This window comes from Myodes glareolus, chromosome 7 (assembly GCF_982192425.1).
Source record: "Myodes glareolus chromosome 7, mMyoGla1.1, whole genome shotgun sequence".
NCBI classification, from domain to species: domain Eukaryota; kingdom Metazoa; phylum Chordata; class Mammalia; order Rodentia; family Cricetidae; genus Myodes; species Myodes glareolus.
The window spans coordinates 39,965,279-40,037,367 of NC_142032.1; the positions used below are offsets into that span (position 1 = coordinate 39,965,279).

Genomic DNA, 72,089 nt, shown 5'->3' on the forward strand with positions numbered 1-72,089 from the left:
TGGCTAGGATGGCACATGGTATAATAGGTATATATATAATTTTATTTTATTTATCTATTATGTATACAACATTCTGCTTCCATGTACGAATGCATGCCAGAAGAGGGCACCAGATCTCATTACAGATAGTTGTGAGCCACCATGTGGTTGCTGGGAATTGAACTCAAAACCTCTGGAAGAGCAGCCAGTCAGTGCTCATAACCACTGAGCCATCTCTCCAGCCCCCTAATAGGCATATTTTTTATCAGAATAAACAATTCGTTTTTTATGAGAAGAAGCAGTACTCTTCTCATTAAAAGGACATGACCATAGATAAATGATCATTGACTAATAACCACTGCAGTACAGATGAACGATAATTCATTGCACAGATGAGATAGGCCTAAGGGAAGGGTGAGTACAGAAACCCTGTGTCACACTGATGAATGAAAAGGAACCCTATCTAGCCAAGCCATGCTTGAGCAAAGCAAGCAGAAAAGATGAAACTATCAAAGCTGCCAAAAGGTTCTTGCACTTATCTGTGATTTTTACCTAGACATTGGGGCCTTTGGTTCAGCTTGTAAGAAACAAAGAAATCAGTGACAGACTGAACACGCAGTTTGATGTCCCAGCTACACGCTTTTAAAATTAAATACAAACCAAATGCAAAGTCACGATATCAGAGAGATTCGAAAATACTGAAGCTATATGATTAAATAGACTCCCAGGTATGTACCTCAGAGAAACTTAGTCAAATCTATCAGGAAATATGGGTTAGAAGCCTCCCTTACAATGATACTTGAAATGGGAAAATATCAAGACCAAGTCGAAATGTCCTTTGGCAAGAGAATGGTTCAATGGTGCAATGGTTTTTTTTTTTTCTGATGATACCAATACAATATGTGATATCATATTCATATGATACTGTGCAGTGGTAAAACTAATTAAACATTAATACAGACAGATCTTCAAGAACAATGTTAAATAAGATAAATTATAATTCATACACGTTGAAAAATTGATTTTGAAAACACCAATAAGCATATCTCTATAGAAATGCGAGGGATAACAACAATCGCAGGGTAATTACCCCTGAGCAGCCAGAGAGGAGAATATTAAAAGCAGGTCAATAGCTGAGGTTAGAAAATATTGAAAGCCTTTTGCTTCTTAATCTGGTTGCAAAACGTGGAAGTACGCAATTCATTTTACATCTAAACTGGACACAAATGTTCTAGGACACAGTTGACAGGAAAACATGTGTTTAGGAAGATAAACAAAGAGAAATGCTTTCCATATGCCCTATGGTATTGATGCCAGATTTCTATGTAAATTATTACATAAAAGATCTGGACACAGCCGCGTAGTGCTGTGCTGAAGTCGGCCACCAAGATTGAAATGTGCAGAGCACGAGACTAAATTTCATTTTGTCTCCATCGCTTGAACGCGCTTCTTTTTTATTGTTATTATCTCCTGACACTTGGAAAGCAGAAGAGAGCGTAATGGAAAGATGAACCGAGAATGCAGCTGACATTTGGACGCTCTGCTCAACAGGCAGGGAGCGGGAGGCGTTTGTGGCTTGTGATTAAGTTTTACATAGCAGCTAGCAGGGAAAAGGTGAATCTGGAGCCCCGACTGCGTGTGTTCTCGTCGCAATGCTCCGTTGCTTACAATGGGTGGTTCAAAATCACAGCTCCCAGCGCGTTATGTAAAGCCTTACCCCATGAGTGAAAATATTTCTGATTAGTACACTCCCCAGGTAACCCACTGTGCTCTGTTTACTCAGCTTCTTTCAAACATTGGCAGGGGAGGGGGCCCAAATTGTACACAGAGAGAAACGGGTGGAAGCTGCCATGTGGCTTTCTGCTTTGGCTTGGCAAAGTGCAGTGTATGCTTGAAATGCTACACAGATACTGAGGTTCGCGGGTACTGAAATCACTCTGTCTTTCTATCGGAGAGCGTTCTGAGTCTCTGCTGTAATCTCAACATACGGTCCTGGGCTACATGACTTCTGCTGGGACTTAATGTATGTTTGAAAGACGCCCACATTCCAGGGATTTAAAAGTGAGTCATAGCACTGACATGTGTGTCTAGAACGATGTCTATCAATGGAAAATGTCTCTTAACTCGTCCAACCAGCTGAAGCAGTCCCTAGTCATTTTGTTCTAAAAGGAGAATTCTCCCATGATAGAAGTGGAATAGATTTAACAAACAGTTTCTAAAAACTTAGAAAAGTCCTGCATTCGGAATTTTATCCTTTTTCCCCCTTTCCAAAGTAAGAGGGGGCATTCAGAGAACAGATTTCCTAATGACTGTTTCACCAGTATCTTTCTGAGGCCTCAGAACATTGTCCAAAGAATATTAGATTCTGAAAGGAAGCAGAATCAGTGACCTCACAACAACCAAGATTGTGAACAGAACACATGTGAGGGAGGGAGGATGCATAGGGAAAATGAAATTACAGCCTAAATTCTTTGCGGCAGAGCTACACACATGGACAGTCGCTCAGGAAGGGTTACTCGGAATGGCACACGTGAAATAAATGCTCAGAGCTGGAGAAATCTTCCAATAGTTACAAAACAGAAGAGGTAAGCCAAAATTGAAGCAAAGTCTCCACTCATAAAAACCAGTCCAAAGAGACAGAGCCAGTTGTAAATATTGCAGGGCTGGATTCCAGGGCCTTCTTATTGCCAGTGTTCTCAAGATTTATTTGACATTTAGTAACACATATTAATTTCTCTAAATACACCCTCCAAAATTAAGTTTCTGAACCATCTAAAAATATATCAGTATGCCAATGACAGGTACCTTGCTTAAACTAAAGAAGAACCATGTGGATAAATGTGTGTCACTTCTTACCTAAGGAAAGAAACTGAAAACAAATTCGACTTCACAGAGCCTGAAACGAGGCATGGTAGCACAGGCCTGCAATCCTGCCACCTAGGGAAGGAGAAGCAGAAGGATCAGGAGTTCAAGGCCAATCTCAGCTACATAATTTGAGTCCACCTGAGATACATGAGACCTCAGCTAAGAAACTAAACAAAGAACAAAACCTTGCTTTGGGAACTTTGAATTCACTCAGTAGGAAACTTGCCAAGAGCACAGACAGCTGGGGCTAAGTTCAATGGGAGAGCCCTTGTCTAGAACGTGCAGGGCCCTGGGTTCCACCCCTAGTTACACCAAAAAGCGGGGGGAAGGACTAAATAAAGGAAATTATATCCTTCAAGATATCCTAGGAATGATTACAAAGACTGGTACTCAAAGAAACTCAGAAAAAAAATGACATTTTTCCTTCCAATCCCCCAAGTCACTTCAAAAGTCATGATCCTTACAGTGTTCTAATGTGCCTTGCTTCATGCCCGCAGTCTACACAGAAGAGAAGTCCTCCACAGGCTAATTGTGTGGTGGGGGGATAGAGGCAGTGAGTCCTTTGTGTCACTGTCAGCCCCTCCTTCCTATTGGAATCAGCAGAGGGAGAGATGAGGTAGAGAGTGCTGATCACCTTTATTGGCTGCTCAGTATGTGCTCTGAGAGCAAGCTGACGTCATCCCAAGTACCAACCAGACTGGTTAGAAATGCCTCTAGGCCTCTACTGGCCCAGTCTCTCAGGCCCTATGTAGTATTAAAATTTAGTGGCAGAGGGAGCCATGGGTGATTTGCATTGTCTACCCATCACAGGCATGGAAAACAAGTAGCATCCCTAACTTCTGACTGTCATCCTTACATATTACTCCTCCCAGCCCTGACTGCTATGTAGACTTTTTTTTAGCATAGATTCTTTCAGAACAGTTTTTTTATCCAAAAGCTCAATCCTTGAGAGTAGCACATTCAACCTTGTAGCCACTTGATGGAGGGGAACACATGGAGAGAAATTGGCTTTCCTGAGTTTGTCAGTTTCTCTCCGTGAGGAGGCAATTTCAGTGAGTTAATAGACCTGAGTACGGTAAACATGCTTCTCACAGGTATATTCACAAGGTAGTATAAATATCTCTCGTCCACTAAAGGTGTCCGCAGAGAGGACCAGCAGAGGCCCAGGCAGCAACACTGGAATGTGCCAGAGGAGACCCTGTGGAGCTCCCATGTGAATGGGGTTGCTGAGGACAGCAGGGTAGAATAAGGGCCAACCCATAAAGCACAATGCACGAAACTCTACCTCTCTTTAACAAAAAGGTATCCATAAATATTAGATCACTCTGTTTACTGCAAGGAGCCTCTTCAGTAAAGCAAAGATAAAGTCAAAGTCAGTTATTGCCATGAGTTTAGATACAAATGGGATCAGAATAGAAAAGGAGCCAGATTGCTACACCAGGCACTTTCAGAATGAAAGGTGCCAGCTATTCCCTCCAACGAACCCCAGGTACTTCTTTCAACACATAGAAGTTAAGAGGCAAAGGGAAAATGTATATTTACCTGTGCTGTAAATTTTAAATATTTGACCTTTGGTTTACTTATAGTACACTCTTAATATGTGCTAGTGCTTCCAGCCTGCAATGTTTAACGTTATCAACTTGCCAAAGCGTGGAAAGTCTCAGTGAGGGAGTATCTATATTGAACCTATGTGTAATGGATCATCTTATTTAAGTAGTTGATGTGAGACGTCCCAGACCACTGAAGGCAGCCTTATTCCCTAGGCACCGCATCCTGAACTGTAGAGGGGCAGAGAAATCAAGTTAAGCCCAAGTAAGGAAGTGAGCACATATACATTTGTTTCTCTCAAGTCTTTCCTGTGGATGGGATGTGACCATCTGCTTCAAGTTCCTGCTGCCGTGACTCCCTTGCTATAAGGAATGGCAACCTGGAATTGAGCTGAAATAATCCTTTCTCCCTTAAGTTCTATCTTGCCAGAGTATTTTATCACAGCAATATAATTAGAACTAGGAGGTAGTCCAGCCCTCTCAAGTAGCACGGAGATTTCCTCCTCTCCGAGGACACTTTCAACTCTGAATATCTGCACAATTCTGATGTCCCAAGGGGACACTTTTTTCTCCCAGCTGCCCCATAGCTACAACTCCTTTCCTTCTAAATTATGCTTTTGCTAGCGAAATTTGGGAATCGAGCTATAATCACCCTGCCCATCATATTCCTTACAAGCTAGAGGCCTCGCACTAGAGGTAGCGAGAAGAAAGGCCAGCAAGCATGAGAAATACTCTATGCTCTTTCCTGGTCTCTTTCTTTAAAACTTTATCAAAACGTGCTTGGAACCTCTAGGTAAAGACCTTCTAGCCTGTCCTCAAGCTGGGTTTTTGCCTCAGAAGTGTTGAGAGTGGTATGTATTGCTTTTTTAAATTCATACCCATCCTCATCTAAAAGATTCTCAAGAATCATGGTTTCATGCCGAAGGGTCCCCAGTGGATTCTGGCTATTGTGCTCTCTTCAAAATTTGATAACCCTAAGAGGTAGGTGTCTATTCCGTCAGCCCTAAGGTCAGCCCCTGCTCCATCTCTCAGGATTTAGCCCTCATTCACACTGAGGATTGGATGGAAAATCTATAGACACAGAGAAGAAAGAACATTCAGGAAAAACTAATTCAGGGGGAGAATTTCCTAAAAGTCACTCAAGAGGATATGTATGTCTCAGGATGTGACTCATTGTCCATGCGCGTTTGTGGGATTTGACTGGGGAGATGTTTTGCTTTGTCTTGAAACAGGATCTTACAGTGTATAACATGCTAATCTTAGGTTCTTCACCTTCCTGCCTCAGCCTCCCAGGTGCTAGGCTTACAAGCCTATTCCTCACAGTTGGTGCCAGGACATGAGTTTAAGGACAGCCAAGCAGAGCTGAAATTCCAGTGTTCTGGTGACTTCAACCCTATACACTGTCAAACAGAAGGGAAGCCAGAGAGAAATCAACACAGCTTACCAAAGTCCCTGAGTGGAAGAAACCGAAACAGTTGAAACTGAAAGTTGCCTGCTAATGGAAGGAAAGGCAGCAAAGACTCAACTAGTTTTAGGGCAAAGATCAGACCCCTTTATATATGGAGATCCCATGCCATTTTGCTTGGCTCTATCCATTTTTTCATTTTCTAATCAGTCATGCATATATATCACAAATGCTGCACCCAATTACCCTGGTTCCAATCTATTGGCGCTCTGATCCTCTGTGGTTTCTACTCCCCTCACCTGAACAGCTCCCATTTCTCTTGACAACTAAGCTCTATTCATTCAAACATCCATGAGAGTCCTCTCACGGAAACCTTCCTGGCCCTCGTTCCCTTTCAGGTCTGCCCTTGGCACTCTTGCCTGCTGATAATTTGGAGACTGACAGTTCCCCCTCCCCATTCAAACTCATAAATCACACCCTAAGACCCAGCTTATATAAAGAAAAAACTAATTTTATTTAATGAAGGGAAAAAAATATGAGTGGATAAATAAGCAGTTGACTCCAAAGAAGAAGACAGCAGGAGATACTCTGCAGCATGGTAGGGGGCTCTGCAGGGTACAAGCATGAGAGCACAGTACTGGGAGCCATTCTGCAGCATAGGGGCTTGCAGAAGGCAACCCTGTTTTGGCAGAGCTCAGACAGGAAACAGGAATGCTGTCTCACTCTGCTGTGGTGGCCTGCAGTGATTGTAGCAGAGAGGAGTAAGTGGCCATGTGTCACAAGTAGTCAGTCCACTTGGCTCCACACTGGAGAAGAGGGCAAGGTGTCTTCCTATGTGAGCCTAACAAGCAGTGGTCATGGCAAGAACCTAGCAAGTAGAAAAGCAGATTGCAGGTTGGAGGTTGCAGTCTGGGGATGACTGATGATGCTGAGCTGGTAAAATGCATGACCCTCACTTTTCTGAGACTCACTTTTCCACTCTGCCAAACCAGAAGTGGGACATTGCTTAGCAATGCCACCAAGGGTACCCTATCTCCTTGGGATCATGGACGTAAGGACATTAAAGTTTCACGTGGTTTATTTTAACAGAATTCTCCATCCCCTGGGTCTTAGCCCTGAATAAGATGAATGCTTTCACTTCAGTTCTTATAAGCATTCACCATCTTTTGTGCATTTTTGCAAGTGATTCTTCCTCTATGTCAGAGTCTGTGTGCTTAGAGGATAACAAGCATTTGAACCCAAACAGGCCAGAGAGAGCATCTTATTCCTAGCTCTATACAAACCAGGAGATCATAAATGGGAATGAATCCCTACTAAGGCTCAGTAGAGTTGCTCTCTGGCTAAAATTTCTATGAATATTTTACCAGACTAGCTGAGAAAGGCCAGGCTTCACTGGTACCAGCTGCATCCCTGAGTCTACAGGGCCTCTACCTTGGAATTTTTATGTGCATATTCATTTTTGCTTAAGTTAATGCATTTGGGTCTTATTATTCACTTCTAAAAATAAATTCTATTGACTAGTACGTACCCAAAAAATCATTAAAAATGTCAAATATTTAACATGCTTTCTAACTCTGCGTCAGTTTCTTCCAGCAGCCACACATTTTTGAAGACTACTAGTCTTCTCAACATAAGTGTGTCCTTTCTTTAACATTTCTTTCTATACCTGTGTTTAGAAGTCTCACGTACATAATGGGGGAAATATTAGAGGGGAGTCTGAGCTCTTTCTAATATTTTGTATTTTCTAAAATCCTAAAGATGACTATGGTCTTACTTATTCCAGGTACAAGGACTTTATTGGGATGACATGGGCTGATCATTCCTAAAGTCATCATTCCATCCCTCAAGAAAATGATACTTCCTAATTATGTCTAATGGCACACACCTTCCAAGGCTAAGGTAGGAAGATTAGAGAACCAAGGCCAGATGCATTTGCTCATAGTATACATAAAGAACTAAATTCTTCCAGTAATTATACGACTGAGGTAATATCAATAATCCTATTTTGTAGATAAAGAAACTAAAGTTTAGAGAAATTAGTAATATTCCCATGTTTACACAGCTTCAAATCAGAGAAGAAATCTCCATTGATTGGAGTGGTTTGGGGAGACACCACAGTTAGCAGGGTATGAGGCAATTCTCATGAAGTGAAGAATATAAAAAGAAGTCACTAAAAATATCACAGGGTGGAGGAGAGTAATGGGGTTTTTTCTAAGGGCCTGGATCAGAAAATCTCAGTGGCCTGGTAGGTACCTACAATCACTTACAAATCAATGTATCCAGGAATGCAGTATATGCTTTCTGAAGAGCTTAGAATTAATGATGCTCACACCTGTGAACAGGAATTGGCATTAAGGCCAAAAGGTAAATTGGAGTTACATTTTAGAATCTCTTTGTAGGAAACCTAGCCTAGAATTTCAACTAGAAGACTTTAACAGGCAGATCAGTTCCAAGCATTCATTCTAGCAGTAATGATCTGTGTTATTGTAAGTTATTACTCAAACTCCCTGAGATCCTCTTTCCTTATCTATAAAAGGGGGACAAGGATATATTTTTACCATAGGTTTAAGTATTACACTGGGTAATGTACTTATATCTCCCATATGTACAGAATAACTAGCTTTGATTGGCAAGCTAAGGAATTCATAAAACATTCACTGTGGAATGATCCATGACTCCATTGAGGAGAAGGTTAGGAAGGCATTCGCAGAAAGCTAATGCATGCAGGTGGAATGAAATGAAAGAGACACATGCAGACAGTTCAATGTACCACACTAATTATTTGATTATGAGATAAGTGTGTGAATCTAGCTAGTGACTCCAGAAACAAAATGGAAAGCCAGAGGAAGACTCAGAGATGAAGCAATCATCTACAATTTCCCTCTACACAGTACTCTGAACTAGGACTCCAATATACTAGAGACTTCTATAAGGAATGATGAAACCTCATCTTTACCATTAATACTAATTGACAAATTGCTCTCAAACAAAAGCAGATAAAAATTCACAAATAAGGAAGACAACATCCTGCCGAAATGTTAGCATGCAGTACACTGGGTCAGTGTTCCTGCCTGCAGGTATTCTACTTCAATAGAATCAGCATTTATACTAGTCACACCTTGACTGAAAACACAAGTGTGGTCATTTGTATCTTGTCAAATGAATTTGTGGTGCCTATTTCTGTCTAGTGAAATATTACACTAGAAGTTTAGAATTACCAGTTTGAATGCAAAAGACAGAAAATTCTTGCAGCCTGAAACAGTAGGTTACATCCATGTCTACAAAGTTAATAGACTGAAGTTTGGGACCACCTGCTGTTGGAGAAGGGAGCCACTTGGTTGACCCGGTTGCCCAGAACTAAAATAATTACACAGAAACCATATTATTTCAATCGCTGCCTGGTCCATTAGTTTTAGCTTCTTACTGGCTAAGTCTTACATATAAATTTAATCCATTTCTATTAATCTGTGTATTATCACGTGGCTGTGGCTTACTGGCTAAAGTTTAGGCATCTGTCTCTGGCAGGGCTACATGGCTTCTCTCTTGACTCCACCCTTATTTCTCCCAGCATTCAGTTTAGTTTTCCCCACATAGCTCTGTTTCCCTATAGCTCTGCTATAGGCCCAAAGCAGTTCCTTTATTTATCAGTGGTAATCATAACATACAGAGGAAAATCCCACATCACCTCCCCTTTTCTTTTTAAATAAAAAGGAAAGTTTTAACTTTAACATAATAAAATTACATAAAACAGTTATCAAAAAAGAATTACAGTTATATCTATTTTATCTTTTATCATAACTAAGGAAATAAATATTATTAGTATCTATTCTTCAACTCCATCAAAGACTCCAGAAGGATATAATATTACCTATTTAAACAGGAAGTGCATTGTAAGCAACTTCCAAAACTCTAGAATTTACAGAGATATCTCGCTGCCTGGACAGTCATCCAGAGTTCTTCTGTACCATTGGGGAATTCATCTTTAGCCTACAGGCCCATAGTATCCAGCAGGCTTTTCCATGAAACAGGAAATTTTAAAGACAGGTCAGCCTATACTGTCAGTTTATCAGTCACTTTCATCTATATCCTGCAGAATGTCTAGCAGACTCTTTCATGAAGCAAGAACCCTGAAGGATTGTATCAACTTTAGGCAAGTTCAGCAGTCATATATCTGTTTGTCCTGCATGTCCAGTTAAGCAGTCCAGGCAAGAGCAGTTTCTTGCCCAAATGGCTAGCAAACGCCATAAGATGCCTCTTCAATGACCATCTTCCTCTTGAAGTAACTGGTGCTGCCAGGAGGAGAAGTGTCTCTGTCATGAAAAGTCCTAAATTCTTAAACATTTTAAATGCCATATTTTGTAGTCTTTGAAAGGTTTGAGCAGAAATATACATATAACAAGATTGACCTTAAATTTATATCAACAAACCAAGATCCATACCAATGCAAATCTCTATAGCATATCCCCCTTTAAATGCAAAAGAGCATTTATAAATAATACTTGGGAATATGGGCATAGTTACTCTCTAAACTGCTTCCTGTTGTTTATTGGGTGAAGTAATTTTTTGAGGGGTGTTCAAGGCAACTTTTCAGGGGGTCTTGGTCCATTAAACAATATTAGTCTGGAAGTAACCCACAGGTTCTCATCCTCTGTATAAACAAAAGAACAACTTTTCCAAAATAATATATCCTTAGATTCAAAATTTGAATTTAAGATACCTTTGAAATATATTTGTTGGCTTATCTTAGCAGTCCCCAGAATCAAATGTCTCTCTGCAGTCAAAAAATTCAAAGATAACATAAGAACATACATAATCCAGACTCTCTGTGAAATTTCCACCTTTATGTGGCTTGTTTTTACTCTATTACTTTTTCTACAAGTTTAATGTTTATTTTATTATCTTTACTCCTTTAACATATGACTGTCTATACTTTGTCTCTTTAAAAACATTGTTTCATTTTTTAAAAAAACATTTAGTTCTTTTTATAACTCTATGTACTCTTTTTCTTCTCTCTCCCAAGCCTATGTACATTAATCCAACATTGTGATCCATTTAGAGGTCTTTTATGTCTGAATCTGTCCTATTGTGTATCTGTAATTCGTTACTATCCAGGAGCACTTCTTAAACTGCTAAGCTCTTCTTATGAACTTAAGTGGCTGCATTACTAGGGGAAATATGGCACTCCCTGCTCGCTCTGCCCAGTCCAGCATGGTAGAGCTGTTTGCTGTCTCTGAGAGCCATGTTCATAGTCCCATTTTTAGGCACACAGTCAGTCTATATCGCCATTAAGCAAGTTGTAGCAGTCTGCTCAGAGACCCCAATCAAATGCTCTATAGCTGGACCTCCAGAAAGAGTCAGAGTTCATGCTGGCATCATAGCCCAGAAAGCCAACATTTCAAAACCGCCTCCTTTTTTCTGCTTCTACTGAATCAGGAAACCCTCTCGTAAAGGAGCTGCAGCCTGCTACCAACAAAATGTTGGCTACCAAGAAGCCGCGTTTAACTCTGTTCTTTTGTGTCTACGATTCCTTTGAAAGCTTTTTCAGGTTTTACATGGATTTAGTCCACCACATTGGTACATCGGTTTGTTGGGAAAAGGTCATTTATTTACTTCCTGGCTTCCCAGAAACCAAAATAATCACACAGAAGCTGTATTAATTTAATAATGGATACAAGCTCTAGCTTCTTATTGGCTAACTCTTACATATTAATTTAACCCATTTCTATTAATTTATGTATCGCACATGGCTGTGGCTTACCAGCTAAAGTTCTGTCTGGCTCTGGCGGGCTATATGGCTTCCTTCTGACTCCACCCTTCTTTCTCCCAGCATTCAGTTTAGTTTTCCCTGCCTATCTCTATTCTTTTGCCCTATCTGGCCAAGCCAGTTTTCTTTATTAATTAATCAATCATATTCACAGCATACAAAGGGGAATCCCACATCAGCCTGCTGTATCAGTGTCACCATAATTACACTTGGAAAATGCTAACAATAATTTTTATAAGTGGTTCACTTGTCTTCCTCTTTGAGGTTCTTTAATCTCAGGCATGAGTTAATCATTGAATAGGCTAATTTGCTGACATGTGTAGTTACTACAAACAACACGGTGAAACCCTGATAGGAATCATCCATAGATTCTGAAGTCTTCCAAGAGTGCTCCAAGTGCATCCCTTTCAGCATGAACATCAGCTCCAAGCAAGAAGCTACAGATGTAGTGAACAATCTAGGCTGCCCTGTTCAGCCAAAACTCTAAACAAAAGTCATTTGCTGTGGGTCTTCCCTATAAAATACTGCTGAGCTGCTGTTCAGAGAGAACTGATCTTTCTCAGAACTGTCCATAGATGTAGACCAAGAATTATGCTAAGGGTAAGAAATCTTATCTTCCCATAGGGAAGTCTTCCTCAATATTTGTAAAAGTCATTGTCGTCAATTAGAGTCCTTGACAAAGGCAGGCAAATTCCCACAGAAAGTATCATCTCCATGCATTTGAATTAGAGAAACTCAACAGTGTCACTTCAGCCAACTTGAACTAAACCCCACAAACAGAGGTGAAGGGACTGCTCCTCTTCCCACTTTCTTTCCTATGGAAATATGAATATGATAAGTAAAATGACACCCAATATCTATAGGAACTTTTAAATTTACCTGTTAAAATATTCATCTTTAGCATTGCATTAAAATTTATTGGAGAACAAAATAAGGCAGAAGGGTGGTCGGCTAGGGAAAGGGGGTAAAGTGTCAGTCTAATAAAGGTTGACTTAGGCTGAAAACCATAACCAAGGCTGATGATCACAGTCTGTAAAAAGAAACTTACTTCATGTCATCCAACATTGCTCCTCCAAAAGTATGTACTGGTATGGAAAGTCCTTCTATATATGTGTTGATTTTATTGATTAATGAATAGAGAAGCTGCTTTCAACCAATGGCTTAACAGAATACAGCCAGGCTGGAAGAAATATATATAGAGAGAGTAGGCAGAGTCAAAAAGAAGCCATGTAGCCAACGCTGGGGACAGACACCTGTGCTGGAGCCACCATCTGAAACTTTGCCAGTAGGCTATGACCTCATGGTGATGCACAGATGAATAGAAATGGGTTAACCAAGAATATAAAGCTAGTTAGCACTAAGCTTAGGGGATTGGCCAAGCAGTGATTTAACTAATATAGTTTCTGTGTGATTATTTTGGGACTGAGCAGCCGGGAATGAACTAACAGCCTTCCTACTACAATCAATGTACATTTTACAATAAATTGCTTTCTAACAAGTTTTCCAGTAATCAATGGAATCACACCTTAACAGCTACAGTCTCTAATAAAGTGTCCAGGCCAGGACACTGAGCTACCTAAATGGACAGCATGGCAGGACTTCATTCAGATATTTTCTCTAGCATGGAATCTATCCATTTGAGATAGTATTGAATCCACAGTTGGTTCCATATGTGTCTGGAGTTATCATTGGAAATCTGTGGGATCTGTTGGGGCTTTCACAAAGAACTTGTGATTGGTGGCCAGGAGAGCACCATGACTGACCAGTTACAATGTTTCGCGTGCTCTTCAAAGATTTTGTCAAAAGAATTGTAAAAACAAAACCCCAAACCATACACTTCCAATATATAGTTAAGATCATATATGTAGTAGTTATTACAGGTGTCATTCAAATTTGTTGTGGCGTTAAATTTTTATTAACATTGGAGCTGAAGATTTCAAAACCGTAGCTTAGAAACGATATCTGTCATACAACCTGATCTGAAACAGTGGCCCTGGTCAAGCTCATAAAGCAAATCAGATCTATGTTCCAGTTCCAAAGTCTCATTTTATTTTTCACTCGAAGTGTGTTAATACAAATCCCTGTGATTACTCTCTTACTTCTCAATTTCAATTATAAGACAGAAAGGACAGAGCAGCCACAGGACATTACCATGGGTACAGACAGTAGACAGTGTTATGGTCACTTCATTATTTATTTGGGTTTGTAGGGATTTCTATTTTAATTTCTCTGACATCATCTTTACGTCTAAGCTTCTGTCTCAGGGAGTTTCCATGCTGCTGCCTTGGACAGGATGAGCTGTGGGCTGCTACTGTCATACAATCCCTGAAGGTCTTCAAGATTACAAAATTTCCATTCAAAAGGTCTGCACAATCTGGACCCAAGCAAGCCAGGCGATAGTTTAAAAAGAAAACCCGCAGCCAGTAGTTTAAAAGACAAAATTGTTCCACTCAATTAGGAATCCGTTATTTCAACTTCCAGTTTTCTACATTAGGACCTATGTGACTATGGTGGTTTGAAAGAAAGTGACCTTCATCAGAGTGGCACTGTTAGAGGTGTTGCTTTGTTGGAGTAGGTATGGTCTTGCTTGAAAAAGTGTGTCACTGTGGAGGCGGGCTTTGAGGTCTGACATGTGCTCAAACCATTCCAAGTGACGCAAATCACTTCTCTAGCTGTAGATCCAGATGTAGAATTCTCTAGCACCATGTCTGTGTGCATGCCGCCCTACTCCCAGGGGCCATGCTCCCTGCCCTGATGATAATGGACTAAACCTCTGAAACTGCTAGCCACCGCCTCAATTAAGCCTTTTCCTTTATGAGTTGCTGTGGTCATGGTGTCCCTTCACAGCAATAGAAAACTCAAGTAAGACAACGGCCATAGCTAAACTGATATGCTCTCTAGCACCAGTGAATGAGGAAACTTCTTTTAAGCTCATTTTCCATCTCAGTGTTCACTCTTACCAGCTCCTTGTGGCTGTGTCTTTTCAGTTGTCCCTCCATATAACATATCCAATTTGAGTTATTCACCAGGGTGAAATGGAAGCTGTGGGAAATGTTTGCCCTCCTTCTGTAAAATAGAAGTAGGACTCCATGGTGCAGTTTTGTCCAAAACAACCTTGGTTTACAATTGTTATCCTGGCATGAGTAACAATTATCTCACTCACTCGCAAAAGTGGTTCAATGTATAAAAAAGAATACAGAAACTCAAGAGAGGGAAAAGATGGAGTTGGAGGGGGAACAGTGTGCCTTGTGTATACCTGATTAGGGCAAGAACATATGAATGCTGAGAGTGGAGAGTTCTTTCTTGCATCTCCAGGTCTGAACAACCCCCAAAATGAGGACAGCAGCCTTGAAGCATTGTTCACCATGGACCAAACTTTTGCTCTGAAGTTTCCTTATTTGTGACCTAAACATAGAGATGTGATACAACGACTGCCTAATGAAATAGCACAGTCACCAGAAGTGACATTAATTTAGTTATTGCTTTCCTGAGATGAAATAGTACTCAGAGACGCTTGCTGGAACCCAAGGATCACAGGTTTTTCTCTAGGCCCTAATACTGTCTCATCAATGCTACATACAATGATGACACATGTCTTCCCGCATCAGCTAGGCAAAGCCCACCACCAGAACCCACTTAACCCACATCTCTTGAGTTCACAGAGTACCCAGCAGAGTTACAAGGCTTCAAGTGCAGAGAGAATGCTGATGTCACTGAGTGTCGATGCCTGAAGAGGCCAGTGGAGAAGTCCTGGGAGACCAAACCCACTTGGTATCTCTCAGCATGGAGTTGTTTTATATTATACGGCAGTGCAAAATGGCTACCATTTGAGGGGATGACAAGCAATGGCAATTTCAGGCCTGGAAGAGTTTTCCTTTACTCACAACCCATTGGAACTGTGCACACATTGCCACAGGCTTCATACATACCACAGAACATCTCTTCTGCTTGTGACTGAGCAGGTAGAAATGCATACACCTCTCTCTTCCCTCCTCATCAGCCACAAACATACTTCAGAGAAAGAAGTATCAGTGAAGACAGAATGGAGGGAGGGAGGAAAGAAGAGAAGGGAAGGGAGGAGAGAAAAGAAAGGAGAGGAATTAAGGGGAGGATCCCAAAAAGAGGGTACTCAGCTGTAATCACAAGAAACTGAAACTCCACTCTGGTCAAACTCCTGTTGTGTGACTTTCGGATGCTCAGTTGGTTCCACTGACTGTCAGGTTCCCTCATCAGTGACTGAACATAGTTAACCTGTGTGGCTTTCATGACACAGTGTGTTCAGGTAAGTACTCTGTATCTTCAGCAGGGAGGAGGAACCTCACAGGGCTTCCTTACCCCAGACATAACTGCCTCTGATTTCATTGAAAATGTTTCCTGTTCTTGAAGAGGGATGGACAGACCACTGTTAGCTAAAGTTCTTTTATGGATGGAATCTGGCCCTGTGTTTTAGAACACAATTCAAATAGGATGGCCTGAAGACCATGGTACAATGAAATTATGTGCAAAAATAAACATAAGGAACTCCCCTAAATGTGCAGGTCTGAGGACCCTGCAGTAAGCTACCTGATCAAGCACATTGACTTTAGTTACAGACATTGGTATAGCAGAAGTTGAGTGGAGTTGGTAAAGTTAATCTTACAAGAGGAAAGTAAGATATAAAATATACCACTGCAGCAGAAGGAAAGAGAACATGAGCAAAGAAGGCAAGGGCAGAGGAAACCTTCATCCGACGTTGGATGGCGATACAGATGGAGACCCATATTGGAATACCGAACTGAGCACTCCACGGTCCAAATGAGGAACAGAAAGATGAAGAAAATTAAAAAAGTAATCAGGACTGCGAGGGATGCGAGCACCCACTGATACAAGGGAACTGATATAATGAGAGTTCACCAAGGCCTGTTGGACTGGGACTGAACGAGGACGTGATCCAACCAGATTCTCTGAATGTGGCTGGCCCGGAGCCTTTTTGAAAAGCCATTGACAATGACACTGGGACTTGCTTCCTCTGCATATACTGGATTTTGGCGCTCCAGTCTGTTTGGACTCTCACCTTTCCTGGACCTGGAGGGAGGGGGGGAGGAACTTGAACTTCCCACAGGGCAGGAAACCCTGACTGCTCTAGGGGATGGAGAGGGAGGAGGAGAGGAAGTGGGGGGAGTGGGAGGGTGTTGGGAGGAGGGGCTGAAATGGAAACTTTTATAATTTAATAAAAAAAATCTCAAAAAAAAAAGATATACCACTGCAGGTCTTAACAGACCCCACGCCCCACCTTAGATTTTTGCTATTATTGTTGTTGTTAATGGAGATTATGAATCTGCATTATTTATAAACTCCCTGTCATTTTAAGGTAGGAAAATCAGTAGTAAAGGTCCTCTGAGTGATGACACCTTACAACAGATACCCTGGAATGTGCATCCCAGGGGAAAGATTGCATTACTCAGGTTTGTGAATAATATCTGATAAACAATGAAGGACCCATCTTACTGGATAGTTTCAGAGTTTCCCATGGACTCTTGTATCTACACACCTGGAAAGAACATCAGTGACAGGAACATGAGCAAAAGGTATTCTTCACGTCATGGGCAATCGGGAAGCAGATAGACAGGAAAAGAATCCCAGGATAAAATACCCCCAAGGACTTTCTCCCAGTTACCTATTTCCTCCCAGCTAAATTCCACCTCTTAAGGTTTCCAGAACTCTTGGAAATGGCCCTACTGGCTGGAGACCTACTATTAAAATATAGGGCATGCCCTAGTTATTTTTAATGGTCAACTTGCTTCAGCCTGGACCCACCTGTGAAGGGAGTCTCACCTGAGGGACAGCCCATATTATATTGGCTTATACACATCCTATGGAGGGTTGTCGTGATTCTTAATTATATAGGAGGGCTTAGAGCACTGTGGACAGCACTATTCCCTGGACAGGAGCCTGGGTAAGTGAACTATTATGCAATATTTCTCTATAGTTTCTGCTTTTCCTCTTTGTCTCTGTGAGTTCTCTCTTAGAGGTAATACAAGCAGTCCTATCTCTAAGTTCATGCCTTACTTCCTACCCTGACTTCCCCCAACAATGGATTCGGGCTAGAAGTATAAGATGAAAGAAACCTTTCGCTCTCATAAGTTGCCTTCTGTTAGGGTCTTTTCTCACAGCAACATAAAGGAACATAGAACAGGGACTTTTACATTCTAGCCAGAGTAGTGATTAAATCCATTAATGTAAGATGAGAGAGAAAGTCCAGCTGTACATTGGTTTCTCCTAAAATATCTAAGGTCATAAAACTTAGTCCAGCAAGGATGAAATGGTGTGGCTATTTAGCTACTCTTTCCATACAACAATTATTTATAGTCCTCTGATTTATAATTAAAAATGAAAACTCCATCATATATATGATTAGACTACCCCTCTCTTGTGAACCCCAAATGTTAAGTAGGAACAAAGGATCAGATATGCTGTATTAGCTGAAGCAGATGTCCAGGTTGTGTTCTGCATGATTCCGGGTGCTGTAACGGTGATTCTTGTAGCGGTGATCCCGTACACTACAAAGTCCGCACAAGTCTACACGTTGGTGAGGGCCATGAAACTGAAACCTTCCGAAAATCCAACAGGACCATGTCACACTCATTTCACACTAACTCTTAGGAACAGTGTTGAAGTTTTAGTTTGTAACTTTTCAGTAAACACATCATGCAAGAAACTGAAGAAATATCCATTAACTAACATATCCAGCTGTCTAGGACAGTCTAGCAGAGTTTTAGACATACGCATGTGAAGTTGTGTCTGCTCATACTGGAGTCCCCACTTATTCATGCAAATAATTTTCACCCCAATAAAGTTACTGCCAGATGTGTGGTTTGTACTTCTGCCTTTCCTCCTGGTGCATGTTACCTTCTGGCCTTTAGTCTAAAGGCCTCCAAGAACACCTGCATCCCTGACTCAAACTTTAACCCCACCCCACCCCACACCTAGCTTTATGAGCCGTTTTTCTGTCTGTCTCAGCCACAAATGCAGGACCCAGTGAATGCATGAAAAAAGATCTGAAGCCCGAGAAAAATAAAGATAGCTTCCAAAGAAAAAAATTATTAAGTTACAGCAACCACACAGGTGCAGTTGTGAAGTTTTAGGAGGGTGATTCTTCACACCTATTTGCAAGACTATATTATAACTGTAATATAATAGCACCTTCTCCCATCTGCTCTTCCCACCTCTGTGTGAAAGCTTGCAGCCCCATAAGATGACTCCCCACATACAATCAAAGCTATATTTGCTCCCCAAGAAAAAAAATCCCAGTAACTAATTTTCCGTTAGAAAAAAACTAATAAATGAAAATTGTCTGCTGACAATTCTTGGCATACTGTCTGACTCTGTGCATGAATTTATATAATTATATAGCCTCTGGTTATTAACGAAAAACGTATTGTACATGAAATCCTGTTATGACTTTATACTGGTAGAAAATTGGGATTCTTCTTAAGATCCAGCAAATATTTCAAAACACTGTATTTTAAATGTCTTTAATTTCACTCTATATAACTTCCTAATTGCATTGCAGAAGCCTTAATTCCATTTAATTTTACTTCAATATTTACATTAGGTAGTCTATGGCACTCTGAGATCAGGGAAAGATAGACAGTCTGCTGTCAAAATTTAGACCTTGCTTCTATACATTTACATACTAAGAGAAGTTTAAAGGTCAGATTCAATGAAACAAGATTAGGAATGACCAGCAAATGAATTCTCCATGGTCCATGGTTGAGTAAAGCAACATATAGGAGCTAGAACATATTCAAGACATTATTGTGATTGAATTGATTAATATAAGATGTGAGAGAAAGTCATGTATATGTGCATGTACACACATACACACACATTAGCTTCAGGCCAGATCACAAAGTCATGAAGCAAGCACAATTGCCAGATAACTGTATCTCCTAGTACTTACTAATAGCACACAGAAAGGGGTTGTGGATCAAAGGTATGCACAATACCATGAAGCAAGCCCCATCTACACACATGACTAACTCAAATCCCAATACAGATGAATAGTCAGGTACTAAACTGTCAAGAGGAGAGTTGGAATCTTTACTGTGTCAACATGACTTCAACATGTATGGCCAGACCTACACATCTCAGATACAAATAAAATTTAATCAAGATTCAAAACATCAAGGCTCATGATAGGTCAAGTGGAGACAGATGAAGAGCATATCTTGGAGAAATGGCCTATGGGATACAGAAACTGAATGCACAGTCTTCATGAGAATGAAAGTCATAGTCCATCCCATAAGCAGCAATAGACTGCTGTTGTGGATGAGGAGTTGTTGAACGCCCTCTGTGTTTGTGCATGGTTTGTCCAGAATGCTTTAAAAAAAAGAATTCTTCAGATCTCCACCTAGGAAGACTCCAAGTATTGATAAACTTTTTAAAACTTGTCCCTGTGACTGTAAGGTGCTTCCAGAGTTGACACACTATCACAGCATATTTTTTTTCAGACTATGATGAACACAAAAAGGAAAAGTGGTTTTCAAACAAAAATTTTCCCCAATTTTCAGAGGAGCAATGTATGAAACATTTACTAACTTAAACCACAGTAGATTTCCTTCATTTCTATTGAGTGCTACAATTTGATGATAAGAAAATCTAGTATGGAATAATGTGAGAGTCATTTTCAGACATATATTTAATGATTTTCAATTGTTTCATAATTAACATGCGATGTGACAAAACTTTCTAACGTCTAAGTTCCCAGATACAGGGAAAAGTTTAGGAATCATCTAGGCACATCCTGAAAGGAAGAGCTTTAAGAAAAAGATGTAACTGCAAGAATGGGGAGAGGAATTGGTTGTACATGAAACATAAACAAGAATGTTTCAAAGTCAAGAAAAATTATTCTCAAGAAAAATTACTAACATAGTAAAAACACAGTGGCTCTGAAGATGGCTCAGTTAACAAACTGCCACAGAAGCATGAGAGCCTGAATCCAGATCTCTAGCACTCACATAAAAGGCAGATGCAGCAGGGAACGTTTGTGACTACGTTTGTAACTGGAAGTACAGACAGCGGATCCCTGAAGCTCATTTGGCAAGCTAGCCTAGCAGAGCCAATGAGCTCTGGTCAGTGAGATACTCTATTCCAAAAAAATGAAGTGAAGAATGGCCAAGGGAGACACCTGACATCAGTGTCTAGCATTTATACACACATGTACATGAATGCCCAATTGCACGTGTCAATTTTCTGTGCATGATCGCACATGCATGCACAGACATATATGCATGCACAGGTTCAAGGGACAATTGTTTGCTTACTCTTCTAAAGAAAATTTCCTATAAGGCACTTTATAATTTATTTGATTTATTAAGAACTCATTAAGCACTCCTCATTATGAGATAATCCAGAAAGACAAGAGGATTGTGTGACGGCACAGTTTGCTAAATATTTGATTTATGCATGGAAGCACATACAGGACTCAATCTCCTTGTCTCCTTACCATCTTGAAATCAATTACAGAATATATCCATTTCTGTATGCAGAATACCAAAGCAACAGTTTCTGATGGCATGTGTAGCTGATGAAAAATGTCATTCTTACTAATAGAACTAATCAAACTGACTAAACATGTACTAAGAGTATTAGCTTCTCAAAGGTAAGAAAGGGTGTGATGAGGAACACATGGACCACACACGCCACTGCACCTTGCTGAAGTCTCCACTCTTTTATGCCATGAGAATGTCAACCGGCTTCTTGTGGTTACATATGATGGGTACCACTGGTAAGTGTGGAACTTTTTGGTCCAGTGAATGACACTCAAGGGATCATTCTTCTCCTGTCCTTTGAGGGAATGAAAAAAACCAGAGGCCTGCTTTACTAAACTTTCAAGTGGGGCATTTGGTTGTCTTAGTCCTCAATGCTCTGTATTAAAGACAAGTGCCTTTCAATGATAAACAGCTGTTCCCCATCAAGAAATTCAATGCCTGCTTTCCAGAGATATGAAGGCCTTTTAAGCCTCTAGATACATACAGAGTCTCCCGGCAAAGTAACATTGTAGCATTTTCTGTCACTTCTCCATGTCTTTTTAATGTCTAAGTGCTTTTGTTTTGTTTCTTATTTCTTAATCAATTTTATTTGAAATTACTCTTACAATTTTAATGTAACAATCGGCTGAAGATGCAGTTCAACTATAGAGTGTATACCTAGTATGCATGAAGCTCTAGATTCAATACCCAGAAATTTCCCCCTCCCACAGGTAGATAGATGATAGATAGATAGATAGATAGATAGATAGATAGATAGATAGATAGATAGATAGATAGATGATAAATAGATGGTTGATAAGTAGATGATAGATTGATTGACAGACAGACAGACAGATAGATAGAATAGATAGATTGATGATTGATAAACGATTAATAAGTGATAGATGATAAACTCATAACAGAGAGAGAAATTAAAGAACATTGTTAGTCAGGCTATTTCAGTCACACAGTTCAAATTATATGCTAATTACTCTCTAACAAATGTAGATGATTCTATACAGATCAACTTTATAAATGTATGTTTTCCTATTGCTAAAGTGTAAAATTTGGTTATTCACTAAACGATCACTTTAAAGTTTTTGTTAGAAATCAAATGTTAAAGAAACAGTTTCTTACTAATACATGGGTTCCTTGTGACCACTCACCCTAAACTTCCCTCAGTTCCAAGGAAATACACTTTTTCCAGGCTTCTTTCTGAGCTTCCCTGAGGTCCATTGGCACCAGTCCGTCCTCCTTTGGCTTTCCGTCTCAGTTAATGTCCATGGTAATCAAGTGTAAACTCCTTACCTGGACCACTCTCTTAAAGAGACTGCCTTCTTACCTTTACTCTGATGCTGAATTTGCTAATTTAAGTTTCAAGTTAGCGAGAATTGTCTCTGAAGCAGACATGATGAAGCAGAACCCAAGGATCACAGCTTTCCAGGCCAGGAAGCCACACAAAGTCATCCATACATAGCCATTCTCTGCTACATTTTCAAGAGGTCCAAACCGTCCCTTCCCTGAACCTGTGACATTCTCGCATATTCTCAAAAGGCTCAGCACAATTTCTGGAGCTATTTGCTTAAAGGCCCCAAATCTCTAAAGATCCAAACTTGTTGAACATTATTAGAGGCATTGACTCTAAATTCCAGGTTGTTTTCACTGTTATTTCTATAGCATTCAAAAACAGGAATACAGAAAGGCAAGATGTTTAAATCCACAGACTAAAGTCAAATTCCATCCAGAGAGATAATTCAGCAGATACAAGGACCTGCTGCACACACCTGATGACCTGAATTGATTTCAGGGTCCTGGAATGGAAAGAGAATATCAACTCTCAAAAGCAGTCCTCTAACATCTGAACTTCCATGGTTTATACTGCCTGCATGAACATGCACACATACACACACACACACACACACACACACACACACGCATATGCACACACACAAATGATAACAATACAGAAATAAATTTCTCATTCAATATTGTAAGTGTAAGGATACATATAGGTGTAATCTATTGGAGACCCATGGTCAAGACAAATGTTCTTTTCTGGCCTCCCAAATTCCTGTTAGACACCATTTGCCTCGCATGCCTCTCACCAATCCATACTCATATGGCTTAAGTCATGTGGCTGATTTTATTTAGCATATTTTAATAGTTCATTCCTAGGCATTGAATATCTTATTGTATTTAGCAGGATACCAAGGTGGTGTCTGAAAGCTACGCTTCCTTTTAGAATGCTTTGATAGTTAATCATATTTCACTAGTTGCCTAGTGAAAATTCTCCTCAGCTTATAATGGTGGTTGCACGTGCTTATAATCCCCATTCTCTGTAGGAAAAGAAAAGTCAGTGGTGCCATCCACTGAGTTACAGAGAATCCTGGGCTACATTATGAGAGCCCTTAGTGCCATGTACTACCATTTGGTAGTAAATGCCTGCTGGGGGACTCCTTCAGTCAATAGCCTTAAGATACTGGCCCACTTTGGATGTGGTCTCATGTACTATAAATTCAGATGAAAAGCGTGCATGGGCTCCTTGGCTGCTAGATTCAGTTCCAGTTCCCCGTATACACACAGAGGATTGCAGATCACTATTCTTTCTGTGAATTTACCCCCTAACAAACAAACCTTTATTATACTCCATTACAGGCTAGTATAGAACTCGTTCACAAAAGTTTGGTGCCCAATATGGCATCTATGCAAAGTAATTTTGTCATATTGTATGCAGGCATGTTTCTACCTCTGCTTAAGATATTTTGTATATTGATGCACTTTTAGGATATACCTATCATATTGCACTATACATTACTTCCTATGATCAAGATACATATACATTGCTTACATTTTGAGGTCATTTCCCTCATTTGCTGCACATTTGATTAAAGACTGTTTAATATTTTAATATGAAGCCTTAGTCTTCGATCTATATAAATATTAAAAATTATATGTCAATAGTCATCCATGTTTGTCCTACTTATATTTAGACTAATCAGGTTCTTTAGATGCATAGAGATTATATTCCACATATATGGGTAATCTTCAACCACTTCAAAGAACTGTGAAATATGGCATTTAAAAAACTTAGGATTCTGTTGATGTGAGACATGGTTGCTCCTGGCAGTACTAATCTACTCTCACGAGAATGTTGAGGCACCAAAGACACTCCATTTGGAGTTTGTTTTCTTCTTGGCAAAACTGGCCTTTGGGCAAAGAACTGCTACTGCCTCAGTCACTGAAAAAAATGCATGGTGTCCAGACTGGAGAAACAGGATACAAACAAAAAGACTGCCAAACCTTGTCAAAACAGGGTAAGATGATTTTTAAATTTTTTCTGCCTCTGAAAATGGTCTGTCAGTTACTCTTAGCCTTAGCCAAAATTGGTTGCCCCAACATTGCAAATGAGACTTTGGGTGATTGCCAGCTGTTTTGGGTGGTAGCCAGTTGTCTCTGTCATGTCTTGCACCTTTTGGAAGTTGCTTAATTGCACTTCCTGTTTACTCAAGAAATATTATTTCTCTTCTCAGGTTTTTGATGGGGTTGAAGACTAGATACTCCTAGTTAGTTTCCTCTCATGACTTAGGCAAGCCATTTCTAATGTTAGACTTAGACTCCTTAGGATTAGGAGAAACATTTAGCATATGTTTCTTGCTTGATATTGCTCATTCTGGTTTCTATACTTGATATTTGCATTATACTCCTTTCTGTGCTAGTACGGAAATATTTTATACTGCAATGCATGCCTTTAAGCCCAGTATTTAGGAGGCAAAGCAGAAGATCTCTGTGACATCAAAACCAGTATAATCTACATGAGTTCAAGGCCAACCAGGGCTATATAGTAAGATTGTGTCTCAACCACTACAGGCAAACTAACAGTAAAGAGTATCTTAGACTACCTTAATGAAAAATTAAAACACTGGCATGAATAACTTACTTAATTAGATTTTGCTGTTCACTTGAATATGTCTGTGTGTTTCTTTGATATAAATTATAAGCCCTGAGTCATATTCCTCATATTATAGTAGTGTATCAGACACCGTTGTTGATCTTTAAACATATGTTTTAAATTGTCATTTCTGGGCTGGGGAATATCAAGCACTTGCCCAGTACACAGAAGGCTCTGAAATTAATTAAGTTGCCATTTCTAAATATGACAGTAATGACAAGGATACTGAAGAACTGACCTCTTTTCCTTAAACACATAAAATGCCTTGAAATTTTTCATCTACAGCTAGAACACCCACGTTTAGGAGTACTAAACAATACTGGATAAGTTTTACCATGTGTCAACTCTGCCTGCAGCAGAGTTGGAGAAACTAGCATTCCTAGGTAATACAGTTTTAACCACCCATGAAATAAAAGCTAGTTTCTTTCATGTGAAAATTTTGGTCCAAATATGAAGAAAAATGATAACACAAGCACAAATGAGGAAGAGAGGTATAATCCACCTGCTTTCATAGCATCTGAATCAGGAAGTAACGGCTCTTGGTACTTTTCAAACAATGACAGAGTTTTCCTAAGAATGCCAGTGATCTCAGGTGTCCCCTCAGCAACTCTGGCTACTTTCTTTTGGATCAACACAGCAAGCAGGTCAGGCTGCAAAAGGAGCAGGAGGAAACTTGCATAAACCACAAATAGTCACCGTATAAAAAGACGAGTGTTTTTAATAGTCAGCTCCAGCCATCACATTTGCATAAGTTCCCCGAAAGGGTGAGTTGTGACTGACAAGCGAAAAGCACAAGACGGGCCTGGAGAAAACAGTAGCCGTAGTTAGGCAGATTACCCCACATCTATCCAACAATTTCTGCTGGAAATTAATAAGTTCTAAAGGAAGGGTCCTCAAAATCATCCGTTCAAATGGCACCCAGAAAAGAGTTTGCCCGTGAAAGACCAGCATTGCTTCAATAACACTGCTGTATGCTGCCAAATTGTTAATCAGAACTGGCATCGTCCCCACCTGCCAATTTGTCAGTTTCCTTCTGGCAAGTCTTCTGCTGTCTGCAAAGGACTTTGTTGGTGAATCTTAGCATACATCTACTGTGGCCAAAAGACATAACATTGATCCAGGAGTGAAGAAGCCTCAGCCCCTTCCATGACATTCCCAAGTCAAATCCACACATCATAGGAAGGTGGTTTTTTTGACACAGCTCAAATCCTTTGAAGAACTCAAGTCAAAGAGCTTTCTCCTGTCCTTTGAAGACTCACTTAGAAGAAAAAGATATCCTTGGCGTGTGTTTTATTTTCCTGTACTAAAACCAAAGTAAACTGTTATTTTAGCAATGATACCCCAACCAAATTGACTTAGAACAGTTCTCATTATGAGATCTCTGATCCATTGTTTTCAAACAGCTGCACTTTGAATCACTACACACCTCAAGTGCTGCTGTAGGAGATGCTTGGGGACTTACAGGTTAGAACGCAGCATTCTCCTCCTCTTGGTTCTGCGAGGAGGAACACAGTTATCACGACAGCTGGAGTCAGCAGCAGGCTGCAGACCTCTGGCCCCGTGCACTTATTCTAGGCCACTATCAACAAACTGCCCCCCCTCTGTGAACAGTTTGCAAGAAGCAAGCCAACTTACTTCGCCCATGCTCGGGTTGTTATGGTATTCAGCCAAAGGTGCTTTTGCTCTCAGCTACGCTTATGTAATTTCAATTTTAGATTTAAAAAAATCCAATTGAGAATAAAGGCTCAGAGATAATGGTCATAGCCTGAACATTTGAAATGGATTTACCATTCTTTTGTTTCAGAGAATACAGAATCTCTGGAAAGAAGAATTTTTTTGTCAACTGCTTCAGTAATTACTAGGATCTGTGGGAATTACCTGAGGTTTGTTAGTGTGTACCTGATAGCCTATGACTTAAGTTTTCACACACACACACACACACACACACACACACACACGGTACAAGGGGCAAAGACCGTATATTTTAGTACATGTTCAACACTATCAGTCTTCAACATTATGGGTGCCTGGTTAAACACTCACTTCCTAGACATAGTTTTCTTCATCAAATACCTAATGCATCTCTGATTTTGATGAATGATTTCATTTCTTCTAAATTTTAAGAGTGCATAACTAGAGTTCCAAGATGAAATATTCAAGTACGAGCTAGCTCAGTGTGTGAGGCTCTTTACTGAGTAAAGCCCTAATTATTATTTTTTTATATTCTCCCCTAAAATCAGTTTCTTGTTTTCAGATCTAAGGGCCATTTACGTAACTATTTAATTAAATTTTATAAGCTGTAACATGAAGAGGTCGGGCCTGCTTGTTTGTGGGTTTTTCTGTCCTCCCACCAGGTCCCCACAATTATTTAGTTCCAGAGAAAATCACCCACACAGGACTCCGTAAGTTATAATGCTGATTGGCCCATTAGGTCAGGCTTCCCACTGGCTAACTCTCATATCTTGATTAACCCATTTTTCTGATTTATTTTAGCCATGTGGCTCAGTACCTTTTTCAGTGGGGCAGCTCACATACTGCTGCTTCGGTGATCTGGGCAGGAGTGGGAGGAATCAACTTCCTCCTCCCCAGATTTCTCCTGCTCTCCTTGCATCATTTCCACTTCCTGTCTGGCTTTCCCGCCTACACCTCCTGCCTGGCCAATCAGCGTTTATTTAAAACATGATTGACAGAATGCAGACAATTCTCCCCCACTAATAAACTATGTATCAGGAAGAGGGAGATAGCTCAGTCCATAGTGTGCTTGACATATAGCAGTGAAGACTCAGTTCAGCCTCCAGGACCCAAGGAAAAAGCCCGGTGGTCTGCACCTGCAAGCACAGCACTGGGAAGATGGAGACACGAAGATCTGCAAAGCCTAATTTGTGAAGAAAAGGCTAATAAGAGACGTTGTCTCAAAAGAAAAAACAAGGTAGACAGTTCTTGAGGAGGAGTGACACCCAAGTTGCCTTCTGGCTTCTATAGACACATAAAAACACATGCATCTATACCACATGCACACATGTATTCGCATCGACATGTTGTGTGTATTATCTGTGAGTGTACATGTAAATGCACACCACACATACTCACAATGCACACACACATATATTCCACAACACACACACAAACCTATATATCCAACATGAACTCTAACTACTTTCCAGGGCTTGATTTTATTTTTAATTTACAATCCCTGATTTAATATTGGCAAACACCCTAGCAGCTTGTGTAGATACACAGTCAGGCAGATTTGTTTCCTTAATTGCTATGTAAGTGCTTTCTCCATGACATACACATTTCACACTTCGTGCTTCTGAAACAAAGCTCTCATAACACTGCTTGTGACCTTTAAAGCGTGGGCATAGACACAGAAATTGTGATGCACCTAGAGAAGCCATCGGGTGTGTTCTAAAACACTTACAAGTCACCACTGTTACCGCCATGGCTTATCGTGAACATTGTCTTGATACTATTTATTAATGTGACGGATAAGTTTGCCAATGACAGGAAAAGAATAGAGTAATGTATGCATAAAAGCTCTTTACACTAAAATTTCTTGCAAATGATGAGGAAAGGCACAATGATGCAGAGAAGGCCTGTGCACATCTTCCAGTGATTTAAAACCTGCTGAGGCCTCAAAGAAATATTTAGAGCAATATTGTGCTTGGAGGGGGTTTTATTTTATTTTTCATTTCCCACTGCATCCATCTGGAACAAATCTCCCTGGGTGTGTTACATCTTGAAAACACTCTGAAAAACATTCACTGAACCTGCCCCCCCCCAGATCATATAACCCTGGTTGCCCAGCAGATCCTGACCCGGATCAAGAGGGACCACTGCTGAGGTGGAAGAGAGTTGTTTCAGGTGTGCCTTCTGGTGCTGCGGCTCCAGGAATGGAGAATATCTGAATGAGCTAGCCACCCCTCCCGCCTTCCCAGTGGACCTAAGCAGTGTGCCAAGCCAGAAGGTGGCTGTTTGACTCAAAAGGAAACTGGTACTGTTGGTGTCTCTTAGTGGATAACCTCACAGAGTTCAACAGAGTCAAAAGAGGCAAGGGAAGTTCCAGTCACATTATTAGAAGGCAAACAAATAAAAGGCTTATTCTAGTTCCCCCCCCCAGTTAAAGTTAACCTTCATTGGATCCCTAAAATTTTATCACCAAATCCTTTTTTAGATGAAAATCAGTATAATTTAAATCACTCGCAATCCCTCAGCTAAATTACCACCCAGAAGATGCCCCAACTGTTTTCTTTTGGGTTTCATTTAAATGTATCTATTTTTGAATGGAATTGCATTATATATCAATTTTCAGAAGTTTAGCCAAGGCTTAACCATGTGGATAAGAGGGTACTGAAGATCCCCGATCTCAACTTTGCACATGGGTGCTGACCAAATGCTTTCTAGAGTCTGCTGTGGGGGAGACAGACTAATTTGCGCAACTTTGGTACCACCTCCTAGAGGCTCACACCACCTCAGCTCTGCTGGTTTCCCCCAAGTATTCCTTCTCCTTAAATCGCCAGGGTTTCTCATTCTGTTCAAAAAAGGTCGTCACTCGCGTCTACAAGGGCTCTGTGTGAGGAACACACACACACACACCTCTTCAGGACTAGTCTTTCAGAAAAGCACAAATAGGATGCCCTGAACTTGAATAGCTCTGTCCAAATCCTTTAACTCATGGTTCGTCCTCTCCCTAACTGCCTGCAGAACTTCACACAGGGCTGTGGAAGCTGTTGTCCTGTGCGTCTTCCATCCTCTTCCACAGAGGTTTACACAGCCTGACCCCTAAGGCCGACTTAGAAAGGGGAATTCTTCTATCTAGGAGAATCTACTAGTGTTTGACTAATGGAAGGAAATCCAGACCCCCTTTTCATAGAAACTGCAAGCCTTGGCTTAGGAGAGGGAAGCCTGAGAAGGGGTATGAATTGGGTTTCCTCTTTTATTCAAACCTTGAGCCACTTATAGGTACTAGTTATAGGTACCAAAAAAGTTTTTCAGGGACAGACAACAGATTGGCCGCAGTACTAGCCTTTGGAAATATGTCAAGTTACTATTTAAACATACCTTCCTTCCTAGGGTAGGAACCCTTGAGTTCAGGGCTGTTAGCAAGATGCTATTTTAAATTCATAACTGATAGGCTTTTTTAAAGCATTATCCCCTCCCGATTGTATAACTTATTTGAAAACACAGTCCAGAACCAAAGGTACCTTGAGAATTTTAACAAATCCCATTAATCCTGTTGTTTGTAAGTACACATGCACACACACACACACACACACACACACACACACACACACACACAAAGTAGACTCCTTTTGTGGATAAAAGTTCAAATGGATTTCAAAGGAGAATCTTTACAGTGTGTTTTCTTGATGTATTTGTGGCTCATTGAGTACAGTAAATGAATCACTGTAGAATTTGGTCAACACCAACTATAATAAATAAATTTTAAATGATTATCATTTAAATTAAGACAAGGATGTAGAAGTCATCTAAGGAGCCCCTTTCTCCATTTTCCGAGTGAGGTAAGTCTGCCGCATTTGGGGAAACAGAGAACCAATATTTTCAATAGTCAAAACACATTAGACTAAAGTAATCTTAGAGTATCTACATAATATAAAAAGAATTTATAAATTCCTAAAGGGTAGTTAAATTAATTATGGTTTATCTACTTAACACAATGCTGTGTAGTCACTAACAACAGACAACAGAACTTGAAAGAACGGTTACCTAATCAGATGCACAACACGACTTGAACATTGTACATGCTTTTGCAATTTTCTTAAAGGACTTGTCATCCATACTAATAAAGACTGCAATTACTTTGATAAAGAAGATTTTTAAGTCTAGTGTTTAGTGAAATTAATTTTCAAATATTGGAGGACTTATTTGAATAATTTTTGAGAGAGAAAGAAAATTTAAATGACATCAAAATAATAGAATCGGGGGCCTTTTATATAGAAGGCAGAAAATGGATAATTAGTATCTTCCTAACAATCAAATTACATATCCATCACCAAACAAAAATGTGTGTAAATTAATCTTCAAAGTTTGTGAGACGGGAACAATAAAACAACTTTTGCAGTGCAGGCTGTCCTGAAAGTTTGAATGCCAGAAATATCACCCATGAAGTGTTAAAATTAGTGTGGGTTTGTGATTACTACTATTTCCACAACTGAGTAGCACTTTTTGTGGATTCACTTTGCTAGATGAACTGTTGTATAATACAGTTTAAGAAAAAAAAAGAGCATTATTTTTCTTGCAACCATGTGTGTTGCTTTCTACCTGATAATCAATGAACGCAATACCTCAGTAATCTGACATGATCATCTTGACTAGGCCTAATATTTGAACCAGCAACTTATGTGAAGTTTGGTAAGCAATCGGGTTTGAACAAGAGATAAAAACCTACCTTTTGAGGATCCTGTCCTCAAACCTACCTTTTTACAGAAGCAACATTTCAATAAATAAGAAAATCAAAACCGTGTCAGAAGAAAAAATGCATCGAGGAGAGCAGGAGTTAGTGGGAGGGAAGATTGATAGCCATGATGGGCTATAATTTAGAATTATTCTGATGCCACCATGAGTGTTTGATGTTTAACCTTTATACATTTTTAATTCAAGATCCTCGGCCACACTCACTTTATCTTTCCTTTTAAGCCCCTTAAACACTGTCAAAGTAAAATTCAAACTTGACCAATAACTAGTCATTAAACAGTCCTCAAAGACATTTGCAAATTAAAGCAATAGTAGGTAAAAGAATTAATTTTTACAGTTATGAAATAAAGTCGTCAAAAGCAATTGTTTGGATAACAAAGTCTCAGAATAACCAAATAGATTTTATTCTGTGTACAAATACCATGAAAAATACCAAAATGAATTCCACATCGTATTTTCTTGCTTAGTTTAAGCCATATAGCATTTTGAAAATTGCTACATCTAAGTAGAGAAAATCAATCAAGAGGTAATTCAAAGCATGCCAAATAAAACATAAAGTGTGACCTATATACAACCATCCTAGTGATTAGTTCAGATCAAAGTAAAAAAGAAATTTTTGATGTGGTCTATGTTAAGTTTTCATTTTAATTATGTCTAAGTTAAGAAGTTTTAATATTCAAATATTGTAATTCACTTTCTCTATTGCATTCCACGATGAGTGATTTCACATTCTTTTGTAGCCAAAAGAATGAGAAAATTAGGAACTCACTGCTAATGCACTAATAGAAATAATCACTGCACCTTTTTCTGTTTGCTCCAATCAGTTAGACTCTAAGCTCTACATCATGATGTACAATAAATACATCAGTTACTTCACATCTATATTTTAGAGACAATTTCAAACTTTGGAGCTAAGGTTAAACTTAATTTCTTTCCCTGTACTGAGTTAATTAAATATTTCAGAATGTATCTTTCTTCTCCAAGAAATTGACAGTTCATAAACAATCACCCCAATTACCATATTACTTTATTTTAATAAATGCTTTGCAAGTATGCACCTTTCTCATCACTGAAATACAACCTCAGGGCTCACTATCCATCTCCCCAGGGTAATCAACAAGCAGGGCACTCAATGTGCTTTACAGGGAACGCGACAATTCAGCCGAGTTTAACAGACATAATCCTCCTTTCCAACTTCCTTCTAAAGTTTGCTAACAGCTCTCCATCAAGGGTCAAGCCTGGAAGAACGCATTGGCATCCTGAACTGGAAACAGCTCCTTTGATCTCCTACACAACTTAACAGCTGCATTGCCGCACACTTAAGAGAAACATGAAACTCACCAGATTTGATTGCTTGTTTTTCATTTGGGCAGCCTTCAAACAGATGAGCCTCAATGACTCCAGCTGTCTCCTCACTCCATTCTGCCAAAACCCGGAAGGTGCGACAGGTGCGGAGACAACAGCCGCCAGCCGTGGTGTCCAAGCGGACTGAGTGTGAGGACAGCCAGCTCAGGGCAGTGCAGAGCAGGGAAGGGAGAGCCTGCTACAGGTTGCAGTGATTGGCTTCAGCAGCTGCTTCCCAGCTTTGCCTCCAGCAGGTGGTAAGTTTGCAGATGACTAACTGTCCTCCTCTGGCTGACTCTGAAGGAGCCCCAGTGCCCCTATGTCAACTGAAGGGAGAGGGGGAATACGATTTGTAATGAATCTTTCATCTGGTCACATCAACTAACATGTAAAGCAAGGGAAGTCAAGTCTTTGTGTCCTTCATTTTTTTTCCCTTGGTTTCCTTACTGGATGATAATTACCAACTTTACCCTACACTATCTGTGAAGCACATTGATTATTAATACTTGCATGAAACATTTCCTGACCCAGGTCCTATTAATAGCCGAAGTCTCCTTTGTTTACAGCGCCCTTGTGGGATCAGGAGGGAAGCTACCATTTACCCTGCGCAGCATGAGACTTGCCTCTCCAAGGCTCATTACTCACAATAAATATGAAATAACATGTTCCCAAAGGTAACCAAGCAATTGGTGTCTCCACTGTCCTTCCTTTCCTCGTTCACCCGTGACTGAGCAGGGCAGCTAAGGTGAGGCAGGTGTAGAGCTGCTCCTGGAGGTGACAAGCAGGTGCCACCTCCAATGTGGCACCCTTACCTGGGGTGTGTGCTGGCCCTCTCTAGAGACACTCAGGTTTACTCTTTTCTCCAAACCATGTAGAGCTCTAGAAATAGGAGTCCAGGCAAGCTAAAAGTGCTCAAGACTATAACATGCCCATTTCTTCAGTTTTGGAGTTCGTCATGTCTTTCTTTTCTGTTTGAGGATGAAATTGCCATTGGGTATTGAAAATCTGGAGAAGGGCTTTCTCAAGCACTTCCCTCAACTGGTTCTGACACTCACGACTCTTTACTCTGAATCCAAGGATGTTGTTTAGAGGATTATGCAATAATGGCAAAAATAAATATATGAATTAAATGCCTGCCCACTTAAAAGAACATGGTAATAATATATAACATATTTGATGTGGCTCAAGTCCCGTAGCACTTAGCACACATTCACTAGGAAGTGACCACAGTAAAACTCTAAGAGGCTTTCACTTCCCATATTAGGTCACTGAAGCCCCAAAAGTTTCGTGACTTAGTTGATGCTCCCAGAGTAAGTTCAATGGTACCCAGGGAAATCCCCAAGTTCCCTGTGCCTAGAACTATGGTCTTTCAGCAACGCCTTTCTACCATGTATTTGATATAGGAGTCCCCTTTGTATGCTGAGACTAGCATTGGTCAATAAAGAAACTTCTTTGGGTCAATTGCAGTGCAGAATAGAGCAAGGCAGGAATTCCAAGCAGATAAAAGAGGAAAGAAGGTGGAGTCAGAGGCACCATTTAGCTGCCATAGGAGAAAGACGCTCCTGCACCAGTACTGGTAAACCATGAGCCTCGTGGTAAAATATAAAATAATAGGAATGGGTTAATTTAAGATGTAAGAGCTAGCTAGAAATACGCTTAAGCTGTTGGCCAAACAGTATTGCAATTAATATAGTTTCTGTGTGATTATTTTGGGTCTGGGAAGCTGGGAAATGAACAAGTGGACTTGGCCAACATGTTTTATTATATTTGTTTACACTGTTGTATAACTCATTCTCACAGGCCCAGTGTCTTAAAACAACATTCATTTGTTCCTCTCTCCCACTTTCAGGAACCAGGGTCCCAGTATGGCCACTGCTCATAGCCTCACCCGATTACCATCCCTTCACAGAGCTCAGGATCTTTTCACAAACCCATGTGACTACTGGCAGGATTTCACTCTTGGGACTGTGGAACTCAGGACACTGGTTTACTTGCTTATGCTTGTCAGTCAGCGACCACTCTCAACTAGTAGGCCATCCACAGTTCCTCACCATGTGATCCTGCCATGCCATGGAGGCTTGCTCTTTTACACAGCCAACAGAACAATCTAATCACATCAACACATCATCTTGATCATCTTGGCCACAATCTAAAAAAATTTGTGATACACACACACACACACACACACACACACACACACACACACTTTGCCAGCATTCTGGGATATGAGATTGTCCAAGACCATGAATAATTATACCTTAATTGCAACATAAGACACCAAAATATGGGTTGTAACAGCCACCTCTTCTCAACGGCAAATGCAAAAAGATGATCTGTGTTGCTTGTTTCTGTTTGGGAGCTGTTTAAATTGTTGGGTTTCTTTCTTCCTTTCATTATCCTGAAGCTATGAGACATTTTTATTTCTTTTGCTCTGCTTATTTATCATTCAGACCAAGAAAACTTTAGCTATGGTCTAGCAGAGGCCCAAGGCTACCTTGTCTAAAACACAAGGCAGTTCCCCAAACCAACTCCTCTTTTGATGCCATACAAAAGAAGTACCCAGATGCTTTCCAAAATGAGACATGATGTGAATATATGTATTATATTAAACTGGGTTTCCTAGTATGTACCATTTCTTATGGTATCTTTAAGGAATATATGAAAATTGAACAAAAGCTTGTGCTTCTCCTTTTTAGTATGATTCCTAAACAAATGACTACCCTTTAAATACCTATTGATGTAATATATAGAATCATATAATAATCATATATATGCATATACATACACACACATACACACAAACACACACACACACATATACATATATATACATATATACATATATTTCAAGCTCTTGAGTAGGTCCTGAACCTCCAGTGATTGTGTAAAAGCAATTCTTCCATCCTTGGTGAATTTTACAATGGAGGAAGAAAGTTATTGAAATGCTTTGTGGTTCAATGCAGTGTGTTTAATTGTAGAGAGCTGTGTAATGCCGCGCCTTAAAGATGGCGCTGGTTTCCACCTCCCACCTTCCCGATGGTGAGTGCTCTCGGTCATGAACAACTCCATATATGGCTAACGCTAAGGATCTGGCTTGCTTCCACGTTTCTGGACCTATCTGCTTTTCCCACGTGGCCTGCTGGGGTTGGCTACCCAGAGGTTATTTAAGCTGTGAGCTGGCTTTGCTCGGGGAGAGAGGGTGAGAAGATTGTTCAAGGGTCCTGAATAAACCGCAGTTAGAAGAGTCTGTGTTGCGTCATGCTTGCTGGCGAGGCGGGCGCGACATTTAATAATGAGAGATCTGACCACTAAAGAAGTTTTAGGGACACTAGAAAGTTTTATAAAGTAAATGAGCCCTCAGCCAGGCTCTGGAGGGAAAAATTAGCCCCTTGGTAGAGAAGGGACTTGACTCTGGTAGTGAAGACAGTAGGTACACTGACTGAAGCTGACCATAAACATGGAATATATATAAATCGAGAAGCTACTCAGTTTGGCTGTGGTGTAGATGTCTACTTCAGATTTTTCTTCCTTTTGAGCAACAGCCTTGAGATGAGTCACTAAAAGCTGAAAATATCATTCTCCAGGATCCAAAAAATGTCACCCTGCATTTCTTAGGGAAGACTTCTATTCTTTGTTGTCCCCATGCACAGTTCTCACGTCTTGACTAGCCTTGCACCTCTGCAATGCTTGGTTTAAAATGGGATGATAATGGGCAGGAAATCATCCACCAAGACATTCCAGAGTTAACACCCCCGGGCACGATCTATAAATATGGCTGTGAGTAATGCTATGAATGGTGCCTAACGTCACACTTTATTAGTTTACTTAATGTCTTAGCAATTTTTCTAGCTTCTATATATATATAGATATATGCTCCGCTATTCTGTTAATTAAAGTAGTTAGGTCACAGTGAGTGCAAAACATCACAAAGGACTCTAGCACAGCCTAATGTCGAACCTGTGGACTATGTCAATCTTGGTTTCATGTGGTTTCAAACAGATACCAAGAAGTACTGCTCTAGCCTCCATGTTTTAAGATCTCCAGCATTGGTTCTGCAGGCTCACACACTCTGGTTTGTTCTACGACATGTCTTAAGCAAGGTGTTTCATCCAGACCTGAGGCCTCAGTTACACTGCCTGATTGCCCCTTCTATGCTCATCAGTCCACCCCATTAAATGGTTTCCAGAAAAGGAACTGGAAATGTGCATAAAGCGGGCAGAATGAGTGTAAAGAAGGACACTGGGTTATCCTCTTTGTAGCTCTCTGCTCATGGAGCATTTCTGACACAACTTAGTACTCTAGCAACTGCACAACAGCCAGCGACCCTAGCTTTCATCAGGTGTTCCTCCGCCTGGCCCTTCAATGTCCCCTCCTCCCACTGTCTTCTAAAGTAAACATGTGTGACATGGAAATCAGCTTCTCACACTTTCCAGGGCTCAAAGTTGTGTGTAATTGTGGGTTGAAATATGACTCCCACAAAAGGATATGTTTAGACGCTATTACACAGCGAAAATATGGTAAAGACCTTCAGAGGCATTGAAGAGCAACTTTGCTCAAAAGTTAACTTTTTGTAGAGTAGTCAAGATGGGGTCTGTAGCGTGTGTCCTAATCTAATAAGGCCATCAGCTTCGTAAAAAAGAGGGTCATTTGAACACAGAGATGGTCATGCACATAGAAAGAACATCGGGTTACAGAAAAGGCAACCTGGCAAGTTCCTTTCACAAACTGAGGAATGCCAAGGATTGCCAGCAAATCACCAGAAGCTGAGTGAGCTATAATTAGGGGGCTCTCCCTCACAGACTCCCCCAAAGAAGCTATTCCTTCCAACACCTTGCTCTTGGGCTCTAGGCTGCAGAATGACAGCAGCAACTTTCTGGAAAACCCTTCAGCTTGTGGCACTTCCTTTGGGTGATTCCCTTCCCCGAGGATAACTTTGTTATAATTAGTAGACAGTGGCAGAAGTGGCAGGCTTTATCGCTACAGAAAAAGCACAGGCCCCTGGTTTCAGTGTCTCTTTAGTTATCACACTGTACAGAGTCAGCCGACATGACACAATGCTACCCTATGGAGAGGCCCACATGGTGACGCAGCAAAGCCAAAGTGATCAGGATCCTGCACTCTAGACAAGCACTCACAGGTGAGACTGCAGGCCCTATCAACTCTAGGACTTCATGCCACCCATGTCCATGTCCTTGACCCTCAGAAACATATAGCACTTTGCTCTTCTAAGCCACGGAGTTCACGGCAGTTCCTACACCAGAATAGATACCTAATACGAGGTGTTTCCTTCCTAATGTCTTGATCATCAGAATGTCTGCTTTTGTTTTCCAGTTTCCATCATCTAGGCAACCAGTCTTGCATACAATCTCCTGTCTTTTAAGCTCAGAGGTGTTACTGTTTGGAGTCTGCCTGATACTTACACAAGTCATACACCCTAAAGAACAAGGATAACTGTGTGACCAACGGTGTCTATATACATTCTGTGTAAACAAGTTTCAAGTGAGCATTTTAATGAACCCTCCAAGTAAGAACAAAGCAAATCTTTTCTCCGTATAGACAGTAGCATGAACTCAAGAAAGGATGCTGATTTCCACCTCTGTCAGAAAAATCCTTAAATAACAGCCAACATGAAAGGCTCACTGTTCTCTAATATCACACCAACATTTCAGGCTCTTAGCTACAGAAATGAAGCCCACATGTATTATTTATGTACTGTCACATTATGTATGGTCATTAATAATAACTGACATTCCACCAAGTTAATTCTGGATTTCAGAGAGGCGTGGGGAAGTTATATCTAAATGACAACAGTAAGCCCTTTATTTAGGAGACTGGTTATTTCTACTCTGAGGGCTTCTCAAGAGGCGTGACTAAAGGGAGCCCATCCATCCGTGATCACCCTTACTAATTTCCAGGTTCTCAAAGCCGTATGTTTTAATTCCTATGTCATCTCATTACACATCCAAATATTGTGTTTCACATTCAAGGGCCGCATTTAGAACATTTCCTCAAACGTCTCTCTTCTTATCACAGAGAATTAAAAATTCTCATTTTCTAGCAATTTCCTTAAGCAGCTTGTTTTGAAGTCCCATTTCCCTGGAAAGGAAAAATTGAAAATATTTATAGTTGGTCCAAAAGATGACAGAACTTTTCAATGTACAGAGGTATAATTGTTATCAACTATTCTAGTTTGTTTTCCTAAAAATAAAAACTGACCAAAACCAATTTAGAAAGGAGGGGTTTATTTGCCTTCTAGGTTGCAGTTCATCAGGAAGGGAAGTCAAGGCAGGAACTAGCAGGTGGAAGCTAAAGCAAAGACCATGGAAAAAATGAAGCTTACTAGCCTCCTTATCTATCTTTCTGGCACAGCCAGGTTCACCTGTTCCAGACGGCACCACCCACAGTGGGCTGGACCGTGCCAATCAATTAGCAGTAAAGAAAATGCCGCCAAACATGCCACAACCGGGTGGAGGTAATCCCTTAATTGAGGTTTCCTCTTCCCAAGCGTGTCAAGTTGATAAGCAATATTATCCATCATATTGATTGAATTCATCTATTTTTAAACTTAATTGTATATATCTATACACCCGATACTGTGTTCATAAGAATTTTCATACAATTGTGTATTCCCCCTTGATAATATCCGCCCACTGCTCTACCCTGCCTTCTCTCCTCCCCCAGTATTTTCCTTAATTGCTCTAGACAGTTCCGCTTCTACTCTCATGTCACGTATGATAATATGTATCTAAAAATACAGGACCCACAAATGAGAGAAAATACTGTATTTGTCCTTCTGATACTGACTTCACTCATAATTTAACTATTCCCATTGCATCCATTTTCCGGTGAACAGTATAATTTCATTCTTCATTGTGGCTGTAAACAATCACAATTTGTATATGTAACACATCTTCTCCGTCCATTATTCTGTTTCTTCTGCAATTTAGCTAATTTAAATATGACTTTAATAAACATTGCTATATAAGTACATCTGTGACATGTTGACCGCAGGTCCTGTGAGTAACTACACAGACATGGTACAGCTGGATCTTATGGTAGATCTATTTTCAGGATTTTAATGCTCTTATGATCTTTCTCCCCTTCTTCTCCACTCTTCAATGTTCTCTGAGTCACAGAAGCAAGAATTGTGATTTCTAGTTGGACTTAAAGCCCACTCAACAGGAGAGAACTTATGTCTGGTATTGGAAATCTAGCCAGCTTCCTAAGTCTAATAAGTTCATGGACCTTAGAAAATAACCTATTCCTGTCACTTGGCTAAATCTGCATAATTCCTTACTATTTTCAAAATCCCATCCTTATATCCAGGGATAAGGATAGCTACCAGCCCTCATCAAAGAAGCCTCTCTTTACAGCAAATGTAGACCATCACAGCTAATGTCACAACTGTACACAATGCAAAGACAAACAGATCATAGGGAAAACAGCCACAAAGATAAATTTACTTTCAGGTGTTCTGAGAGATATCTATACTGATTTCCATAGTGGGTAGATCCATCTTACATTCCTCCAAGCTGTGTGCAAGGGACCCCTCTTCATCACATCTTCACCAGCATTTGTCATTTGTTTTCTGAATGATTGGCATTCGAACTGGAGTGAGATATAATCTCCGATGTGGGATTCCCCTCTGTGTGCTGAGAATACCATTGATTAATAAAGAAACTGCTTTGGACCTATAGCAAGGTAGAACTTAGCTAGGCAGGGAAAACTAAACTGAATGCTAGGAGAAAGAAGGGTGGAGTCAAAGAGAAGCCATGGAGCCACTGCCAGAGACAGACGTGCTGAAACTTTGCTGGTAGGCCACGACTTTGTGGTGACGCACAGATTAATGGAGATGGGTTAAATTAAGATGTAAGAGTTAGCAAATAAGAAGCTAGAGCTAATGGGCTAAGCAGTGATTTAAATAATATAGTTTCTATGTGATTATTTCAGGTCTGAGCTGCCGGGTGGCTGGGAAATAAACTAACGGCCTCCCTACAACAAATCTCAATATAGTTTTGATTGGCATGTCTTTGACAGCTGATGGGGTTGAATGTTTTTCATGTTTATTAACCATTTTATTTCATCTTTTGAGAATTGTCTGTTCGATTCATAAGCCCATTGATTGACTGGGTTCTTGAACTTCTTGATGCTCAGGGTTTTTGGTTTTTTTAAGCCCTGAAAACCTAGAGGTTAGTTATATATATATGAAAAGGATTCTCTCCCATTCTGTGGGCTACATCTTCATTCAAACAGCTGTTTCTTTTGTTATGTCAAGCCTTTCATTTTTTATATGTTATTTATTTCAGTACATGTATATGTGTGAACATACACATACCACGGCATGCACAGAGGTCACAAGACGATGTGTGAGAGTATTTTCTCTCCTTCCACCTTATGGGTCCTGGGAGTCAAGCTGGGGTTGTCAGGTTTTCCTTCACCTACAAAGCAGTAGGTTCTTTCATCCACTAAGACATCTCACCAACCCCAGGTGCTTTTTCATACATGAGTTTCCATATGCCACTTGTTGGTTTTATTTCATGGGTGACTGGAATCCTATTCATTATTTGTCTATGTCTACATGTTTCCTTCAGCAGTGTCAGAGTTTCTCATGTTATACCAAGGTCTTTGATCCATCTGGAGTAGAATTTCTCCAAGGCAAGAGCTAGGAACCTAGTTCTATTCTTCTGTGTTTGCAAATACAGTCTTCCTAGAGCCATTGGTTCAAGAAACTCTATTTTCTCCCATGTGTATATCTGGCATTTTTGTCAAAAGTTGAGTGGTTGTAACTGAACTATGCATGGGCCTCCATTCTATTCCATTGGTCCACATGCAATGCCAAGCTGGTTTTATCACTGTGGCTCTGTAGTATAACTTGAAATCAGAGACAGTGCTACTGCTAGTATTTTTCTGTTCAGGGATGCTTTAGCAATTAATTTTTTTAGATAATGGCATGGGAATTGTGGGGATTGTCTTGAAACTGTAAGTCACTTTTGGTAGTATAGCCATTTTCACAACAGGACCTCCTTCAGCCATCCACTAGGCTCCAATCTCCTAGTGTCATCTTCAGTTGCTTCCTTTGACACGTTAGAGTTTTTGTTACAGAGGTTTTTTTTTTTTAATTTCCTGAAATTAAGTTATTCCAGAGTATATTTGAAGATAGTTGTGAATGGGATTATTTCCTTGATTTCTTTCTCAGCATGCTTAGTATTGGTATACAGGAAAGCTACTGATTTTTGTGTATTAAGTTTGAACATCACCAGTTTGCTGAGAGCAAGTGTCAGATCTAATAGTTTTCAGGTAGAGTCTTCACAGTCTTTCATGTCACCTGTTGTAAAGAGAGGGCCCATTGTTTGTTCTGTCCGTCCACCTAGCTTACACCCAAAATAACCACACAGAAACTGTATTAATTTAAACACTGCCTGATCCATTAGCTCTTACTTCTTATTGGCTAATTCTTATATCTTAATTCAACCCATTTCTATTAATCTATGTATTGCCATGTGACTGTGGCTTACCGGAGATTCTAACTGGTGTCTGTCTCAGGCAGAAAATCCATGACATCTCTCTCTCTGCCCTTCTTCCCAGCATTCAGTTCTGTCTTCTCTGCCTACCTAAGTTCTGCCCTATCAGTCCCAAAGCAGTTTCTTTATTCATTAACCAATGAAAGCAACACATGAACAGAAGAACCTCCTACACCAGTCATCGGCAAGCAGAAAGAATGTCTCAGCTTCTTCCTTTCCTACTTGTACCCTGATTGTTATCTTCTTCTCTTTATTTTGGAACATGAAAAGGCCGGGCCTGCTTGTTGGGGTTCTTGTCCTGCCCCGTTTCCCCAGCTGTTTAGTCCCAAAGTAAAACCACACAGAGGACTCTATAATTTATAATGCTGATTGGCCCGTTAGGTCAGGCTACTTATTGGCTAACTCTCACATCTTGATTAACCCATTTATCTGATCTGTTTTAGCCATATGGCTCAGTACCTTTTTCAGTAGGGCAGATCACATCCTGCTGCTTCGGTGATCTGGGCAGGAGTGGGAGGAATTAACTTCCTCCTCCTCCTCAGAATTCTCCTGCTCTCCTTGCATCATTTCCACTTCCTGTCAGGTTTTCCCACCTACACCTCCTGCCTGGCCAATCAGCATTTATTTAAAACATGATTGACAGAATACAGACAATTCTCCCACACCACATACCCCTCTTTAAAAAAAATGAAAATATCCATAGTCCATTTTTTGGGAATGTGGGTGTAGTATTCCAGGCTACTTCCTGCTGGTTGGGGGTACCGATAATCTTATGGGGACCTAAAGAAAATTTAGAGTTGTGATCAAGTCCTGACTGAAGTATCCTGTGAGTCTTGATCATCTCAGGCAGCAGTATTGAATCTGTTCAAGATGAAGAACTCAGACATCTGGGCCATTTGTTCCTATCGGAGATTTTTCAGGTGGTCTCCCTTGGTCAAAGATGATTTTTATTAACTCTGAATAAATCCACAGCCTCTCATTTTCTGTGGAAACAAAAGCAAAATCTCTTTTCCAAAGTAACATATCTTTTGCCTTCAATTTTGAAGCCAAGGTATTTTCAAAATACCTATCTTGGATTAATTCTGCAGCATTTATAAGCAATTATCTTTTAGCAGCTGTTGCTCCTTCCTCAGCATTTAAACAATTTAAAGAGAGCATAACAGCATACAGTATCAAGATTCCCTGTGTATTTTTCATCTTTACATGGCTTTATTTTAACCTCTATTTCTTTTATTTTTACTTTTAACTTTTGGCTTTTTAAGACAGGTTCTCTGCATATCTTTGTCCTGGAATTCCCTCTGTAAACCAGGCTATCCTTGAACTCCCAGAGATCCGTCTGTCTCTGCCTCCCCAGCGCTGGGATTAAAGGTGTGTACCACCACATCCAACTACTCTCTTTCTTTCTTTTTTATTTTAAGGCTTTAAACCTCTTTTTTTTCAAGCCTGCATATATTTTTAACACATTGTAAACCATTTAGAGGTTTTCTTACTCTTTGAATCTCTCCTTACTGTATATCACTCTTTTTCTGACCACATGGGTCTTTAATTTGCTAAGGAATATGGAGAAGACAACATTCAAAAGCTCTCAAGGTGTTTCAAGGTCCTTGCCAGGAAGCAAGCTGCAACAGTATTTCCATAGTCAGGACTACCTGCTTGAAAGAGTCAGAGTTTTCCCTGGCAGGACGGTCCAAAAAGTCTGCATTTTAAAACAGCGCAACTTTTTTCCTGCTACAGCTGAAAACTGAAATGCTTTACGCTAATCTTTCCCAAGCTTTCTCAGGCTTTCTGTGGATGCAGTTATCCACGTGGGTGCCATTCTGTAACATTCTGCAACAAGCCAGGCCTGCTTGTTGTGGTTCTTGTCCTGCCCCGTTCCCCCAGCGGTTTAGTACCAAAGTAAAATCACACAAGACATCTCTATAAGTTATAATGCTGATTGGCCCGTTAGGTCAGGCTACTTATTGGCTAACCCTCACATCTTGATTAACCCATTTGTCTGATCTATTTTAGCCATAAGGCTCAGTACCTTTTTCAGTATGGCAGATCACATCCTGCTGCTTCGGTGATCTGGGCAGGAGTGGGAGGAATTAACTTCCTCCTCCCCAGAATTCTCCTGCTCTCCTTGCATCATTATTTAAGGCTGTAAATACTGTATTGAATATTAGTAGAGAAATATATACACTATAAAAGTACAGTAATTATCAAACAAAGAAACTAATTGTTCCTTAAGTGACAATCATTATAGAAAGTGAAGGAACACTGACAGTACTATATGCATTAATACATTAGTTACTCTGGGTGTGAGTGGGAAGGGGAAAAGCAGAATAAGACTGATTAGTATTGGATGATAGGAAAAGGGAAAGAAGAGAAAAGTAAATGCAAGGGACAAGTGAAGGAGTTTGGACTAAAACAGAATAAAGATGAGACATAAGGAAATGCAGCCCAGATAACTTACAATAATATCCCCCACCACCACACCCAGCTCTTGGGAGACTTAAACATAGAGATACTGCAAATCCAGATGTTCTTTGGAAAAGACAAGCAAAGCAAAATGAAAAAGAAATTAAAGAGGGGAGAAAGTTTCAAATAGAAGAGGAAGAAGAAGAGAGGGACATACAAATGATAGCAGTCAAGGCCAAGCTGGTCTGATAAACTGAAACTGAGTGTTAAATAAGAGAAGAATAGATGTGAAGAGGAGAGAGTGACTTTTGATTCCAAGTGCCTTCCTCTGATCTCCATGGATTCAGGATCAGTGTCCTCACTCTGAAAGCCTCAGCAAAGGTGATACCCATCATTCTTGCTCATGTTCCCCATCTCCTTTGTGGACGTCAGAGACAAAAATGACTTGGTCCACATTCATCCCCAAAAGGTTACCATTCTTAGTTCAGCCTATGTGGCTATGTACCAACACAGATCAGCTCAGAAAAGAGTCACAGAATACCCTATTTACTCTTTACCAGTATTCCCAAACAAAGCAAAACAGAACTCATGGATTTTAACCAATAAGCAGTTTTTCTTATATTTTGGATGTCTATCAAATTCAATATGCTCTTGTGCATTGTAGATCCATGTATGACCATTAAAACAAGAATCACACTCTAGAAACAAAGATATGGAAAACAAGAGAAATGTAGAACACCTTTGACATCACTAAGTGGAAAAGTCATGGTTTCCTTCATGTCCTTTAGTTTCTTGTCATGCATTGTGCATATAATAAAGAAAATCAAGAAAATCTCAATATAGGAAGATTAAAAGTTGTGAATTTAAGGATACCTGTGTTGAGGATCTTCAGTTATCTAAGCTTTGCCCATATGTGGAAGACAAAAGGAAGCTTGTGGGCATTTAAGTGATGGGAAGCAACTCTACACATTTTGCCTTCTATAAAGCAAGAACTACAACATATGCAAAAGCAATTACCACATTGCTTCAGGGAAGCTGCAGGAGGGTAGATAAGGTTAGACCACCTCTAAGTGTATTCTTTATTCTCGGGAGCAATGCTACAAGAAACAAAGGAAATTCTCATCTCTAAAATCCATACTGTCGCCAGTGGGAATTACTATGTGTTCCTAGAACACAAAACACAGCCACCACCAAATGAACATGGTCTTGGGGATCAGGCCATCTATGTTCCTAATCTGTATAATGTCCATTTTTCATATCTATCCTGAGCAACTTTAGTCAGTTACAGTTCCTTCATCTGTATGTGATTATAATGATAGCAAACTCACTTTTGTAGCTAAATTAAATAGTACATAATTGGTACTTAATTTTTATTACTGAAACCTGTTGTCTGTTTGACAAAAATTATTTTCCAACATAAATTTTGAAAAGGAAAGACAGAGTCTGATTGGCTTTCCTTTTCTTCAGTATGTAAATATCATCAAATACTTGCTCGTTTCTATTAACATATGTGTGTATGTATATACATAAAATTAATAGTAAATTTTTAAAGTATAAACTTGCAAGTTTAAAACCATATGTAGGGCTATAGGGTGCACATCTTTAATCCCAGCACTTGGAGGCAGAAACAGGCATATTTTTGTGAGTTCGAAGCCAGCCTGAGCTTCACAGCAGCGAGGGCTACACAGAGAAATCCTGCCTCCAAAAAATAGATCGATTGATCGATAGATAGATAGATAGATAGATAGATAGATAGATAGATAGATGATAGATAGACAGACAGACAGATAGATAGATAGACAGAGATGATAGGTAGGTAGGTAGGTAGATAGATGATAGATAGATAGATAGATAGATAGATAGATAGATAGATAGATAGATAGATAGATAGATAGAACACATGTAAATTTAAAGCAAGTTGAATACTTAAATCCTTTTTGAGTAAGAACAAAAGTAGTGAAGTAGAAGGTAGTGGGGAGCATCTTCCCTCATCATAGGATTATGTGGCATAATAATCAAGTAATGCCACTCCACAGACATCGCCCCTGATAAAGAAATGAAGATTGATAAGTGAGTTTCATTTGTCTTACCAAGATATCACTTCTTTTTTCATCATTTTTTTTACCAACCAGTTTCCCCTCCCTCCTCTCTTCCTGTTTCTGCCCCACCTCCTCCCCCACCTCCATTCTACCTCCCATCTATTCCCCCTCTGTCTCCATTCAGATTTGGTAAGGCCTCCCATCTACAGGACATACCAAGTAGAGGCAGAACTAAGCTCCTCCCTGCTGCATCCCTCAACAAGGTATCCCACCATAGGGAATAGGTTCCAAAGACCCATCTCATGAATCAGGGACAGGTCCTGGTTCTACTGCTAGGGGCCCCACAAAAGACCAAGCTACACAACTGTCACCCAGATGCAAAGGGCCTAGGTCAGTTCCATGTTGGCTCCCTAGCTGCCTGTCCAGAGTTCATGAGCTCCCACAAGCTCAGGTCAGATGTCTCTGTGGGTTTTCCCATCATGATCTTGAAATTCCTCCATATAATCCCTCCGCCCTTTCTTCAGCTGGACTCCAGAGCTCAGTCCAGAGCTTGGCTGTAGATCTCTGTACCTATTTCTGTTAGATACTATACAAAGAAATCCCACAACATACCTTGTTTTTTCTGTCTATGTTGATTGAAAGTTTTCCTGGTTATAGTAGTCTGAGTTGGTATCCATGGTCACTTAATGTTTATAAAATATCTGTTCAGGGCCTTCTGACTTTCAAAGTCTCCATTGAGAAGTCAGGTGTAATTGTGATCAGTGTGCCTTTATATGTAACTTGATCTTTTTCCTTTGCAGCTCTTAAAATTCTTTCTTTATTCTGTATGTTTAATGTTTTGATTATTATGTGGTGAGAGGACTTTTTTTGTCCAGCCTATTTGGCGATCTCTAAGCTTCTTGTACCTTTATAGATGTCCTTCTTTAGATTGGGAAAGTTTTCTTCTATGATTTTGTCGAATATATTTTCTGTGCCTTTTAGCTGGGATTCTTCTCTTTCTTCTTTCCCTATTAATTTTAGGTTTGGTATTTTCATAGTGCCCCAGATTTCATGGATGTTTTGTGTTAAGGATTTATTGAATTTAATAGTTTCTTTAACTAAGGAATCTATTTCTTCTATCATATCTTCACTGCCTGAGATTATCTCTTCCATTTCTTGTAGTCTGTTGGTGATGCTTATATCTGTACTTTCCATTCACTTCCTCAGATTTCCCATTTTCAAAATTCTCTCAGTTTGTATTTTATTTATTGTTTCTATTTCAACTGTTCAAGTCTTGAACCATTTCTTTCACCTGTTTGATGATTTTTTTTCCCTTGGTTTTCTTTACTTTCTTTGAGGAGTTCATTGATTTTTTTTTCCAATTCTTGTTTGTCTTTTCCTTGACTTCTTTAAGGGAATTTTTATTTCCTCTTTAAGAGCCTCTATCATCTTCATGAAGTAATTTTTAAGTCTATTTCGTGTGTTTCAGCTGAATTGGAATCTTCAGGTTTTGTTGTTGTAGGGTCACTGGGCTCTGGTGGTGCCATATTGTTCTTTTGGTTGTTGGATGTGTTCTTACACCAGCATTTACTCATCTTTTCTACCAGCCAGTGTGGCTTGAGCCTGTGCCTGTGCCTGTGCCTGTGCCTGTGCCTGTGCCTGTGCCTGTGCCTGTGCCTGTTCTTCCAACTGTTGTGTTTCACACCGGTGCCTGATTTTCCAACTGGTGTGGTTTGTGCCTATGACTATGTAGTCTACTGAGGTTGCAGGGGAGGGCTGGCCACAGGGAAGATGTTCAGGTGCGTGGGATTGGGCAGCTGATTGGGTCTTGGAGGGACAGTGTTCAGTGGGTGGTAGGGGTTTGGGCACAGCCTGGAGGCAGGAGTCACCTGCCTGCAGACTGATGGAAACTGTCAAGCTATCACTTCTAATATGACATTTCCAAAAGGGAGAAACACTGCTCTAGGGAAGCAGATCTCTTCTGGGTATAAGCTTCATTTTGTAAACAGCACTCCTGCTTCACTCATCAGTAAACACGTGTAATTGAGGTGGAGAAATGGTTCAGTGGGCAAAGTGCTTGATGCTCAAGCCCAGTAATCTGAGTTTGGATCTTATAACCCACATAGAAGCTTGATGCTGGGAGATAGGAAGCAGAACAAGGAGAAATGCAGGAGACTCTTAGGCCAACTAGCCTGGCATACATAACAAAGAACAAGAGGGAACCTGTCTCATACAAGGGAGAAGGCAGGAACCAACCCCCAACTCTTCCCCCTGAAGTCCGAATGCACAGTGCAAACCCACACTCACATACACACATCAACACACTCACATCAAGACACACTCACACACTTATACACATATAAGTATATGTGTATATACTTATATACACATATACACACTTATACACAGACACACACATCAACACACACAGACATCAACACAGACATCAATGTACACAGACACATACACACATACGTAAATACACACATCAACACACACACAGAGGGAGGAAGTTTCATGTAGTACAGGCTGTCCTCCAAATTATTAGGTAACCATTGACCTTGGACTCCTTATTCTCCTCTTCCTTCTGCCTCTCAAGTGCCAGATATGTGAGAATGCATCAGCACACCTGGCTTGTTATTTTTTATTTAAATATATCTGAGAGTATTCTTTAATTTCTTTAATTAAATATCCACTCTCTGTGGTTATACACTCTATTTTATATACCTTGAGAATCCTATCCCGGTCTACCCAGCAACATCTACGGGCAAATGAAAGCCTACAAGCTCATCATTGGCTAAACTGAGTTAAAAATGACTTCTTATCATAACAGTGCAAATGCACGAGTGCTTTCTGTTCATTTAGTTTGAATAAAAGTTCTCACTGTCTCTCCTTTGCCTGTACACGAAGTGTGAGATTTGTAAGAAAATAAGCGACTGGCAGAAAATGAACAGAGCAGACAAAGGTAGAGGAAATGAGCTGGCCATCTCGTGCAAAGCCTGTATTTTGGCTCATGTTCAATTCCATTTACTCCTCACCCCTTATTCATCCGGCACTAAAATGTGTGTTCTCTCATTTCAGGGGTAAGGAACCCAAAGCCAACAGAGGGATTGCTTGAGTCATGGCAAATGTTTTTTCCAAAGATGATTATATATGTCACAAACACATTAGATTTGAAATGAGAAGGGAAAGGCAAAGAAGGGATTGGAAATTGTGTTTTGAATCTAAGAAAAAGAAACGATGAATTAAATAATGTAAATGATAGACGTTACATAGCAACATATAAACTCTGGCCAGGCTTATTGATATTGTATGTTCTTGATACTCTGAATTGAAGTTATACATACTTGAATGGGTAAGAACTGTAGGATCTTGGACTAAAGCATTTTGTTTTTACTTTTTGTGTTGTTTTTGTGATGCTTGGGATGGAACCCAGGGCATTATAGATGCCAGGAAAGTGTTTCTCTTGGATGTTCTACTGCTATGAAGAGACAGTATGACCTCTTATAAGGGAAAACATTTAACTGGGGCTAGCACACAGTTCAGAGGTTCAGTCCATTATCGTCATGATAGGGAGCATGTGACATGCAGGCAGACATGATGCTGGCTGACAGAAGGCATCATGAAGTGGACTCAGACAGTGAGCAAAGCTTAAACATAGGAAGCCCATCGCCATAGTGACACACTTCTTCCAGTAAAGCCACACCTCCTAATAGTGCCACTACTACGAGCTTATGGGGAGCAATACATTCAAACTACCACATTCCTTTACCCTGATCTACATCTCCAGCCCCAGATCATAATATTTCCAAGCAAGATTGTCATGTGCCTCATGAAAATGTATTTAATTCTGATTAGATACCATGAAAAAAGGACAATTTTTTAAGCTTTTCTTTTTTTCATTTTTTTAAAAGTAATTTTTATTGAGCTCTACATTTTTCTCTGCTCCCCTCCCTGCCTCTACCCTCCCCGCTTCAACCCTCCCCCCAAGGTCCCCATGCTCCCAATTTACTCAGGAGATCTAGTCTTTTCCTACTTCCCATGTAGGTTAGATCTATGTATGTCTCTCTTAGGGTCCTCATTGTAGTCTAAGTTCTCTGGGATTGTAGTTTGTAGGCTGGTTTTCTTTGCTTTATGATTAAAAGCCACTTATGAGTGAGTACATGTGATAATTGTCTTTCTGGGTCTGGGTTACCTCACTCAAAATAATGTTTTCTAGCTCCATCCATTTTCCTGCAAAATTCAAGATGTTGTTATTTTTTCTGCTGTGTAGTACTCCATTGTGTAAATATACCACAGTTTCCTTATCCATTCTTTGGTCAAGGGGCATTTAGGTTATTTCCAGGTTCTGGCTATGACAAACAAAGCTGCTATGAACATAGTTGAGCACATGTCCTTGTAGTATGATTGAACACCCTTTGGATATATACCCAAAAGTGGTATTACTGGGTCTTGAGTAAAGTTTTTTTCCAATTTTCTGAGAAATTGCCACACTAACATCCAAAGGGGTTGTACCAGTTTGCATTCCCACCAGCAATGCAGAATTGTTCCCTTTTCCCCACAACCTTTCCAGCATAAATTTTTATCAGTGTTTTTGATCTTGGCCATTCTTACAGGTGTAAGATGGAATCTCAGAATTGTTTTGGTTTGCATTTCTCTGGTGACTAAGGATTTTGACATTTCCTTAAGTGTCTTTCAGCCATTTTAGATTCCTCTTGAGAGTGCTCTGTTTAGGTCTGTACTTCATTTTTTTTTTTATTGGATAATGTGTTCTTTTGGTGTACAATTTCTAGAGTTCTTTGTATATTTTGGAGATCAGACCTCTGTCTGATGTGGGGTTAGGGAAGATCTTTTCCCATTCTGTAGGCTGTCGTTTTGTCTTGTTAACCGTGTCCTTTGTTATACAGAAGCCTTTCAGTTTCAGGAGGTCCCATTTATTAATTGTTTCTCTCAGTGTCTGTGCTGCTGGGGTTATATTTAGGAAGTGGTCTCCTGTGCCAAAGCGTTCAAGTGTACTTCCCACTTTCCCTTCTATAAGGTTAAGTGTGACTGACTTTATGTTGACGTCTTTGATTCATTTGGACTTGAGTTTTGTTCATGGTGATAGATATGACTCTGTTTTCATTCTTCTACATGTTAATATTAGTTATGATAGCACCACTTGTTAAATATGCTCTCTTTTTTCCATTTGATATTTTTTGCTTCTTTGTCAAAAATCAGGTGGTAGAAGATGTGTGGATTGATATCCGGGTCTTCTGTTCGGTTCCATTGGTCCTCCTGTCTGTTCTTATGCCAATACCAGGCTGTTTTCAATACTGTAGCTCTGTAGTAGAGTTTGAAGTCAGGGATTGTGATGAAAGGAGAACATGTTTTATGTTTTTGTTCAATATAACATTTTTATTGGTCCTCTGAGAACCTCACATTATGCCCCAATCACACTTACTTTGCTTTCCTTCCATGTCAGTTCCCCATCCTTGTGACATCACTCCCCCCAAAAAATAAAATTAAGAATAAAAAAACAGAAAAAAAATAAGTTCAATTTGTGTTATCTCTAGACTCTCTTGAGCATGATCAAACTCTCAGTGGCCAGTCCCTTAAACAAAACTGAGCCCTTCACCTCCCACACTCCTGCCTGAAGCCATTGGCTGTGGAGACCACATTTCAGCATTCCCATTGTACATTTTTGTTTGTTTGTTTGTTTGGTTGGTTGGTTGGTTGGTTGGTTGGTTGGTTGGATTTTGGGTTTCTTTCTGTAGCCTTAGCTGTCCTGGAACTCACAGAGATGGAGAGTGCCTTGAACTCAGGGAGATCCTCCTGCCTCTGCCTCCTGAGTGCTGGGATTAAAGGTGTGCTCCACCACTGCCCAGCCCCATCACACTTTTTAAGAGTTCTCTTCAGTGGCTTCCTGGCTAAGCTGGTTCTTTTGGGTGTGAGAGGAGTTATGGAGGGTAGGGGTTCTCACAGAAGCCTTCCATGTCCCTCCCTCTCAAAAGTGCATCTGTAGCCATCCATATCTGAGCAAAAGTAGCCTCCTTGCTCTTCACAGTCAGTGGGAGCAAGGATAACAGGCTTCTACATAGTTCTCTCTACAGTGCAGACCACAAACAGGGCCCCTGGCTCCAGGAGGACCAAGGACCCAGACAAGGTCCTTGGAGGCAGTTCAGCCACAGACATCAACATGGCCTCGGGTGGTAGCACAGGCCACCCATGTCAATATCACACACACACACACACACACACACACACACACACACACACACACACCTGGCAGCATGGCCTATGAGGACAAAGGTCTCTTAAGAACAGGATTGACAAACCCCCATGCATGTGTCAAATCTTGACTGCTACCCGTTTTTCTTAGCTCATGAAGCTGAAAGTAGTGTTTGTATTTTTTGGTAGTTTTTTTTTAAAAAAAAAAAGGAAAAGAATTATTTTGTGACATGTGATATTATATGTCTAGGCCCATAAATAAAGTATTATAGTAGCACACCATCTCGGTCATTTGTTTCCATGGCTACTTGGAAACCTAAAGGTGTCATTCATTGGGCAGCTATGGTAGTGGCCACGGGAGTCTCAGCGCAGAAAGCATCCATTTGCCACTCAGTCTTTGCTTACACAACACTCATTTGAATACTGCGTCCTGTAGATCCTGATATTTTATCAGATTGAGGACTCTATCCACGCATATCCCCTCATCAGTAAAGCGTGCTTCAGGAGATACACATGACTTTGAACAGAGACCTTTTCCCTTATAAGGAAAATTCAATACTAAAGAATGTATCTGAGTGATGTATCTTGTCTACCTAGTACAAAAATGGCCAAATACCTTGCATGTCATCATGTTCTCCACCCCCTTACCAAAATGGCAATGTTTCTTTGGGTATCTCTCACATTCAACCATGTTGTCAGACATATATTCCATATGCAGTCTGCTCTCTTGCATAATTATGTCCCTGTTTTCCAAATGCAACTTTTCTTCCTTTTGTTTTTGCAGAGGTAGGGATAGAACCCTGTGTTGCAGAATATTACTTTAACTAGGCAAAGATGTGTTATATTTGTTTTATGATGAATTGGTTTAATTGTGTAAAGAGGTATCACTGTTTTACCTTGCTGTCCTAAGGAACTTGATTGGTCTAATTCAAAAGTCAAATGGCCAACAGCTAGGCAGTAGAGGGGTAGGCAGGGCTGCCATGAAGAAAGAATAAGTCAGAGAAGAAATCTAGGCTTGAAAAGAGAGAGTGAGAGAGGAAAGAATGAGAGAGAAAGAGAGGGAAACACCCCGGGTCAGACAGCCACCAGACAGACAAACACAGAGCAAGACATACAGAATGAAAGATAAAAGCCCTGAGGCAAAACATAGATGAAGAGAAAGAGGTTAATTTAAGATATATATAAGAGCCCGTGGGGCAAGCATAAGCTAAGGCTGAGCTTTCATAACTAATATTAAGTCTCTGACTCATGATTTAAGAGCTAGTTGGTGGCCCAAAAGAAAGCCTGCTACAGGCTACGGTCTCACACAGGCTAGGCAATTATTCCACCACTGAACTGTACCCTCAGCCTTCACACGTTTTTCTGAGACATTTCACATCAGTTCCAGGTGGATTCGGATGATAAGATTTCATAAAAGCCGATGACAGCAGATCATTGAAACTCTTTACCTGCTCATCCATGTCTAAACTCCTACATTCTCCTTCCAAAATCTAAACGCCTTCACATTTAATATGTCTGCTTTTCAAATCCAACTGTTTGTCATTAACAAAATCCCTTTGCTCTCCCCCACTGTTGTCATATGGTTTTCCGGAATACCTAGTCTGCCCTGCACCTGGCTCCTTATTCCCTACCGACCATGGCATTTCCTGTGAGTTGTTTCTCCTTCTCTAGAGCATGAACAACATGCAGAATACACTAAAAATTATTGTTGCTCCTAGCACTGTTTATCTAACTCATTACAAATGCCCAATTGTAATTGCACTGCTTAAAATTCAGGCCCCAAATGGGAACTCTAAAAACAGAATCCGCATTCTCTATTAAATTAAATGTTTGTAAAAACTCTCTTGGGATGGAGGTATAATTTGGGGAAAGGAATACAATCTTGAATCTCAAGTATTCAAATTACCAGATTTTAGAAGGACGGGGTATATGTTATGTTTACCATGAATGTGGCATTTGCTTGTTATATGGATCCCACTGTGAGTGTATTTAATCTGTCATGAGCTGTGTTCCCTAAAATAAGAAAAACCAATTTCAGTGACATGTGACACGGTGCCTAGTAGATAAAAGATTTTCTTTGAGAGCAAACATTATTGTGATGTTTTGCTATTTACAGATTTGGTCTGGATATTACGCGACCTCAGAAACTGCTTGTGTTGAAGACTAGGTCCCAACATTATACATCCAACAGAGATGTGATTGAATCATGAGGGTTCTGACCTGATCTATAGATTAATCTCGGTGGATTCAGAATTTAATGGTATATTGGCATTTTGTGGGAAACCTTTAGAATTGGAGCCCATTTAGAGGAAGAGGGTCACTAGGGCATTCCCTAGAAGGATGGACCCTACTCTGTCCCCTTCCTGTCTGTGTGGAGAGAGCAGCTCCGCCCCCACCATACTCCCGTGCAGAGAACCATGGAACCGGCCCACCTAGAAAAGAAGCCTTCCTCCTTTAAATTGTCTCGGGGATTTGCTTCAGCAACAACGGCGAAAACTAGCACAGGGGCATTCCATGTCCTAAAGCTCGTGGTCCGTTTCCACAGCTTACCTGTCTGAGAGAACCAGGCAGATGCTCTCAAAAGCTGTACACACCAGACCTTAGTCAAAGTCATAGCAGGCTGTTTTATTAGCTTTGATTTTAGATAACCAGCTAAGGAGTAGACTTGAATTTCACATTATCTAGGCCAGAAAGAATTTTTTTTTTTGGCCCTCTGAGAAACATCTAAGACAGAGTTACCAACTGTCCCCAAGCAACCAGTGCTGTCCCAAGAAGGCACAGGAACATATAAATGTAGACATATTCATGTATTTGTGTCACTAATGCAAAGTAGGAAGTAATTAGAAATGGAGGGCACAGGACACAATGCAACAAAGGAATCACAAAGCACCGGTGTCGCCTCCTGACAGCATCCGTAAGCCAGCATCTGAAAAGTAAATAGGGTGAACTAGCCATGGCTCCACACAACGCCTCTCGGGGTAGAACCCAGCCACCCACAGCCTGGAAAAGCCGGTCTTTGTAGCTAGACTCACCAGCTGCCCTTCTATTTGTCCAGGCCTAGAAGACTGACTCAGGACTGACTGCTCATCTTATTCAAGCAGAAAGAAAGAAGTCGCTGGGCCAAGCAGACATTTATTTTGAAATTTTTGTTAGGGTTTGGGTTTTTAGTTGGTTTTTGCTGTGGTTTGACTGGTTGATTTTGGCTTCTCTAAATCTAAATTTCCTTATTTTGATGGAATTTTCTGTCCTGTGAGACCCAGTGAGAAGCATACACCTCTGTCTTAGTTAGAATCAAATTGTTGTAATAAAACGCCATGCTCAAAAGCAACTTGGGGAAGAAAGGATCTATTTCCTCTTATAACTCTTGGGTCACATTCCAGCACTGAGGGATGTCAGGGTAGAAACTGGAGACAGGAACCTAGAGACATCAACCCCTGCTTGCTGGCTTGTTCTCCATGGCTTTATTGGCCTGCTTTTTAAAAAATACCATCCAGGATATTTTTTTAAAGAATACCATCCAGTCCTTTTACTATCTCTATCAACTATCAATCAAGAAACTGTTCCACAGGTGATCTAATGTAGGCATTTTGCCAACTGAAGTTCCTCTTCCTAGATAACTCTAGCTTGTATGAAGTTGGAAAAGGGAAAACGACAAAAAAAAAAAAAAAAACCTGCCAGCCAGGACACCTTTTTTACAAAGGTAGAGCCAACAAGATGACTCAGGCCGAAAGAATATTTACCACCATGCCTGACAACCTAAGGTCAGACTTCAGGAACCACATGGTGGAAGAAGTTGCTCTATGACTTACACACACACACACACACACACACACACACACACACACGTGAGCGCACATGCATGCACACACTATGGTACATGTGTACTCCCCACCCCAGGTAAATAAATTTTAAAAAATAATAAATTAGCCATGGTAGTTTCTGTCTTTCACAGCTAAGATGTGAGACTGACACAGAGCCCAGTTCAGTTGGCTACCAGCACCAGACCGATAGATACATCAATACCAAAAGACTGTCTACAGGCACACCAGGGAGAACGTTCACCAAATACAATGAATTTCTGGAAAGAAAAATTAAGAGTCTGTCCATACCCTGAGTTCACACTCCAAGTGTCAGCCTCCTAAGAAGAGGCCATACTTCACTTCCTAACAATGGACTGCCTTGTAATTTCTGGCACCCACAAAATCAACCACGCCTGTGTTAAAATTTAATTCATTTTAGAAATGGTTTCATTCCTTGAAAATAAATGTTTCTTGATCAGGCCAGCCAAGTAATTGGAAAGAAATGATTATCTGGGAACATGCAGATCAGCATGATTGCCAAACAGAATCACTTGAAGGGCAAGCCATTGATGGCAAACATCTCTGCTTACTTGAGAGTGGCTATAAGATGCTGCACACATTAGGAGTGCATGGTATGGGGCAAGGGGTAGGAGAACGATATTCATCACTTCCAGATCGTCTATGGATGCATTGCCCACCAAAGCCTCAGTATGCCTGTCCCATTGGAAAGGCAGCTGTGTCCATCACCACACATCGTTCTCTCGCTCACCTAAATCCTATTGCTTGGAGACTTTAGAAGGCTTCCCGGCTTTTGTGTGGCTGATTAAATCACCAGTGTCTAATTCAGCCTCTAACTCTCTTCCCATCCTGAGAATGTCATTGGGACTAAGAGTCACCTCAGCAGCATAGAGAGGACTGATTATGACTGATTGACACAAGCTTCTTTCATGATGAAATTGCAAAGGTGTTAGAGCTTTGTATCAGGAGCCAAGGCAAAATACCAACATATATCTCTTATTTCGTTACAAGGCCACACACTAGAAAAAGATTAAGCTACAATGTCAACTGTTAGCTGAGGGTCTAGAAACCTTCCTTTAAAAAAAAAAAAACAGCTATGAAGTCGTATAAGAAGCCCTTATCAAGATAGTTTACATAGAAGGTGGAGTGTGGCCCGCTGAGCGTCAGATCCACTGGGGAAGAGGGTATCTGGACCGGTGGATCCCCTGTTTCAGGCTTCGGGCTCTCCTTTCACATTTGACAACAATATGGTTCCTTACAACCATAGACAAGAATTCTGAGCAAGTCCCCCCACTAAATTGGTCAGAATCTAACTAAGGACCATTCTCCCATTGCCCATGAGCCAAGAAAGTGTTTGCTCAAGTCTGCCTACTCCAGACAGAGTCTCAGAACAGAGCTAGCCGGTCTGTCTCCCCAGACCCTTTCTCTATCTTTCTATAATTTTTATATTCCACATTCACAACAGAACAACTGGAGATGGGAAAGAAGTGAGACCCTTTAGGGAAGCAGCTTCATCCTGTGTTTGTTCCTAGATGGCTCTCAGCACACTGTACATGATACTGCCTCTTACCAAACAAAGAGAAGCAAAGGTAGTTAAATACCAAGGATATCACATAATTCTGTAAAACTGACTGTTTTTTGGGTTTTTTTGTTTTTGGTTTTGTTTTTTTTTTACCAACTTAAAAAACGATAAGAAAAAGATAAAGAAAATCTATAAAAATACTTACCATAAGAGCATTCTAGAAATTAAAGATGAACTGTTGAAACTGGGAAAACCTTATAATTTCTCTATATAATTAACATAAAAATAGTTCTATTTACCTCCTTGTTTTAAGAATTGCATGAGTAAATACGAGAGTGATTTGGGAACCTCACAGGGTTGAGCAGTCCCAAAGTGTAATCACCATGGAGACAGAAGGGATGCTCCCGAAGATTGTCACAGCTATTACTAAGCTAACGCAGTATCACAGTCTTGCGCTTGGGTTTTGTAGGTCAAAGTGGAATGAATCGGCTTATGCAACACACCGAATGCTGTGCTCCACAGAAACTATAACCTGAGCAGTGGCTGTTTTATTCCTTTGGTTGTCATCAGACACAGATTCAGTGTTAACGTCCTTGCCTTCACTCTTCTCATTATTTTCTGGGAAGGGAAGAATTGCTGGCCTTAACTGAAATGTATAGTTTGTGTTTAATATTTTGAATGTATTTTTCTTTTTTGAGACAAAGTCTTGTTATGTAGGCCAGTTTGCCCTTGAATTTACAATAACGTGCCTCCACGCTAAGTCTTATCATGGGAACTTAAGTGCTTAGGGATTATTGATCTCCTAATGCTGTGGTTATAGTTACCAGCATTTTATACCCGAGGAATTCCTCTCATAGTACCCACCCATACTATATATACCCATATATACCCATATATATGGTATACCCATATATACCCATATATGGTATACCCATATATATATACCCATATATATACCCATATATGGTGTATATATATGGGTATATATACCATATATATACCCATATATATGGTATACCCATATATACCCATATATGGTATACCCATAGTACCATATGGTACTATGAGTACCATAGTACTCATAGTACTCTCCAGCACCAGGCTGGAGAGACCCACATTCAACAAAGCTCCATCATATTTGCTTATGACCCCTTCTCAAAATTCACCTTTGTATTGGTGTTTCCTGCGACCTCGGGGCTATTTACTTATTTCTATTCAAAATGAAAGAACATTCCTTTTAAAATTCTCATGGCAGCCTGAAGAATAACAAAACCCACTAGTGAGATTGCTGCCTGGGAGTTAAGTAGTGTGGAGGACAGCCAAAAGGCCGCCTCGTATCACCTCCGAGTGTCTGAAGCACCGTCAGTGTCTAGCAGTTAACAAACTGCTCTCTTCATTGTCGCCACAGAGCCAACCGACATCACCACCTGCTGCAGTCAAGGTCACTTCCTGGATGTCTTGGGAAGCAGCCATCGAGAGGAGCTCGAGTTAGTTCCAGTTCTCAGCAATCCCAACATTCAGCTGTCACCCTCTTTTCACATTAACATGCTGTGATTATTCCCAGCAGTGGAGCCGGGCCGCCATGGTAACGCTCTTCAGGGAGCTGGGGGAAGCTCTTCAATTATTAAAATGAATAATTCTTACCAACACATTTAATTGGGAGATATTACATGTTAAAGGGGCACTAATGGAACAGCTCTGAGAATCGAACAGTGTGATAGAGTATGCTTTTTGATATGACTTTTAGCAGTATACCCTCATCCCATCAGGTGATGCATTATTTAGTTGCTTAAAAAAAAACTACCTATCATTTCATTTCATAAGTGGAGATGGAATTACTGAACTTACAGAAGCTACGCTTTGAATTATTCCCACTTGAACCATTATAAACCCACGAAAACAAAATACAGCAGATGGGTGTTGTCTCTGATTGCTAGAAAGTCAACTCAGAAGACACCAAACATCACATCCGCCAGTTGACGCAGAAGTGTGCTTAGTGTCACCAGGGGCAACTACAGTATTTCCTTTATTGAGGGACAAAAATAAATGGATAAACATATCTACCGTACTGACATACTGCAATGTAGGCATGTGTTTGTCCATGTACACTATGCATCATCTTATATCCACCGACAAGCAGAAGAAGTCAATCTAGTCTTAACTCATCACACGCAAATACAGATAATTTATTATTTCTGACGTCATTCTTGCAAACTCTCCATCAACAAAGTTTCTAACACTGAAGCAGAAAAAAAGATAAGGCTGGTGATCCCATTCAATCCCTTCACTTTGAGACTGAACGGCTATTTGTGGGTGGGGAGATCACAAAAGCACGTGGGATAATTAGAGTAGAAAACTGAAGAATGGAAAACAAATGTATCCCTCCTTCAACAGGAGATCATTCAATTATCAGAAACTTCGCCTTCAACTTGTGAGCATACACCTTGAAAGTGGAATGTTACTGGTACTACCTCTAAAGAGCCACAAGACTAATTTTTAAAAAAAGGACTAGAGTTTTGAACAGGAGCTATGCTTAAAGCCTTTTGTGTATTAAGTGAGATTGCACAAGTATTGTGCAATGCTGACCATAGAAAATGTGGTTCCATACGCCCTCCCAGAGATTTTCAAGGGGCATTGCACTTATTGACAGCACTAAAAGGATTTCAATGGAGAACCAACCAAGAGAGCCAGAGACCCATTAGTTTAACTTGAAACTGCCTGATTCCGCTGCCCCTTAGTGCATCTTAGTGATTAGCATAGTCTGCTTCCTGGGATTCTAGCAACTTCTTACTATTCCCACACCAGTTTGCCCTTCCTGAATTCATGGTTCATGGTGTGAAAGCCTGTCCCAGTATACTCTCCAAATGATGCGAATATCAAATTAAGCTGCTGCTGTTTCCCAATTCCCTAGCCAGCTCTACAGAGTCTTCAGCTTTCTAAATCATCCTCTTGTTTCCCTGGGTCGGTCGGAGTGCCTGGTCCCCTAATGCTGGAGGAAAATCAAAGAACTGCTTGACTGGAAAGGAGCAATTATGATCAGTGACATTTCCATTAGGAAAATTCCTACTGAGCTCTCATCCTAATACCAGATACTCCTGGTAATATCCCTGCCCAACTCAACTCCTGACATTAATACTTCTTATTCTAATTCTAATGATTTATAATGAAGAACTGCCCATTGTCAGACCATAAAACTAGAGATCCAAGGGCACTTATCTGATACACATTTCTACCCACCTGAAATTCCATGAGTCTGACTTTCTCTGTTGACTTTGTGTCATAATTCTGTTTCGTTTGCATCATGTGACCACGATGTGAGCAGCGTGTACTGTTCAGCAACATGTGCCATACAGACTATCCAGGAGACAGATAGCTGTTTTCTAAACTTGCTTTTACAGTCAAACTTCTCTTAAATGAGAGTTTTTAAATAAATGAATATGAAGAACAGTACTTATCAGCATAAATATATTACGATAACTTAAATTTGTAAGTTCATTTATATAAGAATTTTCTGTGCATGTATGTGTGTGGTTTTTTGAGATAGCGTTTCTCTGTGCAACAGTCTTGACTACCTTGGACTTCTCTTTGTAAACCAGACTGGCCTTGAACTCACAGAGATCCACCTGCCTCTGCCTCCGAAGTGATGGAATTAAAGTCAGGCACCGCTATTGTGGAATATTAGTTTAACTATGTAAAGATATGTTGCATTTGTTTACCTTGCCTGCCTAAGGTACATGATTGGTCTAATAAAAATCTAAATGGCCAATAGCTAAGCAGGAGGTGTAGATGGGACTTCTGGGCAGGAAGAGTAAGTAGGGGGAGAAATTTAGGCTTGAAGAAGAAAGAAAAAGAGATGCCAAGGGTCATCCTGCCAGCTAGACATGAAGAAAGCAAGAAATTAGGACATACAGAATGAAAGAAAGCCAAAAAGACCTGAGGCAAACTGTAGATGAATAAAAACAGGTCAAATTAAGTTAAAAAGAGCAAATAGGAACAGGCTAGGCTAAGATCGAGCATGCATAATTAATAATAAGTCTCCATATCATTATTTTGGAGCTGGTTGATGGCTCAAAGAAAATTCAAACTACATGTAACTATGCCCAGCTGCAAGAAATTTAACACCTTTTTTTCACAAGGAAAACAACCTATAGAAATTGGGGGTTTAAATAGGATTATATAGTAACTTCAATGTTTGATTTTTCACAAATTTCTTTTGCATATATAAGTTGTTTCTCAAGGATTATCCAGTGTTCTCCAGTTTAAAAGACATAAATAACTGCATTTATTATACATCACAATGTGACTAGAGGAGTCTCATGGGTTTCCACCCCTAATGAAGAACTATAAGCAATTAATAACTGCTGAGAGAGGGAGACAGTCTTCCCCAGGGATGAGACCCCTAATTTGTAATTCAATATGAAGTTGCCAGCCCTAAAAACACATACATACTCAGCAACACTGAATGGGCTCAGCAGGCTGTGAGTGTGTATGTGTCCATGCACACACATGCACATGTGTAATAATAGTTAAAGAAAAAGAGGCAATGAATATGAGGCAGAGCACTTGGGAGCCTATGAAGGGGTTGAGAAAAACAGAGAGAGGAAAAATAATGTAAACAAATTATACACATATTCAATTCTTAAAATAAATTTTAAGAAAAGAAATGACAAATGTAGTATTCCAAGGCCTACTGAAAATCCTAACTACATTATGAGTATTTGTTAAAGTCACCCCAAATGTAACCAAATCTGCCATGTAATATGTCTTAATTACTTTTCTATTGCTGTGATAAAGCACCAAGACCAAGGCAACTTATAAAATGAAACATTTAATTTGGGCCATGGTTTCAGAAGGCTGAAGTTCATGATGTCAGTGTAAAGGCATGATGGCAGGAACAGCTGAGAGGTATTTTGATCCACAAGGAGGTAGAGAGAGATACCCTGAGTTGATGTGGTTCTTTTGAAACCTCAAAACCCACCTGCAGTGACATGCCTCCAACAAAAGCACATCTCTTCATTCTTCCCAAACTGTTTCTTCCCCCAACGGGGGACCAATCATTCAAATGGATGAGCCTATGGGGGCCATTCTCATTTGAACTACCAAATAATGCAAGTGAATTGCTTGATGCGGCTTCTTAATTATAGTTTTACTGATTAAATATATTTTTACATGCAATTTAAATGACACTTTTAAAAATTCATTAAAACACAGCCATCAAATGGCTGGAGAGATAGTTCAGGCATTCATAGCACTTGCTGGTCTTGCAGAGGACCCAGATTCATTTCTCGGCACCTATATAACATCTCACAGACATTTATAATTCTAGTTCCAGGGCATCCATGACCATCTCTGGCTTTTCAAAGGACAAGACACATATACAATACATATACATAGTTGCAGGCAAAACACTCCAAAAGAAAAAAAACAAACAAACAAATTTTTGAAAAAGCATGGCCATGAAACACTACTGCTGTTTGAAAACATGACTAGAAAATGAGATGGGGAAAGGGTTAGAGAGGACTGTAGCTGCTGCTGTCATAAGCGCCCACCTCCCTACCTCTCTCTACCCTGATGAGGATGACTGTGTCTCTTCCAGGAAGTAGCACAAGTGCCAGGCCCTCGGAGATATTATCTGCCAGTGAAGGCAAGGATCAGCATTTTGGGTTGAACTGTGTCTCCCCAAATCCTTAAATGAAAGTCTTGGTTCCCAAAGCAACTGCTTTTGGAGACTGAACCCTCAAGGAAGCAATCAAGGTCAAATCTTAAGGGCAGGTTCCTAATTCCATAGAACTCATGTCCTTTTATAAGAGGAAACACACAAGGAAACCCATCACCTCTCCACAAGTATACACAGCACAAAGGGAGTGGGAAGACCGAGTAAAGGTGCTGTCTGCAAGCTGAGAACTGAGACTCACAAAACCCAAGCCCACAGGTACCCTGAACTTGACCTTCCAGACGTCCAACACATAGAATTATGAGAAAATAAGTTTATGTATAAGCTACTCGCCTGAAGTAACTTGCTGTAATAATTCAAGAATTTCAATACAATCACAAAACAGATGTGGCAGAAAATACATTTAAATAGTCTCAAGCAAGGAAGTTTCCATTTTATCATTATGAGGTTATTTGGATTTAATTGCCTGGGGATCAGTGTTATTATTTTTCTACCTGAACAGAAGCAAATGATTTTTTGATGTTCAGGCCTCAAACATGAGTTTCCATGGATTCGATGTGATCTCACTTTTATCTAGTGGCTTTCGGTCCTCACTGCCCTTAATGCAGAGCTTTTCCCGTCCCCTTAAACTGTTGATGTGTCCAGTTGGGAAGACATCTTAATTTCTTTTGAGAACATTTTGTTTAGTTTCTGTAGTTTCTCTTTCTTTCTTCATGCTTTCCTGGTGTTTTATACCAAGGATAGAAACCAGCATGGCACCAGCACGGCCACCCTCCTGCCAGTACTCCCAATGGCCACCCTCCCGCCAGTGCTCCCAATGGTCGCAGATCTGCACACAGTCTCCTATTTCTTCTCTCATGCAGCTTCTCAGGAAGTCACTACCAATGCAAATCACAGAAAAGGACAACTATTTCCATCCCCCTCTCTTATGCCTTTCACCAAATTTGACTTCAGAAGTTAAATCTGGTACAGATTGTATTGATCATCCTGGCCTTTCTCCACTGTACAGTTGCATTTCTTACAGTCAGAGGGATCCTGAGCTTATTCACTCCAGAAGCAATATCTGTGTCCTACAGCCATGTGCTGCACACACTACACATGTGAAGGTTCCACTCTGGAGACAACATCCATCCCTACAGCTGTGTGCTGCACACACTACACATGTGAAGGTTCCACTCTGGAGACAACATGCATCCCTACAACTGTGTGCTGCACACACTACACATGTGAAGGTTCCACTCTGGACACAGTATCCATGACCCAAAACCATGTGCTGCACACACTACACATGTAAAGGTTCCACTCTGGAGACAACATCCATCCCTATAGCTGTGTGCTGCACACACTATACATGTGAAGGTTCCACTCTGGACACAGAATCTATGACCCAGAACCACGTGCGGCACACACTACACACGTGAAGTTCCACTCTGGACACAGAATCTATGACCCAGAACCACGTGCGGCACACACTACACACATGAAGGTTCCACTCTGGAAACAGTATCTAAGACCCACAACCGTGTGCTGCACACACAATGCAAAAGTTTATCCCTCTTTGTTCATATTTTTCATTGTCTCTACCACTTTCAACTATTTTTCAAATAAATTTTAATATGGGGATCTTGGCTTACAATAATGCCAATGACTCAGTCATAAAAACAACTAATTTTTCCAAATATTCTAAATGCCTCTGATAATTATCAGATAAACAAAGGATCTGCACTATTGTTAAATGCTGTTCCCAATCACAAGACATCTAGTTTCGTATGATCGTGCCAACATAAGTGCTCCGATTTTCTTTGAACCGAATATCATTGAAAGTAGGAAAAGTTGAAAGCAGAATCCATTCCAAAATCTGAACTTTGCCATAACTGGTCCAAATCTGGGAGGGATTTGTGTTATTGACATAATTAACACAATAAATTAGAAATAACCTTGGAAGACAGAGACAGAGACATCTTAGCAGAGAGGAAAGTTGAGACAAGCACTTTGACCTGCCTTCTAGTGTCGCACTAAGATGAACACATTGTCATCTCAGTGGAAAGCGTATGGCCTAGGCTGTCCACACTTCCTCCAAGTACAAACACGCGTGAAACAGATGCTACGAAATCTTTTTCCTGATTGAATTTATTTCATCTCCTTGTACTTGTCAGGGCAATGTCATTTCTCCAAACACTCCTGTAGGTCACTTTTCAGACTTCTGGCTTGCCTCTGAGTTGATCAGTGAGACCGCCTCTTCCTTCTTCCTAGATTTTGTGCAGGCTCATTATTTTGGATGGCTAGCCTTCACTGTCAACTTGACTGGGTTCAGAATCAGCAGGTAAACATACCTCTGGCTGCGACTGTGAGGATGTTTCCAGAAAGGTTCTGCTGAGAATGGAAGACCCATTTTGAACGTGGACAGCACCTTCCCTTGGGCTGAGTTACATACTGAGTACAAGTAAGGAAGTGAGCTGAGCACTGGCATTCATCCTGCTTCCTAACACAAAACACAACGCAGCCAGCCACCTCCAGCTGCTGCCACCATGCCTTCCTGCCATCATACACTATAGCCTCAACATGTAGGTCAAAATAAACCTTCTTTCCTTGACTAGCTTCTGTCACATGCTTTGTCACAGACATGAAAAAAAAAGTACCTAGTAAATTATCTTCACCCAGTCTAGACACAATTTGCCTAGGCTCAGTGCTTATTAGTGGTTCATGACTGTCTTAGTTAGGGTTACTTTTGCTATGATGAAACACTATGACCCAAGTAACTTGGGGAGGAAAGGGTTTACTCGGTTTATGCTTCCACATCATCAAAGGAAGTCAGAACAGGAACTCAAGCAGGGCAGGAACCTGAAAGAGGCAGGAGCTAATGTAGAGGTCATGGAGGACTGTTGCTTACTGGCCTACTCCTCATGGCTTGCTCACTCTTCTTTTTTTTACAACCCAGGACCACCAGCCAAGGAGTAGCCTCACCCACCCACAATGGGCTGGGCCCTCCCCCATCCATCAGTGCTTAAGAAAATGTTCCACAGGCTTGTGTACAGTCTGATCTTATGGAGGCATTTTCTTAACTAAGGTTTCCCTCCTCTTCATTAAACTAGTAAACAGAGTGACTATAATCATTCTCACTGCCCACTTACGACCTGCCCAGGATAGATCAGGAATTCATCATAGCAAGTCTGCGGAAGTGATATTTTGACACTAATTGCTTCAATTTTACATATATACATATATGTTATATATGCTTAAGGAATGCAACATTATTTTGTGATACATGTACACAACAAAATTATTAAGCAAACTCTATACTCCTTTACTATTGATTACCATTTCCTCATCCTAGCATCCTAGCTCTTTTCCCCGCACTCTCATATGTGTATGCACATACATATGTGTGTATTCATGCACATGCATGTGTGTGCACATGTACATATTCATGTTTTCTGAAAGCTCCTAAAGTCTCCTGCCTTCCAACCTTGGGTATTCTCTGCAGCGGTACTAAAGAGTCATCATACTGCATATCACATCACTCTGGGCTTCTTTCTCTCCATGCACAGCCTACAGTAGGCTCTCTGGCCCAAAGTTATAGGGGAAGAAAGGCCACATGAGATTAACAGAGCATGGCTGTTTCTTGTCTCTTTCCTCACCGAGTTCTAGAAGCTGAGCCAGAGGGAGGTACATCAGGAAAAGTGTTTCTGAAACTCAAAAACCGAGTTTTAAGTACCAAAAAGCAAAATTCGTGCTATGAAAAACAGGGCTTAAAAGGCATTACCAATCCTGAGACTCAATAAGAAGGGCAAAGCGCGAGTTAGACAATCAGATGCCACTAAATGTCCCCAACTGTGCCAGACTCCCCTGAAATGAATCATGGGAGAAGTAAAGTTCTACCTAGAGTGGGGTTCAGAAAGCAGAGGAGGCTGGGCAGTGCACACTTTTAACCCAGCACTCAGGAAGCAGAGGCAGGAAGAGCTCAGAGAGTTCCAGGCCAGCCCGGACCACACAGTGAGTTCCAAGACAGCCAGGACTATATAGAAAGACCCAGTCTCAATTTAAGAAGAAAAAAACAAAAAGAAATGCAGAGGCTGTGGCCATACTCTGATATGTATGCACAAACACACAGTGCAGTGAGGAAGGTCCCGGGTAGGCAGACTCCTTACACAGAGTAACAGTCAGAGCTCCCAAGCCCCAGAGACTAGACAGGAAGAAGCTTGATGGACTCGGAGGGGAAGCAGCAAAGTTAACATGCAGTGAGTTAGAGCTCCTTCCTGTGAAGGGTGTAGAAATCCAAGGCAAGGACCAGACACTTCCCTGTGGCACCATCATGCTATTTAAGGTCCCAGGTCTGGGAAAGGAAAAAAGGAAAGAAATGCTCCCTTAGGAGTGGGACAGAAGAGTTAGACTGTCTGTTTAAAGCTAAAGGTACTGAAATCAGTTTAAAATGGGCTGTGATAAAATGTCCTGCCTTCACACACTTATAATGAGGACTAATGAAGATTACGTTTATCACTTTCACACCCCGCCAATGATTCATTCCCTCTCATTAGTTTATAAGTAGACTCACTGTCTTCCGAGAGTCACTTGCTTTATTTTTTCCTATACCAACCATGGAATATCTTAGAACAATGCCTCTCAGCATACATCACTAGCACAGGGCTTTACAAAACACCCGCCCCCTCCTCACCTGGTAGTAGATGCCTGAAATCCCAGCACTCAGGAGGATGAAGCAGAGATCCCAAATTCAAGGTACCCCTTGCCATATAGCCAGACCCTGTTCCCTTACTCCCCATCAAAAGAAAATCTCTGAGTGGACCTACATCTTCCAAGATGCAATACACCTCTGCAGTGTTCCTAAACTCTGTCCAATAAGAAAAACACAACACAAGGAAGCCTTGCACCCTGGTGAAACCAAGCTACATTTAGCCCAGCGAGCACAAGTGTTTGCAAAGTAGAAAATGATGCCAGCCAGGCCAGACACTCTTGCAAAAAACAACCTGCCCAGTTATACACTATCAGTGGATTAGAGAATAAAAAAAGGAATCAGCTATTTTTTTTTTTAATAAGAATAGTGGAAAGTCGTTCTTTACTGGTTAGCCCAGAACTACAAGTAAGAAAGAATGGAGGCGGAGGCAGAAGGACTGTAGCAACTTCACAGCCAGCCTGTGCTACAGAATCAGACTTTGTTTTCAGGGAGGGGGCAGAAAGAGAGGAAGAAGGGAGAGTGGGGCGGGGAGGGAGGGGAAGTGAGTGGGAAAATGTTTGGATTCTCTTACATATTGTCAGTACTCTATACTTATGAAGCAACACGGAAGCAAGAAAATTGCCTGTTTTTTGTAATTAAGATAATCTAATTAATTACCTGCATCTTTAGGCCAGTGTCCTCTTCTGGTTAGATTCCAGGATAAATCATCCTGCAGAAATGTAGGTCCCTAGGCACAGAACCTCTCTGGCGACAGCTTCCTCCTCAGTCTATCGTCTCTCCATAGAGCTTCTGACTCCCACATTAAGTAATCAGAAGCAGATGTGCTAAAGCTATATATACTGAGCCTTAAAACTGCTTTTAGTATTTCCTGGAGATTTATCTCATATGTAGGATAGCCCCAGGTGGCCATCCCTAAAAAAGTAAATTCTAGCTATTGTCTAAGCCTCAGATTCCTCATATCAAAATGGAGCTTATAATATCCACTTTGTAGAACTCAGTGAGGGGTTGGTTGGGAGCGAGGGAACACCTAGCATAATTCTAGACAAAGAAAATGGGTAAGCCTTAGTTTCATGAGTGTGTGGTTACACTGAGTTCATGTTGTAAGAATGTAAATTTCCCTGATAAATACCACATCCATATAGAAGTATCAAAAGAAGGGAATGAGGGACAGAGGAAAAGAAAAAGGGAAGAAAGGATTAAAGAAAAAAGAGGAGGGAGGTAAGAAGAGAGGTAGGGAGGAAAGAAGAAAGGGGAAAGGAGAGGAGAAAGGGGGAGGGGAGAAGAGGGGAAGGAAGGGAAGAAAAGGATTTTTGAAATTTGGGATAAGGAAAGGAGATTTTCATAAGCCCACGCTATAAATTCATGCAAATTAGTTGGAACATTCTTATTTTTAAAAATAATCGATCCCTTGGAGGCCAGAAGAGGGCCTAAGATTCTCTAGGATCACAGTTAGAGCCAGTTGGAAGCTGCCATGGGGGTTCTGGGAACCAAACCCAGGTACTCTTCAAGAAAAGCTGGGTGCTCTTAACTCCTTCCCACCTTTTCCCAGCTCCACTGTCACCATGAAGTGAAGAGCTTCATGCCCACTACATGCCCACTACAATGTTCTACCCCAACACAGACCCAACAGCAACAGGATCTGTAAACCACGGACAGAAACATGCAAAACTGTGAACAAAATTAAACATTTTGTCCTTAAAAAATTGACCATCTCAGGTGTTTTATCACAGTGAAAGGAAATGGTCAATCCCTTAGTGCAAACAGCAGGAGGGAGCCCTTTGAACTGTCATCCTGGTTATCTTATGCCTACCAATGCCAACATGGAACTCAGGAAAAACTTGTTTTTAAAAAAATGGATCAAAATTTACCATAGATCAATAGCTCAGAGCCACGTGGCAATAGAATAAAGCCCTCCAGCTAAACAGTTTAAGCCCAGTCTATTTCAGCCCTTGCCCATGCAAGTCTCCTTTGTGGCAGTCCAAATGTGTAACAGGAAAGGAAACTTGTTGGTACCAGCTGCCAGGCTAGCTTAGCCCCAAATAATCACACAGAAACTGTATTATTTAAGTCACTTCTTGGCCCATTAGCTCTAGCCTCTTATTGGGTAAGTCTTATATCTTAATTTAACCCATTTTTATTAATCTGTGTATTGTCTCATGGCAGTGGCTTACCGGTGAAACATGTCTATCTCTGCCAGCAGATCCATGGCATCCCCTGATTCTGCTTTCTCCCTCCCAGAATTCAGTTCTGTCTTCTCCACCTACCTAAGTTCTTCCCTTTCAACAGGCCTAGGAAGTTTCTTTATTCATTAACCAATGAAAGCAACACATAGCCAGAAGGACCTCCTACACCATTTCCCCTTTTCTGTTTAAACAAAAAGGTAGGCTTTAACTTTAACATAGTAAATTACATATAACAAAACAGTTTTCAAGCAAGAATTACAGTTACAATATTTAACTATAACTATAAATTCTTCAACTCCATCAAAGACTCCAGAAGGATATAATATTACCTAAGTAAACAGGAAGTGCATTACAAACAACTTCCAAAACTTTAGAATTGACAGAGACATCTAAAGTCTCTGAAAAGTCACTCAAAGTTCTTCTGTACCATTGAGGCATCCATCTTCAGCCTACAGGCCCATAGTACCCAGCAGACGTTTTAATGAAGCAGAAAATTTTAAAGACACTTCAGTCATTTTTTTTATTAAGCAGGAACCCCTAAGGATCATCTCACATTTAGGCAAGTACAGCAGTCATTTTTCTGCGGGTACTGCATGTCCAGTTCAGCAGTTCAGGCAAGAGCAGTTTCTTGTCCAAATGGCTAAGGAAACTCTTCGATGTCCATCTTCCTCACAAAGTAATTGGTGCTACCAGAAGCAGATGTGTCTCACTATCATGAAAAGTCCTGTTCTTAAAACATTTTTAATGCCATATTTTGTAGTCTTTGAAAGATGTGAAGAATGCCTACCCATCTGAAATATATCTATGCACATCTAAAAAAAATCTAACTAACATGACTACAAACTTGACTATTATAGATGATCTACTAACCTATGCTTTCTTAATTATACATTTGAAACTCTGAAGAAATTCAGACTCCAAGCATCCAGGAGTAGAGCATATGGCTTTCCAGAAGTGGGGCAGCAAAGTGGCATGTGGCTTTACAAACGTCTCCGCTGCAGTGTGTTCCAGCTGCTTAGGAACGGCATGTCTGTTTTGGTTTCCACCCTCCTCTGTTCACAAATTAGCTTTTCATCTGGGCTTAAGTATGAAAAACAGACAGCTTCTGACGAGAAAGAGCCTTGCCAGGCAGAGCTGAAGAGCATATTCAGATGCTAGGCTAAAAAGTCATAGTATTTAGTCATTTTGTTAATTAAGAAAACAGTTGTGCCTATGTTCAGCCTCAGAAATATCTATCCATCCAACCTGAAACA

At 40.5% G+C, this 72,089-nt stretch overlaps 1 long non-coding RNA gene across 1 annotated transcript; it reads left to right on the forward strand.

The window, feature by feature from the left end:
• Nucleotides 1–2,436: 2,436 nt before the first annotated feature.
• On the forward strand, nucleotides 2,437–33,068 carry LOC125403355 (uncharacterized). Its single transcript, XR_007232918.3, has 3 exons — nucleotides 2,437–2,564; nucleotides 7,580–7,695; nucleotides 32,830–33,068. It is a non-coding gene; the product is annotated as an uncharacterized LOC125403355 (long non-coding RNA).
• Nucleotides 33,069–72,089: the final 39,021 nt, after the last annotated feature.